Below are 72,089 nucleotides of genomic sequence, written 5' to 3'. Positions count from 1 at the left end.
AATATTGCATTTGATATTTTCTTTACATGCAGAGTATTTGTCTTGGAAATATTATAACTATATGAAAAATAACAGCCAGTGGAAAGCCATTTCATTTTATTTCTCAGGTAACAGTTAGACATCTAAGCAGGTTGATGCCCTCCACGGAAGCTGCTGGGCCTGCTGAGCTTTTCCAACACTCATGTTGAGGTGGGGTTGGAATGTGTCAAGAGGCATTCATATGGCAGGCACTGAATTTCATGCTGCTGTTCTAACAAGGCAGCTGCCAACGTGTAGAACACAAAATGCTGGAGTAACTTTGGGTGGCATGGCGGCGCAACATTATAGTTGTTGCCTCACAGCGCCAGAGATCTGATCTATACGGTGTTTGTATGTTCTCCCCGTGACCTGCGTGGGTTTTCTCCAAGATCTTCCGTTTCCTCCCACACTCAAAAGACTTACAGGTTTGTAGGTTTATTGGCTTGGTATAAGTGTAAGATTGTTCCTAGTGTGTGTAGGATAGTGTTGATGTCCGGAGATCGCTGGTCGGTGTGGACTTAATGGGCCAAAGGGCCTGTTTCCGCGCTGTATCTCTAAACTAAACTTAACTAAACTCACCAGATCAGGCATCATTTCTGGAGAACATGGATAGGGGACATTTTGAGTCGGGACAAAACTGGCAGTTCAATGGCCACTGTACCATTACTTGGAAGTGCGGGAGAAAGGATAACCTGTGGAGTGCAGTGCAAGCAGGCAGCTCCGTACGTCAGTGCAAGTGAAATGATCAGGTTGGAGGCAGCAATTACCAGCATTGTTGCCGATGAAAATTGTGGGCTTTCAATCTAACAGGGAATGCATGGTTTGAGTTGTAAAGAGAGCCAAGCTGTTAAACATGGGAGGTTCCAGCGAGGAGAGAAGACTACATTTTGACAAAAGCTTGCAGATGTTACAGATGTAAAAATATTAAGAAAGGTCATGGCTTAGATTCAAGGCATATGGCGAGCCTTCTGGGAAGGGATCTCCACAAAGGAGCTTAGAATAATTGCAGGAAATATTATTGGGATATAACCTCAGAGGCACAGAGAATACTTCAGGGCAATATAACATAGAACATAGTAAGGTACAGCACAGGAACAGGCTCTTTGGCCCATAATGTCTCTGCCAAACATGATATATTAATCTCTTCTGCCTGCGCATTATCCATATTGCTCCATTCCCTGCATTCCAAGTGCCTGTTTAAAAGCCGCTTAAACGCCACTGTCACATCTGCATCTGCCACCAACACAACCAACACAACCAGCAAGTTACAGGCACCCGGTAGAAAAAACCTACCTCGCACATACCCTTTAAACTTTGTCCCCCACACATTAAAGCAAGTCCCTCCAATCTTGGGCATTTCCAGCCTGGGACCAAGGTTCTGGCTGTCTATCCAACCGATACCTCCCATCATTTGATCTACTTCTATCAGGTCTCCCCCTCACCCTCTGGCTTTCCAGAGAAAACTTTGTTTGAAAGTCACAGTGATTCATAAGGATGGTTGTCTGGACAGCAGACAGTAAAGAGCATGACTAGTTCATCACCAGCCAAGAGGTGAAGCAAGAACAGCATCACGAAGGCAGTGAAATACTAGGACAGAATGACCATAGAAGCTCTTTCAAAGGTATCCGTGAGGTTAAAAATAGGCCCATAAACCAATGTGACAAGTTTGCCAGAAAATCAGACCAGCGTGACGTGTCGCAGAGGGAAAGACATTGTGACTCCAAGACGTGAAAGACAATCTAATATGATTTCCCCAAGTTAAACACACCATTTCAACAGTAAAATGATACAATTCCCAAGGCTTGGTAACATGCAGTTCATAGGAAGAGTTTGTAATCTATTCAAACAGCAGGACAAAGCTAGTTCACTAAGGTATGTTACTATGAGCGTTCACAAAAATGTGAGAAGCAAAAGGCTCAAGATGAGGAATCGCAGTGAAGTGCAATTATTTTGTTCTCGGAAAGATGTTACATTCAGAAGGTAAGACTACATCAGTTATGAGCCTGTCCCACTTATGCAACTTTTTCGGCGACTGCTGGCACCTGTTATAGGTTGTTGCAGGTCGCCGAACATTTTCAACGTTGAAAATCCAGCGGCGGCCAGAACAAGGTATGACTCTTTGGGCGACTACTCACGATCATACAGGTTTCACCCCGCGACATGTCACTGGGGTATCGCCTTCATGGTTGTGAGTCGTCTCCTCAGTTGCCCAAAGAGTCATAGCGTCTTTCTGGTCGTCGCTGGATTTTCAAGATGTTGAAAATTTTCGGCGAACAGCAACGACCTATGATGGGTGCCGAGAGTCGCTGAAAAAGTCGTGTAAGTGGGACAGACCCACTAGGTTCATTGAAAGATACAGCATGGAATGAGCACTTTGGCCACTGAGTCTACTAATTGATCACCCGTTCATGCCAGTTCTGTTATCCCACTTTCTCATCCACTCCCTACACACTAGGGGGAATTTACAGAGGCCAATTAACCTAAAAACCCACAAGCCTTTGTGATGTGCGAGGAAACCGAAGCACCCGGAGGAAACCCACGCAGTTACAGGGAGAATGTTTAAATTCCACACAGGCAGCTCCTGAGGTCAGGATTGAACCCGGGACTCTGACGCTGTGAGGCAGCAGCTCTACCAGCTGCATCACAGTGCAGGCCAGTTCTAGGATTAGTTTAGTATCTTTAAAAAAGCTTGCTGTTCTTTACAGAATTGTACAAAATACCTGAAGCATAGCTTGATTTGGATGTTTTAAGGGAGAACTGCCTGGTAATGTGGAGGCAATTCCAAAGCTCTGAAGATCCTACCAGGTGAGCATAGACCGACTGGTGTTAGACTGCTGCAGCTTAGCCAGAGAGGAACTCCAGACAGAAAACAACTACCGGAGATGTGAATATTGACAATGATCCTAAAATGGAGAGTTAGAGGAGGCAACTTTGTGATGTCAAAAGTAGCAGCAGGAAAATGGGAAGGTTGATTATGTATAATGTATCAAAGGGTGTGTCAGAATGTGAAAAGCAGAACAATGAAGAAAATTCAAGAAACCAAAGCAGATTTTTGCGACTAAATGCATGGAATGCACGGACACAGGCCCTTCAGTGCACTGAATAGAATATTTAATTTGTATACTTCTTTTCAGATTCAGATTCAATTTTAATTGTCATTGTCAGTGTACAGTACAGAGACAACGAAATGCATTTAGCATCTCCCTTGAAGAGCGACATAGCAAACGATTTGAATAAAAATAATAATAAGTGTCCGGGGGTGGATGGTGATTGGCAGTCACCGAGGTACGTTGTTGAGTAGAGTGACAGAAAGAAGCTGTTCCTCGACCTGTTCCTCGACCTGCTGGTTCGGCAACGGAGAGACCTGTAGCGCCTCCCGGATGGTAGGAGGGTAAACAGTCCATGGTTGGGGTGAGAGCAGTCCTTGGCGATGCTGAGCGCCCTCCGCAGACAGCGCTTGCTTTGGACAGACTCAATGGAGGGGAGCGTGGAACCGGTGATGCGTTGGGCAATTTTCACCACCCTCTGCAATGCCTTCCGGTCGGAGACAGAGCAGTTGCCATACCATACTGTGATGCAGTTGGTAAGGATGCTCTCGATGGTGCAGTGGTAGAAGTTCACCAGGATCTGAGGAGACAGATGGACCTTCTTCAGTCTCCTCAGGAAGAAGAGACGCTGATGAGCCTTCTTGATCAGAGTAGAGGTATTGTGGGTCCAAGAGAGGTCATCGGAGATGTTGACTCCCAGGAGCCTGAAGCTAGAAACACGTTCCACCTCCGTCCCGTTAATGTGGATGGGGGTGTGCATGCCGCCTCTGGACTTCCTGAAGTCTACAATGAGCTCCTTGGTCTTCTTGAAGTTAAGGGCCAGGTTGTTGTCAGGGCACCATGCTGCTAAGTGCTGGACCTCCTCCCTGTAGGCCAGCTCATCGTTGTTGCTGATGAGGCCAATCACCGTTGTATCATCTGCATACTTGATGATGGTGTTAGTACCATGTACAGGTGTGCAGTCATAGGTGAAGAGGGAGTAGAGGAGGGGGCTCAGCACACAGCCCTGAGGAACGCCGGTGTTCAGGGTGAGGGTTGAAGAGGTGTGCTTGTCTAACCTCACAGACTGTGGTCTGTTGGTTAGAAAGTCCAGTATCCAGTTGCAGAGGGAGGGGTCGATGCCCAGGTTACCGAGTTTGGTGACCGAGTTTTTGGTTTTATAACCAATGAGAGTTATTCCTCTCTGACTGGTATTTTATCTGAACTGTTTAGTGCATGCTGATAATACCAACACAATAGAACTCCAGAATATGTAAATCATAGTATAGAAAGTTAGGTTGAAGTGACAATTGGAAAACAGATTGTATGACCAGACATTTATGCCTATCTGGAGAAGGGATCCTGTGGAATTATCAGAGCTTGGAAGGTGAAGTTCGAACATGCATCTTCCAGTGAAGCCGTCTGTGATCGAAAATGATGAAACTAAATCAATTTAGTGTATATAGTTGCAAATAATCAACAGTGAATAATTTTGTGTATGACAAATAATTGATAGTTTATGTAGTCCACTTTTATATTTGAAGGGAAAATTATGTAGTCCGTATAAGTGTGTAACCTTTTAAAAGCTGAATGGTCTTGAACATTGTTGTACCAGACACTGCAGTTTGGTTGAGTTACTGCCTTAGAGTGAAACGTATTCTTTTTTGTTTATTCGGTAATTCAAGCAGCAAAGCTAATGAGCTAACAGCTACCAGAGATGACAGATTTCCTTCCCTGCGGAACATCAGTGGACCTTTACAACTATGTGGTAGCTCATGCTTCCTGTGAGTGGCGGCATGGTGCATTTATTTACAGGACATATTGTTTGTGTGTCTACATGTTTTGATCCTGTTGGATAGGAGAGTAATGTGGTGCGCTTTCTTTGCAACATTATAATAATGACAGACAAGAACAGTGTGTAGAAAGAGTTGAAGACTCAAGTGCATGGAAGTTCACAAACTTTGGCCCGCCAAGTCCTTGCTGACCTTTTTGCCCATATACAGCAATGCCATTTGTCACAATAGGTCCATATCCATCTATGCCTTGTCTACGTGTGTATCTGAATGTTTCTTAAATGTAGTGATTGTATTTGAATCAACCACCTCCACTGGCAATGAATCCAGATATCGTCCTCTTTGAGCATGTGTGTGTAAAATAATTCCCTCACACACCCTTTATAATGCCTTCCTCCCAATGTAAACTCTAATCTCTTGTTTTTGATACCCTTAAGACAGGAACAAACATTCTGACTATCTACCCTATCTATGCCTATAATTTTATGAACCTTGATCAGACACACTGCAGCCTCCATTGCTCCAGAGAAAAAATCCCAGCCAATCCAATCTCTGGTCAAGTCCCCCAGTCCAAGCAACATCTTAATGAATCTCCCCAGTAAAAAAAACCAGCACATTGATTGTTTAAAAGGTAGAGCATGGAAACAGGCCCTATGGTCCTACGCCAATCTCTGATCGCCCATTCACACACATTCATTGTTATCCCACTTTCCCATCCACTCCCTACAATCCAGGGGGAATTATACAGTGGCCAATTAACCAACAAACCCACATATCTTTGGGATGTGGGAGGAAATCGGAGAACCCGAAGGAAACCCACTCAGTCACAGGGAGAATACAATACCCACGGTTAGGATCAAACTCGGGTCTTTGGCGCTGTGGTTTTCCATCTGTAAGTGTGCACCTTGCAAATAATGATCTTAACACCGAGTCTGACATTAGGTTTAGGCAGAACCACATACAGACTGTGTATTCTAAGTGTTAGAAAATTTAAGTGGTTCAGTCAAATAATTATATTCAAAAGAGTTACATGGAGAGATAATAAAACTAAAGACAAAAGCTACAGAAATACCAGGACAAAAAATTATAATCTTCTGTACTGGAAGATATATAGGCAACACAAAGAGATAAAATGGAAATATTAAGAGCTACACAAAATAATTTATAACAAACATACAAGTAATATGAGAATTGCAAACAAAAGTTTTTTCTAAATATACTGTAAGTCAGGTAAAGATCCATTAAAGGCAGATACACATGACAATGGAATAGAAAGCAGGAAAACAGTGGATTTATTCAATTATTTTTAAAATAGGAACTTTAAATACTAACAATAAATGGTGAACTAAAATGTATCAGGGGAAAGAACATTGAATTTTGTTGTAAGTAACTACTTAGTAATAGAGAAAATAATGGAATAATGAATAAATAATGAATAAATCTCCAGGATCTGATGTTTCCTACTCCAAGGTATTAAAAAGGAACAAATGTCATAATTAGTCATAATGTTTCAAAGTGCCTTTGATTGGGGAATTGTGCTGTGAGTTGGGAAATTTATGTGCATACTAGACTAGACTCACATGGGAGGGCTGGTCCTCCAATGCAATACTCCACATCTCCACCAATTCCAATATTTCTGGCCAGTGTGGGGGGGGGGGGTGGGGGGGGGGGGGGGGTGTGGGGGGGGGGGGGGGGGGGGGGGGGGGGGGGGGGGGGGGGGGGGGGGGGGGGGGGGGGTGCTTCTGGAACACCAGTATAGGTGTTTAGGGTTGAAGGGGCTGGTTACCAGAGGGCTAGTATGGACATTGTGGGCCGAATTGCAGGCACCCAGCACTCACTGTGTAAAAATAAATGGTCCCATACATCTCCTTTAAACTTTGCCCCTCTCACCTTAAAGCTATGCCCTCTAACCTTTGACATTTCTATCCTGGGATAAAGGTGCTGTTTACCTTATTTATGCCTCTCATAATTTTATATACTTCTATCCAATTTCCCCTCAACCTCTGGCGTGCCAGAGAAAACAATCAAAAAGTGTTCTACCTCTCCTTATAGCTAAAACCATCTAGTCCAGGTAACATCCTGGTAAACCATCCAGAGGGAATCAGACATTGCTTGCAGCAATGCATTTTGTTCATTATATGCATCTCAGAAATGGTAATGAAAGACTTGATGCTTCTTATAATGTTGAGGTTGATATTTTCTCTATGTTTGCTGGAGCAGTGAGATTTATCATTTAGTGTGAGTCAGATATCATTTCTCACCAAACTCGATATTCTCTCATATTTGTTGCGTTGCCAAGTCTTGAGCATTATATCTTTGATAGTTTTTCTGACAAAATGTAGAGGGAACAAAATAACAATAAATAATAAATCTGTCAATCAGTGCTGCACAGTCTAATTAGAGGAATATTTAGTCCAGTATATCCTAATGGAGCATGCTGTTAGAGGCACGACTCTATTCTGTCTCGCTCCGAATCCTCAACATCAAATGACTTTGCTCAGCAACCATGAACTTCAGCCTGGCAGCATGAAGAGGGATGTGTGATTGAATGGAAGCTCTCTACCAGAGCTCCCTCCTTGCATCATTGCCATTTTATCTCTCAGATCTTACATCCCTAATGGCTCTCGCTTCTTGAAATTATATAATTTTATGAATAAAAGACTGATGAGTGGCAGTGATCCAATATATAAGAAATGTATATTAACAAAAATACATTTTCTGTTGCTTTAATGGAGATTGTCCAAGGCATATTGTATATTACCCTTGCCTTGAATGGGGAGCATATTAGGCACGATCTGTCGATTTGTATAAGTAGGTGATCAATGACATTTTACCATTCTCAGCCCTTGCAAATTCGACTTGCTTCATCAAGTAAAGCATGGCAAAGCAATTTCTCAGTACACACATGAATTGGTTTTTCTTGTACTTTTTGTTTCAACTTATTTTTCTTTCTATAGCTGTCAATTTTTTAAATAATTGTTGTTTTGAAAAGGTTTGTCGGTATATTCAAGAATCAAGAAACAGTCAAGGGTGTTGAATTATAATATGTACTGGGAATGGAACATGAAAATTCTCACTTGCTGCAGGTTTACAGGCACATTAATGTAACTCAACACGTAAACTTACAATAATCAATAATATAATACTGTAAATTAAACTAGATAACCGGGCACAATAGTGCAAACCTAAATATGTAGTACAACCTAAACAAAGTCTAGAGTAGATCGTTGCTGAGGTAGATTGTGGTTAGGGTTGTGCAGTGTCGTTCTAGAACTTGATAATGGGAAGAAACTGTTCTTGAACCTGGAGATAATGGTTCTCAGGCTCCTTTGCCTTCATTCCCGTTGCAGTGAGATCAGAGGGTGGCCAGGGTGGTGTGGGTCTTTGATGATATTAGCTACCTTTTTGAGGCAGCGCTTCCTGAAGATCCCTTCAATGCTAGATAGGCCAATACCTGTCAATGTCCACCATTTTCTGTAGCCTCCTTCAGTTTTACGTGTTCAAGTTGCTGAACCAGGCCAAACTCGTCAATATTTTCTCTAATGTACATCAGTAGAAATTGAATAGCGTTTTTGGTGACATGCTATATCTCCTTGGTTTTCTGAGGAAGTAGAAGCATTGATGAGATTTATTTGTGATTGCATCAATGTGTCTTCAGAGATATGCAAGCCCAGAACTTGAAGAAGTTGACTCTCTCCACTGAAGCTCTGTAGATGAAGACAGATTCATGGATCCTCAGCTATCCCCTGCTGAAGTCAACAATCATATCCTTGGTCTTGCACAAATTGAAAGCAAGATTATTGTGCTGGCACCATTCAGTCACATTATCAATCCTGTAATCATTGCCTGTTATTTGTTTAATAATAGTGGTGCCGTCAGCAAAGCTAAAGATGAAGGTACACAAAAAAGCTGGAGAAACTCAGCGGTTTCCGCAGCATCTATGGAGCGAAGGAAAAAAGCAACTTTTCGGGCCAAAACCCTTCTTCAGACTGATCGGGGGGGGGGGGGGGCGGGGAGAAGAAAGGAAAAAGGAAGAGCCCGAAGGCTGGGGGATGGGAGGAGACAGCAGGAGGGCTGAGGAGCTCGAAGGGCCGAATGGCATACTCCTGCACCTAATTTCTATGTTTCTAGGAGGGCTGAGGAAGGGGAGGAGACAGCAAGGGCTAACAAAATTGGGAGAATTCAATGTTCATGCCCCCAGGATGCAGACTCCCCAAGCGGAATATGAGGTGCTGTTCCTCCAATTTCCGGTGTTGCTCGCTCTGGCCATGGAGGAGACCCAGGACAGAGAGGTCGGATTCGGAGTGGGAGGGGGAGTTGAAGTGCTGAGCCACCGGGAGGTTAGGTAGGTTCTTGCGGACCGAGCGGAGGTGTTCGGCGAAACGATCCCCCAACCTCCGCTTGGTCTCACCGATATAGATCTGCTGACATCTAGAGCAGCGGATGCAATAGATGAGGTTGGAGGAGATGCAGGTAAACCTCTGTCGCACCTGGAACGACTGCTTGGGTCCTTGAATGGAGTTGAGGGGGGAGGTAAAGGGACAAGTGCTGCATTTCTTGCGGTTGCACGGGAAAGTGCCCGGGGAGGGGGTGGTACGGGTAGGAAAGGAAGAATTGACAAGGGAGTTATGGAGGGAGCGGTCTTTGCGGAAGGCAGATATGGGGGGGGGGGAGATGGGAAGATGTGGCGAGTGGTGGGGTCACGTTGGAGGTGGCGAAACTGACGGAGGATTACTTGTTGTATGTGACGGCTGGTGGGGTGAAACGTGAGGACTAGGGGGACTCGGCCCTTGTTGCAAGTGGGGGGATGGGGAGAGAGAACAGTGTTGCGGGGTATGGAAGAGACCCTGGTGCGAGCCTCATTTATGGTGGAGGAGGGGAACCCTCATTCCCTGAAGAATGAGGACATTTCAGATGCCGTGGTGGGGGACGCCTCATCCGTGGAGCAGATGCGGCGTAGACGGAGGAATTGGGAGCTGTGGATGGAGTCCTTACAGGAAGCAGGGTGGGAAGAAGTGTAGTCCAGATAGCCATGTGAGTCAGTTGGTTTGTAGTGTATGTCAGTCAGAAGTCTATCACCTGCAATGGAGATAGTGAGGTCAAGGAATAGTAGGGAAGTGTCGGAAATGGTCCAGGTGTATTTGAGTGCCGGATGGAAGTTAGTGGTGAAGTGGATGAAGTCAGTCAGTTGTGTGTGGGTGCAGGAGGTGGCACCAAAGCAGTCGTCGATGTAGCGGAGGTAGAGGTCTGGGATGGGGCCCTGGTACGTATTGAACAAGGATTGTTCAACGTACCCGACAAAGAGGCAGGCGTAGTTGGGGCCCATGCATGTGCCCATAGCCACGCCTTGTATTTGGAGGAAATGGGAGGAGTCAAACGTGAAGTTATTGAGGGTAAGGACCAGCTCCGCTAGGCGGAGGAGAGTGTCAGTGGCCGGGTATAGGTTGCTTCTCTGGTCAAGGAAGAACCGGAGGGCTTTGAGACCATCCTGGTGGGGGATGGAGGTGTAGAGTGACTGGACGTCCATGGTGAAGATGAGGGGGTGAGGGCCTAGAGAATGGAATGCGCGGAGACGACGGAGAGTGTCTGAGGTGTCTAAAGCTAAGATGATGTTGGAATTGAGTTCAGCTGCACAGACATGGGTATACAGTGGGTACGGCAGAAGACTGAGTACACAGCCTTGAAGTGCACCTGTGGTGGTTGGTATCAAGGAGGATGTTGCTAATTCATACTGATTTAGGTCGACCGATGAGCAAGTTGAGGATCCAACTTCACAGGGATGACCAGATACCCAATTCCCTAAGTTTAGAGGGGAGGGTGGTGTCGAACACCAAGCTGTAATGTAGAGAGCCAGCGAGATCATGTCCGCTGTGGTGGCGATAAGCAAATAAGTTCCTTACTAAAGCAGGAGTTGATAGGACGAATAACCAATCTCTCAAAGCACTTCATCACATCAGATGTGAGTGCCTTTGGTTAGTAATCATTGAGGCATGTCACCTTACCCAATCTGTGTACAGGTGGTTCTTCAATGTGGCTTTTAAAGAAGGCATTCTCTATTGAAAATTATTGTCTCACACATTCTCTGGTTGCATCGCTCCTCTCCCTTTCTGCATCTGGCAGGTGCTCGCTGGGCTTCCCAAATTTTCTCGTGATTCTGTATATTTATGTTTAATAAATCTTTAGGGTGGCACGGTGGCTCAGCGGTGGAGTTGCTACTTTACAGCATCGCCAGAGACCCGGGTTCAATCCCGACTATCGGTGCTGTCTGTATGGAGTTTGTTCCTTCTCCCCGTGGCCGCGTGGGTTTTCTCTGAGATTTTCAGTTTCCTCCCACACTCCAAAGACATACAGGTTTGTATGTTAATTGGCTTGGTACAAGTGTAAATTTCCCCTAATGTATGTAGGATAGATAGTGTTAATGTGCGGGGATTGCTGGTTGGTGCGGACAGTGGGCCGAAGGGCCTGTTTCCATGCTGTATCTAAACTAAACTAAATCTCCCCACCCATGTTTATGTGTATCGTTAACGGAAATTCCACATGACCTCAATGACACTTACTAATTTCTACAGATGCACCAAAGAAAACAACCTATCCAGATGCATCACAGCTTGCACAGGATGTCAAATGCTCTACCCTAGATCATAAGAAGCTGCAGGGTGTCATGAACACAACCTGGCCCATCACCCAAGCCAGCATGCCCCCCTCCCCCCATCAACTTCATCTGCCCTTCAGATAGACACAAAATGCTGGAGTAACTCAATGGGTCAGGCAGCATCTCTGGAGAAAAGGAATAGGTGACATTTCGGGTCGAAACCCTTCTTCAGAATGTCTAAAGAAGGGTCTCGACCTGATACGTCACATATTCAGAGATGCTGCCTGACCCGCTGATTTACTCCAACATTTTGTGTCTATCATCGGTGTAAACCAGCATCTGCATTTCCTTCCTACACAGCTTATCTGCATTTCATGCTGCCAACATAATCAAAGACCACTCACACCATCTTTTCCCCCTCTATCTTTTCACCCTCTCCTGCTGGTCAGAAAATTGAAAACAGATACCACTGGATTCACGAACCGTCTCGACCCTGCTGTAATCGGACTCTTGAATGGACCTCTGAAATGCCAAGTATTTGTTCCCAATTTTCCATCTACTTCATTGTGGTCCTTGCAATTGTTTTTATCTGAACTTTCTCAGTGGCCATAACAATATATTCTGCACTCTGTTTAATTTTCTTTTTTCACTTCCTGTTCTCATGTATGGTATGATCTGCCTCTATAATATGCAAAACCAAGTGTTTCACTGTATCACGCTACACCTGGCAATAAGAAAACCAATGCCATGAGTACTATGCAGTACAACAAATAGGTAAACAAACAATACATTTCTCGTCTATGCTTGAACTTCTCCAACGATATGCGGTTTGAAAACCTACCCAAATTGAATTTATTAAATTTATTGTGTATTGTATGGCAATGCAACACTGCTGGAGTCTTCTCTACTGGGTGCATTTGAATCATCCTACAATATAATTTTCTGTAAACCTCTCTGATGGCTGCAAAAGAGGGCCGAGGAATATTAGTGTGCATATATTGGTGAAATGTGCTGGTTTAAAAGAAAACATAATCATAGTTTTATATATATATTCTACTAGACCAAGTTGGACATGTTGGGTCCAATCCCCTCAACGCGCGGGGGGGGGGGGGGGGGGGGGGGGGGCGGCTTGCGGCGTCACACACACACTAACCCCCCCCTCGATATTATATTAATATTATTAATTTGCTCCTTTTCCCCCATTCCCCGCCCTTTTGCCCCACTCACGCATAACCCCCAACTGTGCAGGCGTGGCTAAAGAGGGAGAGGGTGGGCGATAGAGATTGAGGGGTGGGGTGAGGGGCGCACAGCATCACAGGGGAGCGCTGGTCCCTGAACACAATACTCCACCACTCACCCATAGGTCCCAATACTCACCTCTCCCTAGAGAGGGAGGAGAGAAAGAGAGGGAGTGGCGGTAGAGAGGGAGAGGGCAGAGAGGGAGGGGAGCAGAGAGGGAGGGTGGCAGAGAGGGGGAGGGGAGGGGGTAGAGAGGGAGGGGAGAGGGGGGATGGGGTAGAAGGGGAGGGGAGGAGAGGGGTGTGGAGAGGGTAGGAGAGGGGTAGAGAGGGAGGGGAGGGGGTAGAGAGGGAGGGGGTAGAGAGGGAGGGGAGGGGGTAGAGAGGGCGGAGGAGGGGGGTAGAGAGGGAGTGAGGTAGAAATTGAGGGGTTAAAATGCAACGGGAAGATTTACCCGGTCGGCGAATTTGAGTAGCATGTGTGAAAATGGGAAGGCTGTGGCCTAGCGTTTGGAAGAAGATACAAATTAAGGAGATTAAAAGAAAGCCAACACAACCCTGCAAACACAGACATTTAGAATGTTAAGAACAAAGGGAAGAGTTTTAGTATAATATTAGTATCCATAAGAATATAATACATTTAGAACATAATAGAATATAGAACATAGAAAAGTACAGCACACTAACAGTTCCTTTGGCCCACAATGTCTGTGTCAAACATGATGCTAAGAGTAACTCATACCTGCCTGAATCTTATCCACATCCCTCCATTCCATGCATATCCACGTGCCTATCCAAAATTATCAATATCACTATTGTAAGTGCCTCCACTATCACCCCCTGCAGCGTATTCCAGTGCTCACCACTCTCTCCGTGATAGATTTAGAATTTGGTATGGAATTTAGAATATAGAATGCAAAACTATTCTGCAGATGGGATTAATTTAACTTGGCATCATGCTTGGCACAGACGTTGTGGGCTGAAGGGCCGGTTCTCATGCTGTACTCTTAGATGGAAAAAATAAAACAAAGTATAGAATAGCCTCATTTGGATATTCTGTGCACTATCCAAATCTTTGATGTAGGCAAACTGAACACAAATGACCAGGAATGCCCCTATTTTTAAATGATCAAGTTAATAAAAAACACAATCTAAGCAAAGTAACGGGCGCCTATCATTGTTAAAAATACAATTCTCTGCAAACAATTTTTATTTGAGGAGACATCAGCCAAAGAAATTTTTATTTGAGGAGACATCAGCTAAAGAAGATGCATAATAATAATAATAATAATAATAATAATAATATTTTAACACCTCCTGAGTGCATTGCATGGACTTGGAATGCTCGCTTGATGTTAAATACAAGAACAATTGTGATCTGGACTCCTTTGACACAGTTTTAGCTCCGGCTATTTAGCTATACCTGGGCAGAGGGCCAGTCAAAATTAAGAGGAGGCAGAATTTTTATGTCCTTGATGGAGAAAATAATGGATGATTATTTAAACAACAACTTTCCTTGTGAAATATGACCACATTAAAACTCAGTTGCAGCCTATGGATGATCTCAGTATATTCAGCTCTAATACATTTGAAGAAACCGTTAGTCTCTTCCTCGTTCGGGGACCCGACTTTTTCCATGTTGGGTCTCGGGTGTCGTTGGGCCTAACATCGTGGAGCTGGCAGTGGCCTCCGGCTGGGACCAACTTGAGGGCTCCAGTCGCGGAGCCTGCGGACCTGCCATTGCGGAGCTGGCCGTCTTCGGAGCTGGAAGAGCTGTGCTGGCGCGCAACTTTGACCCGACTCCGGAGCTTCGGAGGCTCCGGCCGCAGGCCTGGTGGACAGGAACATCGGGAGCTCACAGGTCCCTGATAGGAGACTGCTTCTCGGAGCTCCCGCAAAAGCAACTTCTCCCGTTGGAATCGCGGATGGTGAAAGGACACGGAGCCGGGCGTAACATCGCCCGGCGTGGCTTAAATGGCCACAGGACCTACCATCGTTTGCCGGGGGCTTTAACATCGGGAGCCCCAGTTCGCCTCGACACTGCAGTTGGACTGCTGGACCGCGGGAGAAGAACAAAGGGAAGAGATAAGACTTTGCCTTCTGTCACAGTGAGGAGGTGTTGGAGATCCACTGTGATGGATGTTCATGTAAACTGTGTTAAGTGTGGGTCTTAGGTTTTTTTGTAATGTAAGACTGTAGAAAATGCAATTTTGTTCAAACCAAGCTGTTTGAATGACAATAAAACATATTCTATTCTATTCTATTCCTGACCTTTGCAATAAGTCCATCTATATTGGCTTTACTATATAGTCATAGTTTTACAGCCCAACTCGTTCATGCTGACCAAGATGCTGCATCAAAAGCTACTCGCATCTGCCTGCATTTGGCTCATATCCTTCTCAATCATTCATAGCCATTTAGCTGTACAAATATCTTTTAAATGTTGGTAAACCTTCTGTGTGATAAAGTTACCCTGAAGGATTGTATTAAATCTTTCTCCACTTACCTTAAATCCTCTAGTTCTTGATTCCTCTACTGCGGGCACAAGACTTTGGGAATTCACTCTATCTATTCCCCTCATGGTTTTGTACACCTTTATAAGACTGCCCCTCAGCCTCCTGCACTCGAAGGAGTAGAATCCAAGCCTGCCCTACCTCCCCCTATAGATCAGACCCTCGAGTCCTGGTCACATCCTCTAAAATCTTCTCTGCACTCTTTCCAGCTTAATGGCACCTTTTCTATAGCTATATAACTGAAACTGAACACAATACTCAAAGTGCATCATACAAATATTTGTTATTTCTTCAAAGAATCCGATAAAGTTAATTTAATATGCTTCCTTTAGAAATCTATATTGACATACTTAATTATGTATTCCGTTTCTGGTTAGTTTATTAAATATGCATCCCAGGTTGGTAGCATTAAAGATGTTATATGGTATAGCGTATGGGTTCTATTTGGCTTCTGAATTCTGCTTGGCTGATGTTAATGATGTCAAATTACAGAATTGAAGTCCATTTGTTTTGTCCTTTGGCAAGGCTTGTATGTATGTATTGCTCCTTTCTAATTACCCTGGTTGCAACCCCAGTCAAAGTACATCCACAATGCTGTTGATTAAAGAGTTTGAGGATTTAGATCCAGAAACATTCTCCTCATGACCGCGAGGGTTTTCTCCGGATGCTCCAGTTTCCTCCCACACTCCAAAGACATAGAGGTTTGTAGATTAATTGGCTTTGGTAAAAAATGTAAATTGTCCCTGGTGTGTAGGATAGTGCTAGCGTACTGAATGATTGCTGGGTGGCATGGACTCGGTCGCCTATGGGGCCTGCTTCCATGCCGTATCACTAAACAAAAATAAACTAAACTGATGATGAAGGAAGAAAGAAGAGAATGCAACTGTCATATAAATTACCTGGATGTAAATGTACATGGGTTGGTGAGTAACTTTGCTGATGACATCAAAATTGGAGTTATAGACAATGAAGAAAGTTAGGAAGATGCAGCAGGAAAAAAGTAGCTACAGTAATGGGCGGAGAAATAGCAGATGGGGTTTAACCTGAACAAGTTTGAGGTTGAATGTAAGGGGAAAGTATGCAGTTAATGGCAAGACCATTAACAGTAATGAGGTGCAGAGGATCTTGGAATCTAAGTTCATTTGCAAAACATAGAACAGTACAGCACGGTACAGCACAGGAACAGGCCCTTTGGCCCTCAATGTCTGCATTGAACATGAAGCCAAGTTGAGCTAATTTCCTCTGCCTGCAGGTGATTCATATCACTTTCATTGCCTAAATATTCATGTGCTTATCCAAAAGCTCCATAAATTGCACTATTGTACCTATCTCCACCACCACAGCTGGTGGTATGTCCCAGGCATCCACCACTCTCTGTGTAAAAAAATCCCTCCACAGAGATTGCATGGCCTGCTGAGTTCTCTGTTGTATCATGCTTTCAGGATGACTCATTCTTCTGTGTTAATTTATTCCTACTCGAGTTGGGAAAATCCTTACTTGCATAAATAAAAGATGAAAATGAGGTGCTTTTCCTCACTAATGCCTTTTCATTTTTGAAAAAAAAATTACTGCATCATCTCTTTTACTTATCGTTGGTGACCCCATGATATAGGTAATCAGAATTGGATGAATAGCTATTTTAATATTTCAAATATTTGATATGATATGATTCAAATAATGGAACAGTCATTATTCACCAAGCTTTCTGATGTATATAATCTTACATAATCTAATAAAATAGTAAATGTGATTGTTGAAATAAATGATGTTTTCTTACACCACAATTAGAAAATATATGGCTTATTATTTATTCAAAACGGCTGCAGCTGTAAACTGTATAGTGACTATAGTGATCAATTTACAACCATTGTGTTATGGTCCATTAATAAGAATGTGATGAACATTAACAATAATGAAAACTATTGGAAAAAATATGGAATCTAGTGCATAGAAAATGAAATAATACAAGTGAGAAATGATATAAAAATGACAATACATCCATTAGGTCTGCATTTCATTATAACCGCAGAATGAAGCAATTACAAATGTCACGGTAGGTGAGTATACTTAGGTGGACGCCTGCTGAAGTTGAGGGCTGTTTGAGTGCAGTGTGCTGTCAATTCTATCAACTTGTTGATTGTGAGGTTTAGGTTTATTATTGTCACATGTACGGAGGCACCAAGCTTTGCTTTGCATGATATCCAGACAGGTCAGATAATACTACACTTAAACCTATCAATTAATTTAAAAAAGGGAGAGAGAAAATGCGGAAATATAGATCACTTCGCTTGCCATCAGCAATAGGAAAACGAGAGTGTGCATTGTTAAAGAAGTGGTAACAGGGCAGTTAAAAAACATAAAATTGGAATTAGTTTCTTATTGTCATGTGCACAGAGATACAGTGAAACACTGTGTTTGAGCAGCATCAATGTCAGTTTACTAAAGGGAAATTGTGACTGATTAAAGATTTTGGCAGTTAAACCAGCAGAACTAACATGTGGCACATTTGGATGTGCGAGTTAGGACATCCTTAACCTTAGAGCATTTGGGAGTAATGTACATGTGTGGATTGGTAATTTATCAACAAGTAGAAACTTCAGATGGAACATATGGGTTATTTTCTCACGGGGAAAGAGTCAAGACTATAGTGACAACTTGTGAAATTTTGCGCACACATCTTCCAGGCTGACAGCACGTGGCTAATTGAACATTTTAATCCCCTTCTTCAAGTGCAGTTTACATTTATGTCAAACACAAATGGCTGGAGGAACACAACAGTTCAGGCAGCACCTGTGGCAGGAATGCACTGACTATGTTCGGATTGGGGCAGGACCAGAGTGGGGGATGTGTGTTCAAGGGTACATGAGGGGGGAGTAATTAGTGTTTGTGGTGGGACAACATGGGGTTTGGCAGTGACTACACAGACACTCGCAGTACGTTTTTAGCCAAGCCAACCTCAATTTTTAATGAATAAGTTGACCAATAATCTACTTTTTACTAATCTATTTCAGTAACATTAAACATATTGTAGTTAAAAAGAACACACCAAGTTATTCATAACTATGATTGATTACAGTGCAAATCCAGGTTACACAGGGATTCTGGATAATTAGATGGATATGAAAATGAAAGATGCTGACTCAGGAAAAATTTAATCAACTGTGAATCTCAACACCTGACTCATTCTGGTCACCCCCTGTAGAATTAAAAATAGTCAGGAAAGACGTCTTCACTGCTTGTCAGTGCAAAGTTGTCCCTTTTAGGTTTTAGTCAGTCCCTTTGAAAACCAGAGAATGTATATAATTCCATAGACCAAGTCCTAGCCCTGTTAAGAAATATATTTAACTACAAATAGAGATGATTGAGCAGACTCTCCCGTTTCTCGTGCAAGCCAATAACCTATGCCACACATTTGCCACTATTTACAACAAATTGATTATTAAACCCCTGAGTTAATTAATGAACCTGAAAACTTATATGACTATGAGCATCTTACAGGTTTGCTGTAAGATAGAAACATAAATTAACTCTTCTTAAACTCAAGATCAAACATTAAAGGATGGAGGTAGGTTAAATAAGTTGGTTCATAAATGAATGCATTACCCAGGAGCTAACGGGAAGGAATGCAATGTTTGACGAATAATTATTTTATGCATGTTTAATTGAAACCTTGAAGCAAATTATAAAACAATAATAAAGCAAAATAAAACACATAAGCAAATGAGCATGATGTGTAGCTAAATATTTACAACAATCAGTCTGAAGAAGGGTCTCGACCCGAAATGTCACCCATTCCTTCTCTCCAGAGATGCTGCCTGACCTGTTGAGTTACTCGAGCTTTTTGTGTCTATCTTCAGTTTAAACCAGCATCTGCAGTTCCTTCCTATATATATATATATATACAATAATTTTATGTCTTGAAACAAAGTACAAAGGAGATCAAAATGTCACAAGTGATAGGAGCAGAATTAGGCCATTCAGCCCATCAAATCAACTCTGCCATTCAACCTCTCCCTCCTAACCCCCTTCTCCTACCTTCTCCCCATAGCCCCTGACACCCGTACCAATCAAGAAAGGAATTGTAAGGAATATATGACTGTCACCTCTTTATTATACCTCCCTGCCATTTATTTGTAGTGACAGTGATGAAGTATTTATTATCGTAACAGCTACATGTTGAATTATATGGTTGGCTACATGATTGAAATTATTTGAAGTAAAATTCTTCCAAGGCACAAACTTACTGGTCCAATTTTTATGAAATCATAATAAAAGTTTGTGTATTCATTTCAAGCAATCTAATCTGGTTTACATAGTTGTTAATTAATGTGAGAAAAAGCACGGTATTAAAATCTTATCTGTATAATTGTCAAATGCTTTTCCAATTCCCAATCTGATTTAAATATTAATCTTCATATAGCCAACAACTGCAGGGAATTCTGTTCAACGTCAGCACAAAAATTTGATCAGTTTACCCCTAGATTGGAGTTCACTATACCACTGGGGGCACTGCATTGATGGCAGCCTTTGCCTACAGTCTGTCTGCTTTTCTATCTTTTTTGATTTTTAGTCTGTTTTAAAAGTATGTTTTGGGAGTTTTTTTTAGTTTTTCTATGTGGGGGAGGGGGGTAGGGTAAGGGGAAAACCGTTTCCCAGTCACTTCCTGGCGAGGATGCGACTATTCTCCGAGTCGCGTCCTCGCCCCCCTCCTCGCGGCCTACCAACTGGATTGGCGGGGCCTTTCCTGCCGGGGACCGGACCAAAGCTTCAGAAGCGGTGCAGCATTGGATTCACCACGGAGCGGGCGATGCCTTACTTGGGATCGCCGTTTGAAGCACCGGAGTGTTGGGCCTGCTGCTTCAACATCGTGGAGCTGTGGTACGTAGACCTTCCAGCGCGGGCGGCACTGACTTCAACATCGCGGTCCCGGGACCTTTAGCCAAGAGCCACCAGCGTGAAATCTCCGCCCAGCGCGGCCTGTGGAATTCGAGAGCCGCGGACTCCGGTAGGAAGTGGCCGATTCAGATGTCCAAGCCGCTGAGGTTGCTCTCCCGTTCCGACGTCGGAGTTCCATCATCCCGGTGAGAGGGCTGAACATCGGGCCGCCCGTAGCGGCGACAGCGAGGGGTTCGGGCCCCCCCTGACCACGGGTGAACAACAGAGGACAACACAGGAGGATGACTGAACTTTGGAGCCTTCCCTCACAGTGGGAAACTTTGATTCCCCTGTGTGAGGAAGTCTATGTTAAAGTCTATCGTGTTCTGTGCTCTTTTTTATTCGTATGGCTGTATGGTGACCACATTTCATTGTACCAATTGGTACATGTGACAAATAAATAAATGTATCTTGAGTTCAGACATCAAATGATATAATTCCTGAGGTTGTAGGATGTTTTCATAGTGATGCCCATTTTAAAGTTTAGAAAATCCAAAAGTAAAATTTTATTTTAAAAATCGATGCCTTCTCCACATTTAACTCTTTTTATTCCATTATGCATTTCTTCCTTTCTTGTATTCTTTATTTTTATGCCTAATTATTGAGCTCTATTGTCAATAATTTCCAGAGATCTTCACAGAATTGCTGTGCTCAGATACAACCTATCACGTGGCCAGGGCCAGCCTTAGGAGGTGCGGGGCCCAATTGGGAAAAATTTTGGTGAGCCCCAGGTTCCCAGCCAAGGTCTGTAGAATCATAAAAATATAAGTAAAGTCTATTATAGACTTTATATCTCTATGGTAGAATGGAAAGTAATCAAAAGGTATGCTTAAAAAGTGCATGTGAGTTAATGGACCAAACATCTCTAAGGACCATATATCTATCTATCTATTAATAATAAAACTCAAATCCATCCGTCCGCCTGCAGTACGGATCCCTTCCTGCCTTTTGATTCGTTGACGGCTGCTCCTTCCTATCAGCTTCCAACACACTTCGAAACAAAGTTGCAAGACAGGAACACTGAACTTTTCACTGCTGCAGCAGGCAGGGGAGGTGCAATTGAGGGAGGCAGGGGAGTGCTGGAAACTTACATTTGGCAACGGCTTCAGTTCCATTGGAGGAGACGGGTGCATGGGGGAATATTGGGTTGGGGGAATCACACCATTGGGGGAGCAACACTTGGTCTAGTATATATATAAAACAAAGAAGTCTGTCTGTTTGTCTGTGTGTCCACACGAGAATCTCGGAAACTACTATATTGATCTGAATAAAAATTGGCATGGATAGCAAGTGTCATGTGGGATCTCAAAAAACCTCCAACCAACCTGATCTGATACACTCAACCGACCCGACACGCGTGAGAGAAATAGACAGAGGCTGAAGGTCAGTCCCGACGCACACTCGTAGAAAAGTCGTATTCCCTCCTGTGATTTACAGCTATTTTGATCCTAAGAAACATAGAAAATAGGTGCAAGAGGTGGCCATTCGGCCCTTCGAGCCAGCACCGCCATTCATTGTGATCATGGCTGATCGTCCCCAATCAATAACCCATGCCTGCCTTCTCTCCATATCCCTTGATTCCACTAGCTCTATCTAACTCTCTCTTAAATCCATCCAGTGATTTGGCCTTGACTGCCCTCTCTGGCAGGGAATTCCACAAATTCACAACTCTCTGGGTGAATACGTTTTTTCTCACCTCAGTCTTAAATGGCTTCCCCTTTACTCTAAGACTGTGGCCCCTAGTTCTGGACTTGCTCAACATTGGGAACATTTTTCCTGCATCTAGCTTGTCCAGTCCTTTTATAATTTTATGTGTTGCTATAGGAACCCCCTCATCCTTCTAAACTCCAGTGAATACAAGCCTAGTCTTTTCAATCTTTCCTCATATGACAGTCCCACCATCCCAGGGATCAATCTCGTGAACCTACGCTGCACTGCCTCAATCACAAGGATGTCCTTCCTCAAATTAGACCAAAACTGTACACAATACTCCAGATGTGGTCTTACCAGAGCTTTATACAACTGCAGAAGAACCTCTTTACTCCTATACTGAAATCCTCGTGTTATGAAAGCCAACAGTCCATTAGCTTTCTTCACTGCCTGCTGTACCTGGACGCCAACTTTCAGTGACTGGTGTACAAGGACACCCAGATCTTGCTGTACCTCCCCCTTACCTAACCTAACCCCATAATAATCTGCCCCTTTATTTTTGCCGCCAAAGTGGGTAACCTCACATGTATCTATATTATACTGCATCTGCCCACTCACTCAACCTGTCCAGGTCACCCTGCAACCTCCTAACATCCTCTTCACAGCTCACACTGCCACCCAGCTTTGTGTCATCTGTAAACCTGCTAGGGTTGCTCCTAATTCCCTCTTCCAAATCATTAATATATATGGTAAATAGTTGCGGCCCCAACACTGGGCCTTGCGGCACTCCGCTCGCCACTGCCTGCCATTCTGAAAAGGACCTGTTCACTCCTACTCTTTGCTTCCTGTCTGCCAACCAATTTTCTATCCACGTTAACACCACGTTAGGTTCTCTCTCATTACAGCTTACTTTTCTTTGATCTCTAACTTTTCTATGCTGTCCAAGGTAGGTAGGTAGGTAGTCCATTCTAAGGAAGTATGCCAAACATACAATATTTCACAGCACTAAAATCAATGTCGTTATGTACTGCTCTTTACAGTAATCTTCTGATATATTTCAGATATATGGTTTATACCTTGGTCACTAAAACTTACCTCATTTATGGGTCTGTGACACAAAATTAATCAGCTAGTAGTAAGATCCAGTCAGCTGTGTTTACACTCGACGGAAGGGAAACTCACACCATGAGATGGAAACAAACGTAAATCTGATGACCTCTAGAAACTTTGGTCAGTCACCATACCAAAGAAAACATTTTTTAACAATGCGGAGTAAACTCGAGGAAACATGTCGCATGTATTACCAAACTATATAGGTTTACCCCATTTGGGATAATTTACCACTATCCCACGACTCCTTTTGTAAAAATTAAGTACTTGAGTCTGAATATAGGCCGACTATATATTTTGCAACAGAGATGTGCATGTGCTTAAAGATGTAATATAGTAATTTAATAACATGATACTGTTAAAAGAAAATACTATAGGTTTATACATATTTAAAAGCTGTTACATGTTTATTTACATACTTGTCTTTTTATTTTTATTCAGAGAAATGATTTTTAATGCTGTTCTGTAATTAACATATTATTTAATTCAGGTACAGTAAAAGAAAAATCAAAACATAAACTGTATAAATAAACACTACCGACTTTGTAAAAATTCATAAAATTATAATTGCTGTTCTCTGCAGAACCTGCAATGTGTCGTGTGTACTTGACGAGCCGAGAGTAGATTACTCTAGTGCAGGACCCCTCGGCGCGGGGTCAATTGGGAGCAATTGGTCCAATTGGCTTAAGGCCGGCCCTGCACGTGGTCGTTGTACTAAAGGGTTGCACACCAAAACATGGCTGCCACTGAGCATGTACTGGGGTGGAAGATTGCAACCTTCTCGTGCTCTGCCCTGTTTCGACGAATGCAATCAACCCGGCAATCGAATAAGATCAAATAGAACAAGTTGTCCTACAACTTTAGGCTGTGCACGCCATACGCAAGAGGAAGAAGAAGCATGTACTTACTTGTTGTTGGAGCTAGCAAGTTTTTCTTTATTTCCTTTGTGCTTACTATGAATAAGAAAGATTAGAGGGATATGGGACAAATGCTGACAAATAGGATGAGGATAGCTGGGCATCTTAGTCAGCAGAGACAGATTGGGCATAAGGGCCTGTTTCCCAATCGTGTGATTCCATGACTCTACTCCCATAACTGTGATAACTATGTGGGGCAACATAGTGGTGCAGCTGGTGGAAGTGAGGCCTCACAGCACCAGAGATATGGTTTCATTCCTGACTTTGGGGGGCTGTTTGTGCGGAGGTTTCATGTTCTCCCTGTGACCGCATGGGTTTCCTCTGCGTGCTCCGGTTTCCTCCAACATCCCTAGGATGTGCGGGTTTGTAGCTTTAATCAGCCTCTGCAAATTGCCTCTAATGTACAGGGAGTGGATAAGAATGTGGGAAAAGATAGACCTAGAGGTTAATGATCAGCATGGACTTGATAGGCCAAGTGCCTGTTTCCATGCTGTATCTTTCAATTTAATTCAAAATAAATAGCTTCTGCATTAAGAGCAATAAGGGACTTCCTCAAAATGTATACAAAACGCACTCAATGAAAGCAGCAACACTGTGCACCGACAGTGATACTTTAGAATACACCCCTTAAATTAGTAATAAAATCAATGCAAAGAAGAGTCGAAGCGAGATTTTTTAAATGTATCGTTGACAAGCCTTTTTAAATGTGTAATTTCCTCTACCAAAATCCAGCAACTTCAGAATGAGCTGAAGTTCTACACTGCCAAAAATATGCAATATTTCTTTAAAATTAGAACAACCATTTTAAACCTGTCGATGCTGAGAGGGTGTCATCATGTTGCTAAGCAACAAAACATTTGACCATGTGCTGGCTGCACAATCTCGCTGATTACTGAGTGGATCTTGATGCAGGCCAGAGATTTGCAGCCTTGCTTTGCACATAAGTGAATAACAGTGCATTATGATGCCTCAGTAGTTTAAAGTCTGAGTAATAGCTAAATAGAGTGGCCGTTTCCATATAATTAAGAAATGGACAACATTTTATCATCGACTGAAGCAATGACCAATTAACATTTGCATTTATGAGATCAAAGGGGCGAATTTACACATTTGGCCCGCTTGACCCAGTGGTGTCATTATCATCTCTACGTCAGGTGGAAGTAGATGGCTGTAGATCTGGTACAATATCAAAGTGGACTTTATAGCACAGAGGAAGAGCAGTACTGTCGAGGTTGTGGATGAAATGATAACCAGGGACTTGGTCAATTAGTTGTTAAAGATCTCTACACATTTGTTCAAAGCTGAAGAGATTTTCTCTTAGTTTGCTGGGCAGCATTTGTCTTGCATTCATAAGGTGTAGGAGGAGGCTATTCAGCCCGTCGAGTTTGTTCTACCGTTCAGTAAGATCACGGTTGAATCAAACCTTGCCTTGGCATCACTTTCCTGCTCTCTGCTGCCTGACCCCCTTGCTATTTAAACATCAGCCAATCTCCATCTTGAATATATTCAAAGACTCCATCTGCACAGTTCTGGGCTAGAGAATTATTCTGAGGCTTTGTCCCCTGGTTTGAAATATCCCCAACTGAGGGAACTAACTTCTCAGTGTCCATCTGATTTATCCCCCTCAGATTCTGATATCTCACAGTAAGATCATCTCTCATTCTTCTGTGCTGAAAAGTGCTTCCCCATTCCACATGCCTTCCTTCACTCCAGGAATTAATTGAGAGATACTTCTCTGCTAAACACATTCTTCTTTTAGAAACCAAGTCTGTAAAACAATAGTCAAGGTGTGAATCATCGAGTCATTGAGCTATCAAATATGGAAACGGGCCTTACGGCCCACCTTGCAGATTGCCTGTTCCCCATAACTGCCATCGAAGAAGGTATCAGCAGCGATTGTTCAGATCACATTTACCTGGAATTTCTGGAATAACTATCATGCATTGTGTTAGAAATAGAAATGGAGATATACAGTGAAACAGGTACTTGGTCATAAGTGATAGGAGTGGAATTAGGCCATTCGGCCCATCAAGTCTACTCCACCAATCAATCATGGCTGATCTATCTCTCCTTCCTAACCCCATTCTCCTGCCTTCTCCACATAACCTCTGACACCTGCACTAATTAAAAATCTATCTATGCCTTAAAAATATCCACTGACTTGGCCTCTACAGCCTTCTGTGGCAAAGAATTCCACGGATTCACCACTCTCAGACTAAAGAGTGACTAAAGGGGTGCCGTCCTGTGTGGTATGGCTGCCCAGCCTGCAGCTGTCCATTTTTTCACCTCTTTTTTTATTTTTAGTGAGTTTTAGTGTTTTGTTTTTGGAATTCTAATCTTTTTTATGTGGAAGGTGGGGGAAGGGGGAAACTACTTTTCAGGGTCCCTACCTGGTCGGAGAGGCGGCTTTTCTCCGAGCAGCGTCTTCGACCTGTCCTCGCGACCTACCAGCGGGCCTGGAGTGGCCTTTCCTGTCGGGACTGCCCGGAACCTCAGCTTCAGCGGCGGCACAGCACTGGAGCACTATCGTGGAGCGGAGCGGGCGATGCCTTGCCCGAGTCGCCGCGCTGGAACTCTGGTGAGCTGAGACTAGCGAGAAAAACATCGTGAAGCTGCGGGTCTGTGGAGTGGCCAGCTGCAGGCGGTGGCGCTGAACTTTAACATCGGGAGCCTGGGATCTCTCGCCGAGATCGCCAGTGGTGGAGCTCCATCCAGCGCGGCCTACCGGCTTCGGAAGCCGCGGTCAGGCCCAGTGCCGACAAACACTGGTTAACCTACTCATTCATGGGATAATTGTTGTACACCTCCTCTGGGCTGTCTCCAGAGCCAGCCTTCCTCAGATATGTTGCCCAAAATTGCTCACAATATTCCAAATTTGGCCTTACCAGTAGGTATGTTACAAAACCTACCTGAATCGTGGCTGAGCATCTGCCCCACCCCTTGTGTGTGATTTTGGTGCTGTTTGGAGGGGGCGGGTTTAAAACGCGATTTTTACTAGGCTGTTCCAATCGCAGATGTTCAGCCTAGTAAATCATTAACGGAGAATCGCTGCAAGACCCGGTCGCAAAAGCTATTATTAGTTTTATAGGCCTCGAATAATAGATATAATAGTTTTAAAAGCTAACGTTCACTCCGCAACCTCTCGCAGCCCCAGGGTTTTATAAAGCAAACAATTAAAGGTATGTACCTTATTTTTACATTAAATGGGGCATATCATTAAATGGGGCATATATAACCCTATATATCAAGTTATCTATAGCGAGTAGTTCATTTTGGGCTTTTTATATCCCGCAGTATTTTTCTCGGCATTTGAGGGCACTAATCCAGCGCGATGTCAACGTTCTAAACCAGCGCGTTCCACATGAACCCACTAGAAAGCCGATTTAAATGGGCATTTATTTACAGCAATTGAACACTAAATTCCTTCCATTTGGCCTATAAATTAATGTAAATTAGATATAAGAATCATGTTAGCCGGGAATTATTTGTGAATAATCTTTGGACACTTAGGCTATTTAAAAATGTTAATCTTTCCTTAAGAAATGGGCTTTTGACTATCAAAGATCACAGCTTTTTTGTAATGTCCATTGAAAATCAATAGGGAACAAGATGCTAATTTCCGAGTATGAAAATGGCCATAACTTTTTTAATACTTGAGATATGAAAGTGAATTTGGTGTCAAATTAAACTTATTGTTATGCTTTATCTGATGGGATAAATTCCAGACTTGATTTTTAAAATCTCAAAATTTTGTAACATTGCTATTACCAGCGCCTTATAGAACCTGAGCTGAGTTGTGCTTGGCCCAACATGTTGACCCACAACCACCCATTTTACACTAAACCTACACTAATCTAATCCAACTTTATTCTCTTCTTTTTCATCAATTCTCGCTGGATTCTACCATTCACCTACACATGGGGCAATTTACAGTGGCCAATTAACCTACCAGCCCTCAAGTGTTTGGGATGTGGAAGAAAACTAGAGCACCTGGAGTAAATCCACCCGATCACAGGGAGAACGTGCAAGTTGCACACAGACTGCACCTGATGTCAGAATTGAACCTGAGTCTTTGGCGTTGTGAGGAAGCAGCTCTACCAGCTGCAATACTGTGCCACCTCTGTATTGTTAGCTGACTCTTAATCAGTGACCTGCAATACCCTATCTGCCATACCCTATCATGCGCTCCCGTGAGGGGCTGAGAGACGCTCCCTCGAGGGCGGGGCTCCCGTGAGGGCGGCCTGGCTCGAGGGTAACGGGGCTCCCGTGAGGGCGGCCCAGCTCGAGGGTAACGGCGCTCCCGTGAGGGCGGCCTGGCGCGGGGCTGAGACTCTCCCGTGAGGGCGGCCTGGCTCGAGGGTGGAACGGCGCTCACGTGAGGGCGACCCGGCTCGGGGCTGGAACGGTGCTTCGGTGGCTGAGACGGCGTTCTGGCGGCGGCGGCCTGAGTCCGGGGTTCGGCCGCGGGCCAGTGGACGACATCTTCAACAGCTGCGTCCGCTGGACTGTAGGGCGGCAGCTTCGACCACCCCCGGGCCGCGGAGTTTGAACCGGCCCGTTCGCGGAGCTCGGTGAGCCGCGGGACTGACTTACCATCGCCCGGTGGGGTATCGCCTCAGCGCAGAGGGAGAAGAGGAGGGAAGAGACAGCAGCCCTAAGATTTTTGCCTCCATCACAGTGAGGAGGTGCTTGGTGGACTCATTGTGGTGGATGTTAATTTGTGTTTACTGTCTGTTCTGTTGTTTATTATTGTATGTATGGCTGCAGGTAACAGCATTTCGTTCAGACTGTAAGGTCTGAATGACAAATAAAGGATCTAATTCTAATTCTAATCTAATTCTAATTACAGATGGGTCTGCCCAGCACTGTGTATGTGCGTGCTGCCTGCAGCTTTCTCAATGGTGCCTACCTTCTGCCCTGGCTTGCCTGCATTTCTTGGTGGCAGTACTGAATCCAGTGCGGGAGCAGGCATTAGCCAATAGCAGTATCTTCTATTTTGTCACCTGCGCTGCTGACTGGCCCAGAAATACACGGAACAAGAGGAGTGGAAGATTGGACCGGCAAATTCATCCACAGAAGCTGCACCAGAAAATCATTGGAAACCACAACCAGAACTATTCCCAGTGTTCAGTTTAGTTTACTTTAGCGATATAGCGCAGTAAAAGGCCCTTCAAGGGCCCCCACTTGGGCGACCTAATCCGCGAGTTCTGGCGAGTTTACCCTCGACTCATACTCGCAGAGGTCGTAGGAGGTCTTCGTAACTCTCCTTCATGCTTGAGAGTGGTCTCAGCTAGGTTGTGGCATTGTACTTAATATGTTAAAAAATGTCCGCGAGTAAAAAAAGGTCGCCATGGAAAAAATCTATACTTTTTTTACTCGTAGGTTTAGACGTAATAGGTTGTAGTAGGTCGGCATGTTAGTCATAGGTAATCGAGGGTAGTCTAAGGTAGTCGTAGATAGTTTTCATCATAGTCGAAGGGAGGTCGAAGGGAGGTTGAAGGAGATCGAAGGAGGTCGTCTTCACTCTCCACTATTCGGAGTCCAATTTTCCTGAAGCTAGTCGTAGCTAGTCGAATCTGGTCTTCAACATAGTCGAAGGAGGTCGAAGGAGGTCTCTTCTACATAGTCGAAGGAGGTCTTCAACATGTCATTTTTTCAGACTCTTCTAAACTCACCAATTAGGTCGCCCGTGAGACAGCCCCTTCAGCCCATCAAGTCCACATTGACCAGCGATCCCCATATACTAGCATGGTCCTACACACAAGGGCCAATTTACAATCTTTCCCAAAGCCAATTAACCTACAAACCAATACGTCTCAGGTAGAAAGTGCAAACTCCGTAGTAACAGCACCCCAAGTCGGGATTGAGCCCGGGCTTCTGGCACAGTAAGGCAGCAATTTTACTTCGGAGTCACGTGAGTGACTTCGTGAAGAACCCCGCTACGGTGCATGCGTGTCATATCGCATACATGCATTGAACGTGTTGCACCTGGGGAGGACGTCCCCTTGAACGGGAGAATTGAAAAGCCGACGGACGGCAGGTAAGTGACTCTGCATTTTCACCCTGTATAGGAAATGGACAGAGCAACACGCAGAAAGGCTGTGAAGAAGCTGCAGGACGTCAGCGGCGAAGGTGCCGGGGACCCGCAGCAGCAGCCGCCGGCACAGGCAGCTTGTACTGAGACAGCTGTGCCAGATTTAAACCCCGCGCCGGGAAAAACAACTTCTAGACCGGGCGGGAAGGCAAAACGGAAAACCTATCACTGCGAAAGTGAGCTGGAAAAGTCGCCGGATAATACTTATCTGTACCGCAATAACGATGACCAGCTGCAGGGCATAGAGCAGCCAGCAGCGACCACATCTGCAGAGCTCGGAAACCAGTACGAGTGGCTGCAGCATGTGGGGCCGTCATCAACATGTTCCGATGAGTACCGGGACGGCGAACAACGGCACTTGCAGCGGCCGGGAGCAACCAGAGCCGGTAGGCATGGGGACCGGTTGCGACAAAAACCGCGTGCGACTAGTGCCCGAGGGCACGAAAGTCGGCAGGAGCGGTGGGATAAAAATAAACACCCGCGATCGACCAGTGCGGGAGAGCACGAAAGTCGGCTGGAGCGGTTGTGGGAGGAATTTCTCCACAGTGCCAGGCTCCAGAATATGGATAAAAGCCACACAGGCAAAGGTGTAAGTCCCTCAGCACATTGCCAGAAAAGGCTGCTGGACATTTCATCCTCCTCTGAAGAGGGTGTTCAAGGGCTGCCTGAGTCAGACTCTGAACAAGAGTCAGAGCCACGTTCCCATGTGGAGGATGAGGGAACACAGTTGCTGGACATGGTGGGCAAATATTTCCCGCAAGAACAGGCTGGCAAAGACCTAGAGGCCAGGATGGCTGCCAGCATTGATTACATGACGACCCATCACCTGCAAACCAATACCTTAGCTGAGGTATTGGCAAGACATTTACCTCCGGGAAATTGTGCGGCTCTGAATGTGGCCAGTGTGAACCGAAGTATTTGGAGACATGTTGGTCAGGCTATCCGGAGTCAAGATATCAAAATACAAAACGCTCTTAAAGGTCTCTCGGCGGGTATAACAGCTTTGGCCCGTACGCTAGAGAACGTTGACATGTCAAATGACATTAAAGACGCTTTAGCACTTTTTTGCAACGTTCAATTTGAACTTAACAACATCAGGAAAGGGGCTATTCAGCCAGCTCTGGATCCAAAATTTGCAATCCTGTGCAAGCAGAAAGCCATAAAACCCCAAACCTTGTTGTTTGGGGGTGACCTATCAAAACAGGTCAAAGATTTGGAAGAGGAGGCCAAAACTTTGGGCCTAATTAAAGCGACCAAAGGATATCTCGGAAAACGGTATCATCCTTATGGGACTCCTAAAAAAGGAAGTACTAATATTTATAGTACGAAAAATTGGAGAGAGGCCAGAGGTAACCAGCAACAGCGTCCTTTTTTAGGGGTTGGCCCGGGACGCCCACAATGGAAAATGCGCAAGCCTCCACTTCAACATTTACCCCACCCTCAACCTCAAGGCCCTCCGCAACCTCGGTTGAAACCGAGAAAGTAACAAAATTTCCACCGATAACCATGGAGGTAGGTGGGTCTGTGCCTCAAAAATTAATAAGGAGCACGGAACTTGGAGGGAGGTTGCAATTTCATTTGGAAGCATGGTGTAATTTAACTATGGATAGGTATATCCTTAGCAGTATTAAGGGATATCTGATAGAGTTTATACACATACAAAACCCTCCAGTACAACATACACCGGACAGAACTTATATGCTTACCAAATTAGACAAAGCTAAAGCTCATATTGAACTACAAAGGTTGTTCACTAAAGGAGTAATTGAAAAAACCAAACATGAACAACAGGAATTTGTCTCAAATATATTTATTAGACATAAGAAAGATGGGGGTTGCCGGATTATTATTGATTTATCAACGCTTAATAATTTTGTACAATATGTTCATTTTAAAATGGATACTTTTAGTACTGCTACAGAGTTAGTGTCGGCAGGCTACTTTATGGCAAGTATTGATCTTCAAGATGCTTACTATACGGTACCCATCAGAGGCGAACACAGACGGTTTTTGGAATTTAATTGGATGGGTCAGCTTTGGCAATACAAGGCGCTACCAAACGGGCTAACGTCAGCCCCTAGATTATTCACAAAAATTCTTAAACCAGCCTTGGCATTCCTTAGACAACAAAACTATAGAGTTATGGCATATTTGGATGATATCTTGATTGTGGGGAAAACTTATGAATTGGCTAGTAAAGCAGTGGTTGCCACAACACAATTGATGGAACAGCTGGGATTCATTATCCATCCAATTAAGTCAAGATTAACACCAGCTACTAATATTGATTACTTAGGGTTCACCATTAACACACTTGATATGTTAGTAACTTTACCTATAGGGAAAGCTACGGAGTTACAAAAGGATTGCACAGAGCTTATTAATACCTTTAAACCATCCATTAGACGGGTAGCCAGGATTATTGGGAAAATTATAGCCACGTTTCCTGCCATTCAATTTGGACGATTACATTACCAAAATTTACAGAGAGAAAAAATTAGAGCACTCAAAATTAATAGAGGCCATTTTGATAGGCCAATGGAGCTAACAATAAGAGCCATAAAAGAACTACAATGGTGGGAACAAAATGTTAAATATAGCTCCAACCCAATAGTTATTCCAAACCCATCTGTGGTATTACAAACAGATGCCAGTGCAATTGGTTGGGGAGCAACGGATACCATCTCGAGCTGTGGAGGGAGATGGAATATACAGGAAACTAACCTACTTACCACTAAGGGTATAAATTACTTAGAAATGTTGAGTGCCTTTTATGGTCTAAAATCTTACTGCTCGGGAATGATTCACCAGCATGTTAGATTGCAGATAGATAATACCACGGTGGTGGCATATATAAATCATATGGGTGGAAATATATCAACATCCTGTGATGAATTGGCGAACTCTATTTGGCAATGGTGTATCCAAAGGAATATTTGGTTATCGGCTACGTATCTACCAGGGATACTTAATTCAGTGGCAGACGCCAGGTCACGAAAATTTAATGAAAATACGGAATGGATGTTAGACAGAACGATATTTGCTGAAATCACAGCAAAGTACGGAAGGCCGGATATTGATCTTTTTGCATCCAGGTTAAATCATCAGTTACCAAGGTATATATCATGGGAACCAGATCCTGGGGCAGAAGCTACAGATGCATTCTCATTGCACTGGGGGAAATGGTTCATTTATGCATTTCCTCCTTTCTGCCTCATCAATCGGGTACTACGGAAAATTCAACTAGACTCGGCATCTGGGATTCTCATAGTACCTGATTGGCCTACCCAACCATGGTTCTCGGTGCTGCAGGATTTGGTGCTAACACCATATATTACTTTAAGACATAGTCCTCAGTTGCTGGTGCATCCGGTGACTGGGGACAGCCATCCTTGCCATAATTATCTGAATTTATTGGTTTGTAGACTCTGAAAGAACCACTTCGGCATATGGGTCTATCTGATAGAACTGTGGACATGATCACAGCAGCACAGAGAATTTCGACTCAAAAACAATATTTATGTCATATTAAGAAATGGACTAAATACTGCCTGGATAACAATCTAGACCACAGAAAGATGGATGTTCCAGCTGTGCTAGAATTTCTCACAAGCCTGCACTATGAAGGACTCAGTTACAGCACGGTCAATAGTGCTAGGAGTGCCTTGTCGAGTTATTTATGGGAAGGCACAGAAAGACAGGGTGTGGGCTCACATCCTCTAGTAGTAAAACTGTTACGAGGCATCTTTAACACAAACCCACCAAGGGCTAGATATAGCCAAATCTGGGATGTGAGTGTAGTCCTAACCATGTTACGGAATTGGTCACCGGCTACAGCATTAACGCTGAACAAACTCACAATGAAAATGGTAATGCTTATGGCGCTGGTCACAGCGCAAAGGGTCCAGTCATTGCAGAAATTAAGATTGGATAACTTCACTGAGGCCACAGGAAGTTTGATTTTCGTGATCCAGGGCCTTATTAAGCAAAATAGACCAGGATCAGCGGGTCAGGTCATAGAGTTCATAGCCTATCCGCAGGACGAACGCCTCTGTGTAGTGAAACACATTGTGTTATATATTGACAGAACAAGGGCTATCAGAGGCAATGAAAAGGCTCTTTTGATTAGCCATAAGAAGCCGTACCATAAAGTCTCGACTCAGACCATTTCACGGTGGCTGAGATATTGCTTAATTCAGGCAGGAGTGGACACTAATGTATTCAAATCTCACTCCACCAGGGCTGCAGCTACATCAGCAGCTAATCGCCTTGAGGTACCGATGGACAAAATCCTCAGAACTGCAGGATGGTCATCAGAGAAAACGTTTCACAGATTTTACAACAAACCAGTTAGAAAAGAAGAAACGTTTTCGGGGAAAATTTTAAGTTCTATATAATTTATACCTGAAGCTTACAAGGTTTATGAATTGATTTAATAAATATTATTTACCATTTTTGTTTAAAATGTTGGTATGAATGTATTTCTTGAATACCAGTAACAATTTCTCCCAAACTACCAAGGCAGTTGTGAAGCTTGGACTCGTTCCACGGCATGAGGTCACAGAGCTTTGAAATCTTCACGAAGTCACTCACGTGACTCCGAAGTAAAATAGTAAGATTAAACGAGAACTTACCAGTTTGAAGTTTGATCTTTATTTTATGAGGAGGAACGTTGAGGGAATACGTGCCCTCCGCTCCCACCCTCATATGGTCATATCTTAAACTGGTATCTCTTTAATAATCTTACTATCTTAGGTCATTATAGTGTATCTGTGACCTCACACCGCTGCTTTGAAGGATGATACGCATGCGCCGTAGCGGGGTTCTTCACGTATTCCCTCAACGTTCCTCCTCATAAAATAAAGATCAAACTTCAAACTGGTAAGTTCTCGTTTAATCTTACTATTCTACTGCTCTGCTAACATGCCACCTCAGTGGAGAATACAACCAGAAGCATTGTGATCCAATGTGAGGCAGCTATCGTTCAGAGGGGAGTGGCAGGTCAGAGTGGCCTATTCAAAGTTATAGGAGTAATTCATGGATTTGTAGCTGGAACTTGGCAGAGTTAAGAACAATGGGAATTGCCTGATGAACCTGTCCCAGTTTCCAACCTGCCACCTTTATTTACTTGTGTAAGAGGAACTGCAGATGCTGGTTTAAACCAAATATGGACACAAAAACTGGGGTATCTCAGCAGGACAGGCAGCATCTCTGGAGAGAAGGAATGGGTGATGTTTCGGGTTGGGTCTGGACGTTTCAGGTCTGAAGAAGGGTCACCCATTCCTTCTCTCTAGAGATGCTGCCTGTCCCGCTGAGTGACTCCAGCTTTTTGTGTCTACATACCTTTATTTACTTGCTTTGGTAAACGTGTTGCTATGGTCAGATTAATGACAGGAAGATGGTCAATGATCTGTAATACTTAAAAAAAATATTATCCGGCCAAGGCAATGAACTGAAGAAATCTATTGAAGAACTGTTTTATTTCTTAAACCAAATGTGAATTAGTTAAATAATGTTCAGTTTTCCATCTTAGTGAACAGTTCATGCAGATGACATAAAATAATAGCCGTTTGTAACCACAATTTTTTTTTTAGCAATGCTGATAAATTGTTTTCACTTGTCATGTAAGTGTTGAAAGGGATTCTGCTGTACATGGAGCACATCTGCTCCTTGGAGATGAAACAACCAGGTCAGCGTATGTGATCTGCATAAAATGGTGAATTGGTAAACACAATGAATAATTCAAAGTCAAAATCAGAAGCATGATTACGGCAATTTTGCAAAAAAGAGTATTGTTGCTTTGCTAACATTTAGTGTTGCACAGTGCTGTAGTTGGTAGAGCTGCTACCTCACAGCGCCACTGACCCAGGTTCGATCCTGACCTTAGGTGCTGTCTGAACCTGGAATTTGCACGTTCTCCCAGACCGCATGTGTTTCCTCCGGGTGCTTCGGTTTCCTCTGTAAATTTCCCCTAGTGTGTAGGGAGTGGATGAGAAAGTGGGATCATGTAGAACTAGTGTGAATGGGTGATCAATGGTCAATGTTGTTTTCGGTGGGCCAAAGAGCCTATTTCCATATTGTATCTATCAATCAATCAACTGAGATGTATTTTGTAATTGGCTCACACTACAACCAGAGTGCAACAGTGGTAATGGGATTGAATATTTAGGGTGATGGATGAGGTGCCAAACAAGTAGCATTCTCTGTCCTGAGAGATGTGAGCTTCTTGAGTGATAATGGAGTTCACAGGTTCAACAGACATTGCAGCAGAAGTAGGCCAATCAGCCCATCGAGTCTACTCCACCACTACGGGGGGTTCCCCTCTTCCATTATAAATGAGGCTCTCACTAGGGTCTCCTCAACATCCCACAGCTCTGCTCTTGCTCACCCTCTCCCCATTCATAACAAGGACAGAGTCCCCCCCTTGTCACCTTCCAACCCATCAGCCGTCGCAAGCAGCATATAATCCTCTGACATTTTCGCTACCTCCAAAGGAATCCCATTACTGGACACATCTTCCCATCTCCACCCCTTTCTGCTTTCGGCAGAGACCGTTCCCTCCACAACTTCCTGGTCAACTTGTCCCTTCCCACCCAAACCACCCCCTCCTCAGGTACTTTCCCCTGCAACCGCATGAGATGCAACACCTGTCCCTTTACCTCCCCCCTCGACTCCATCCTAGGACCCTGACAATCTCTTCAGGTGAGGCAGAGGTTCACTTGCACCTCTGCCAACCTCATCTACTGCATCCACTGTTCCAGGTTTCAACTCTTGTATGTCGGTGAGACCAAGCGCAGGCTCGGCGATTGTTTCGCTGAACACCTCCACTCAGTCCACCTTAACCTACCTGATCTCCCGATTGCTCAGCACTTTAACTCCCCCTCCCATTCACAATCTGACCTTTCTGTCCTGGACCTCTTCCATTGTCAGAGTGAGGCCCAGCGCAAATTGGAGGAACTGCACCTCATATTTTGCTTGGGTAGCTTACACACCAGCATCTTCACTTGCTGAACTTGTACTTTTTTTATACCAGAAAGTATAAAACACAAGAATGTCAATCGCCTAGTTTCCAATGTGAAGAAAATCTTCCTCAAAGTACCGTCACGTGTGCAGTTGTTCAAGGAAATGGCACCTGCGATTCCAATACCTCCTCAGCCCGTTTTGACTAGGTGGCTCTTTGAAACGATAAAATAAATCGTCAACTGGTTTGAAGAAGAAGAATTTGCTGCAGTCAGGATCGTCAGTGAAATCATGCAGAAAAAGTCCCTCCACACCGATCTTGTGTTTCTTGCTTCCAGTTTTGCAAACATCCCACAAGGTACCATTTCCCTTGCGAAACGCGGCGAAACATTTGTGAATAACTTGCAGGTTTTCAACAAAGTACTGACGATATTCGTAAAGTTCTTGGCGATGCAGGTACAGACATACAAGGAAAATGTGAGAGTGATTTTAGCTAACAAAGATATTGAAGTAATACAAAACGTAGCTAAGGTTCTCAAAGGGAGTTTTAATGAACAAGATATTGACATGAATATAGAGTCTGTAGCTTGTTTCGGGTCTGCACCAGTGACCTCAGCTGGGGTGAAATAAGTTTTTCACAACTGAAGCATATTCTGTCTGACAGATGGCATAGTTTCCCACCAGATAATTTGAAAACAATGCTAGTAATTATGTGCAATTTATTATTATTATTATTATTATTATTATTATTATTATTATTAACCATATTTTGGTGGTGGAAATAAATGCCTTTTGATGCTTTTTTTGACAATAAATGCCTTTTTGAGCCTTTTATTTTGCCTTTTTGCCTATTTCAGAGTTTTTTAGTGCCTAAACATCCTGGCTCTATTGATGAGGCTCAGGTATTTTGGACTGAATCAAGGTCTAGCATGAAAGGATCCAGGCAGAGGTTCGCGGCAGAGGTTTGGCACAGAGGATCCGTATCACAGTGGGATCCATCACAGGAGAGCTGCACACCCCTCATAAATTGTGCTCTCTTTCCTCTTTCATGGACACGAGATGCATACATGTTCATGATGCACATCATTTGGATTGTATTATCTATATTACTAAAACTCTGTTCTTGACCGGTTTTGGCGATCTGTGCTGCGATTTCCGAGAGAACGCCGCCACCTACGGCCGTCATTTTTGGCCACCTCGCTCAGAGCCCCCCTCCGCCGTATGTGTGCTGCGGATTTTTCCCGTCGATGAAATATGACAGAGATATTAATGATTTTTCAAAATTCCCCATTCTCTCTGCTGCCCCTGCTGGCGGCAGGGGAGAGGGACTATAAAACCAGGAAGTGGTGTGCCTCAATTAGTCTCTTCAAGATGGAGGAAGGCAGAGGGTCATGTTTCTCTCAGCTGTGAATAAAACTGAACAAATGTCCACGCAACTATGAGTAACTACCCTTAATGTGGTTTGAAAATGAAAATATGGTTAAAGTAAAAAAGCACTGCCTGCAAATGGTTGTTTGGGTTGAAATAAAAAGGCACTCTCTCTCTCCCCTCCTCCCCTCTCCCCCCCTCTTCCCCCTCTCTCCCCCTCTCCCCCTCCCCCTCTCTCTCTCTCTCTCCCCCTCCCCCCCCCCCTCCTCTCCCCCTCCTCCTATCCCCCCCCCACCACCTACCCCCCTAAACCCCCCCTCCCCTCCCCTCCACACACCCCATCCCCCCCCCCCTCTCCCCCCACCCTCCCTGCTCCCCACCTCCTCCCCTCTCCCCTCACTCTCACCCCCCTCTCAGCACAACCCTCTCTCTCCCCCCCTCTCTACACTCCCCCTCCCCCCCTTTCTCTCCGCCTCCCCCCTCTCTCTCCCCTCCCCCCCCCCCATCCCCCCCCCCCCCCCTCCCCCTCTCCCCTCCCTCTCCCCTCCCCCCTCTCCCCCTCCCTCCCCTCTCTCTCTCCACTCTCTCCCTCTTTCTCTCTCTCTCCCCCTCCCTCTCTTGTCCCCCCTTCCCTCTCTCCTCCCTCTCCCCCTCTCTCTCTCCCTCTCTCTCCCCCTCTCTCTCCCCTCCCCCTCTCTCCTTCTCTCTCTCCATGTCCCTCTCCCCCCCTCTCTCTCTCTCTCTGCATATTTCTAAATCCTCTCTTCATTCCTCCCTCTCTCTCTCTCCCTCTCCCTCTCCCCTCCTTCTCTCTCTCCCTCTCCCCCTCCTCCTCCTCCCCTCTCCTCATCCTCTCCCTCCTCTCTCCCCCCCTCTCTCTCTCTGCTACTCCCCCTCTGCTCTCCCCCCCTCTCCCCTCCTCCCCCCCTCTCCCCTCTCCCCCCCCTCCTCCTCTCCCCCTCTCCTCTCTCCTCCTCTCTCCCCCTCTTCCTCCCCCTCTCCCCTCTCCCCTCCCCCTCCTCCCTCCTCTCCCTCTCCTCTCTCCCCTCTTTTTCTCCCCCCTCCTCCACTCCATCCCCCCCTCCTCCACCATCCCTCTCCCCTAAACCCCCTCTCCCTCTCCACACACCTCTCTCCTCCCCCCCCTCCCTCTCCCCTCCACCTCTCCCCCCTCTCTCCCCGTCCCCTCACCTTACCCCCCCCCCTCAGCAAACCCCTCTCCCCCCAACAACCTACCCCCCTCCCTCCCCCCTCCTGCTCCCTCTCTCCCCGTCCCCTCACCTTACCCCCCCCCTCACCTCCCCTCTCCCCCCCTCCCTCCCCCCCCCCCCCTCCCTCCCCCCCTCCCCCCTCTCCCTCCCCCCATCCCCCCTCCCTCTCCCCCCTCCCCCCTCTCCCCTCCCCCCCTCTCCCCCTCCCCTCTCTCTCTCCCCATCCTCCCCTCCATCCCCTCCCCCACCCTCCCTCCCCTAAACCCCCTCCCTTCCACACCCCTACCCTCTTCCCCTCCACCCCCCCCCTCCCTCCCCCTCCCCGCTCCCCACCTCTCCCCTCTCAGCACCCCCTCTCTCTCCCCCTCACTCTCACCCCTCTCTTCCTCCCCCTCACTCTCACCCTCTCTTCCTCCCCCCCCTCACCCACCCACCCTTCCTCTTCTCCTCCTCCTCACCCTCCTCTCCCTCTTGCCCCTCTCTCTCTCTGTCTCTGCCCCTTCTCTCTCTGCCCTCACTCTCATCCTCCTCCCCGCCCCCCCCCCCCCCCCTCTAGATGTGACTGCAAGTTGGGGGCTATGCGTCAGTAGATACGGTGGTTATGGGGTAAAAGGAGCAAATTAATAATATTAATATTAAATCAAGGGGGGTAATTAGCGTGAGTGCGGGGGGGGGGAAGATATAGCTAGTGTGTGTGACGCTGCGTGCCGCCTCCCCCCCCCCACACAACCGCACGTTGGGGGAACAGACCCAATGGGTCTGCACTTGGTCTAGTTTTACATAAAAATGACATTAATGACACATTTTCACATGTGCTAATACACTGTTTCAAAGTAATTTAATGATATATTAGTACCGACAGGACTGTTATGTTATAAAATTTTAATACCCAATGTTAGCCAGTAATTACTTTTACTATATAAGTATTTGTAATAGAGAAATGTAAAGTCCAATATTTTACGCATGTAACATATTTTAGTTTATCTGCTTTGCCTCGCAGGCAACTGTGACTTTTAAATCTCTCCAGAGCAGAAGAAAATACAGCATGTTCTAGTATATTATAGATAAGTTAATCGGGTTTCTATCTTTAGCTTGAATCATCCCTTGGGCCCCATTTGCTGGCTAGATGGAAGGAGTTTGCAGCCTATTAGACAATAGACAATAAACAATAGGTGCAGGAGTAGGTCATTTGGCCCTTCAAGCCAGCACCGCCATTCAATGTGATCATTGCTGATCATCCATAATTAGTACCCCGTTCCTGCCTTCTCCCCGTATCCCCTGACTCCACTATCTTCAAGTGCCCTATCTAGCTCGAAAGTATCCAGAGAACCAGCCTCCACCGCCCTCTGAGGCAGAGAATTCCACATACTCACAACTCTCTGTGAAAAAGTGTTTCATCATCTCCATTCTAAATGGCTTCAGTGAAAGCTGCGCGATACGAGACAGTGAGGCCTTGCATCCTCGGCACTTCTGAGACGCCGGCTCTGTCGCGCTGGCTGTTCCCCCGCTGCTGGAAAAGCAGCGGTTGAAGATCCGATGTTTGGCTTGAGGCAGCGTGACAGAGCCGGGCCGGGCACCAGCGGTTGGGAAAAATGTCGGCGTTTTTGGAGCAGAGCCAGGCGTCAGTAGCCGTTATGGTCGCTGGCCAGCAGGAGGTGACAAAATGAGTGAGTGGGGGGGGGAGGATTTTATTAAAAAACGTGTTATCCCACTTTCTCATCCACTCTGTACACAGACGAGGGATAATTTACTCCTGGGTGCTAAACTTTATCAGAAAGCTATAACAACTTCAGTAGTATCCAATATCCCCCGCAAACCCCTGTCCCATGGTACGAGTTCATTCCAAGAGTTCTCCCGAGTTTGTCCTTATTCGAACTCGGAGATTTACGGTAATGGCCACTCGTCGGTACTCGGGGCTCTCGTGGACATTTTCCATCATGTTGAAAAATCTTCACGAATCTTCCCGTGCTTACCTGCCGTTAGCGAGTCTTCCCGAGTACCTGCTGTTAGGGCTAAGAGACGTCCCTGAGCTCCGACGTACCTGCTACGTTCAATCTCCGTGCTTACCAGAGTTTGATTTTTTTAAACTCGGGAGAGCTCTTGGAATGAACTCGCACCGTGGGACAGGGTTATTAGACTGCATTGCAAATGGCAATTAAAAAAAATCTGAAAAGCTAACAATAAAAGGGGAAACATTCAAAAATATATGTTTTTGTGGCTGCAAGGAAAAATGGATCGACAAGATTAGTAATCTCAACTATCTGCCCGGTAAATGCATTTAATCTAGTTTCTGTGGGTCAGATGCAGCTGAAGAGAGCTTCAGACTGCAGCATTTCTTCATATTGCATCTCCAATTCCTCCTTAAAGTAAAGTAATGACTGAAACAGAGAAAATTGGTCAAAGAAGAGTGGAACGTCAGAGGTTGAGGGGAGACTTGATAGATGTATATAAAATTATGAGAAGCATAGATATGTTGACAGTCACAACATTCTTTGAAGGGTGGAAATGTCAAACGAGAGGTCATAGCTTTAAGGTGAGAGGGACAAAGTTGAAAATAGATGTACAAGGAAATTTTTAATGTGCTGCTAAGGGTGGTGGGGGAGACAAATACAATAGTAGGATTTAAGAGGCTTTAAGATAGGCACATGGATATACAGGGAATGAAGGGAAATGGATTGTGTGCAGGCAAAGGAGATTACCTGGATTTCATTCAACTTTGGACATAACTTGAAATGTATTTAAATGACAATTGCTTTAAATGTGGATCCCAACAGATTTGGGAAATGTAGTAAACAATTAATTATATTTAATTACTTGCTTCGAGCTATGTTGACATATCAGCATACGTTACAAGAATATTCTGGAACAATTGTCAAATTTGTTCTGCTTACCTGGTTTGATTGTCTATATCTCATTCTAAGGTTGGAACTCATTCTGGAATGATATATCAATTGTATAAGTTTTGCGAGTAATAATTTAAAACTAGATTAAGGAGATTAGTTTAATGGTGCAAATTAAAATGAAGAGCTTGCTGCTCAAGTAATTCAAAATTTGATACAATCGAGCCACGTAATGAAACTAATGACAAGTACATGAGCAGAGAATAATATGTCTTAACCATATAACCATATAACAATTACAGCATGGAAACAGGCCAATTCGGCCCTAGTCCGCGCCGAACACTTACTCTCACCTAGTTTTATCTACCTGCACTCAGACCATAACCCTCCATTCCTTTCCCGTCCATATACCTATCCAATTTATTTTTAAATGATAAAATCGAACCTGCCTCCACCACTTCCACTGGAAGCTCATTTTACACAGCTTCCACTCTGAGTAAAGAAGTTCCCCCTCATGCTACCCCTAAACTTTTGTCCTTTAATTCTCAAATCATGTCCTCTTGTTTGAATCGTCCCTTGAATCTCTCAATGGAAAAAGCTTATCCGTCAACTCTGTCTATCCCTCTCATAATTTTAAAGACCTCTATCAAGTCCCCCCTTAACCTTCTGCGCTCCAAAGAATAATAATAATAATAATAATAATAATAATAATAATAATAATATTAAATACTTCATTGATCCCCACAGGGAAATTCAGATGATCCTCTCAGGGAAATTCAAAGACCCATCTTGTTCAACCTTTCTCTGTAACTTAGTTGCTGAAACCCAGGCAACATTTTAGTAAATCTCCTCTGTACTCTCTCTATTTTGTTATAATAATAATATAATAATACATTTTATTTTTGGGCGCCTTTCAGAAATCTCAAGGACACCTTACAGAGATTAACAGGAATAAAAAACATATAATCAGAATAAAATAAATAATAAAGACCACAGAAACACAAATTAAAAACAGAATTCAGTCCAAAAACAAAAAATCAAAAACACAATGTGAAAAAAGAGCAGCGGCAGCTAAAGCGCGCCAGCGTCCACTCTCCCTTCCGACAGCCATCTTGGACAAAGACTAACAGGATTACTTACAGACAAAAAAAAAAATCATGGGACAATTGTCCAGTCCCCAACCCCAAGTTCACCCAAAGAGGCCTATTGAGGCCACCGCAATTGCCTCTATGGAGGCCCAATGTTCCTGGCCGTTCTCACCGGGTGATCTTGCCCCGGCGTCGGGAGAGTCCTCTCAGCGGCTGGGCCACCTGGAATGGCTGCTTCCTAGCTGGAGACCGCGGCTTCCGAAGCTGACAATGCCGCGCCGGCCTGGTGCTCCCAGGCTCCCGATGTTGAAATCGGCGCCGCCCGCTCCGCTCCGCAGACCCGCAGCCCGGAGGTGTCAAACACGGCGGACACAGCTCACCGGAGCTCCAGCGCGTCGATCCAGCGCGGCGACCCAGGCAAGGCATCGCCCACTCCGCTCCGCGACAGCGCCCCAGCACTGCGCCACCACCGAGGCCGAGGTGCCGGGCGGTCCCCGCCAGGAAACGGCGCTCCAAGCCCGCTGGTAGGCCACGAGGATGGGTCGACGGGCAGCCCGGAGAAAAAAGCTGCCTCACCGACTAGGTAGGGACCTAGAAGTAAAATTGCCCCCTACCCCCCACATTAAAAAGTCAATTTCTCCAACGGACGAAACACAGGACTTACTAAAAACTTAAAAAAAAAGCGAAGTAAACGGACAGCTGCTGGTTAGCAGCCGCTCCCCAAGATGGCTCCTCCTCCTTGTTGACATCGTTCCTATAATTTGGCGACCAGAATTGTACACCATATTCCAGCATTGGCCTCACCAATGCCTTGTACAATTTTAACATTACATCCCAACTTCTATACTCAATGCTCTGATTTATAAAGGCCAGCACACCAAAAGCTTTCTTTACCACCCTATCTACATGAGATTCCACCTTCAGGGAACTATGCACAGATTCTTAGATCCCTCTGTTCTACTGCATTCCTCAATTCGCAACCATTTACCATGTACGTCCTGGTAAATGGTAGCAAATTGAGTTTGCATCTGTCATTTCTGTTTAAAGTATTCTGTTGCTGTATCTGAAGATGGCATAGGCCAATATTAAGAATTCTCTCTATTTATGTTTCCAAAAGCTCTGGCCGCAATGTCTAACAATGTCTTTGAAGTTTTTTAAAAACCAAAAGCTTAATTCACCATGATTCAAAAGATGGCACAAAGGCGCAGCTGGTAGAGCTGCTGCCTCACAGTGCCAGAATCCCGGGTTCAATTGTAACCTTGGGTACCATCTTTGTTGAGTTTGCAAGTTCTCCCTGTGACTGCGTGGGTTTCCTCCGGGTGTTGTGGTTTCCTCCGACATCTCTATGGAGGCCCGATGTTGCCGGTCGGTCGGTTAGTTGGCCTGCGAAAAATTACCCCTGGTGTGGTGTTAGTGGATGAGAAAGTATAGAACTAATTTGAACGAGTGATCAACAGTTGGCATGGACTCGGTGGGCCGAAGGGCCTGGTTCAATGCTGTGTCTTTAAACTAAACTAACAAGTATAAGATCAATGCAAATCATTTCCAGATGAAATGACTGAAGAAGGGTCCCGACCTGAATTGTTGCCTATCTGTGTCCTCCACAGATGCTGCCTGACCTGCTGAGTGTCTCCAGCACTTTCTATTTTTTTGCTCAAGACTTCTAGAACCTTCTGTTCCTCATGTCTACTGTTTTGGAGAAATGGAGTGGGTAAATTTTCACTTTGCTTTGCAGTCTGAAACATTTGTTTTTCTAATAATACCAGGTTAATGTAATGGTGCCTTCTTTCATGTGCGGACGTGGCGTCGAAGGACGAGAAGCCGAAGCAAAGAAGTGGAAGCCAAATAACCAAATGGAAACAAAGCCGAAACGGCAAATAACCGAAGGCGTACAAAGCCGAAATGCCAACTAACCGAAAGGGTGGGACGCTTAAATGCCAACTAACCGAAAGTGCAGGACGTCTAATAGCCAACTAACTGAAAGGCTGCGTCACCTAAATGCAAACTCACTGAATGTCCGCTCTGACAAAACGCCACCTAACCGATAGGCTGCGTGGGCTATAAGCCAACTAACCGAATGGCCGCTCAACTGAAAAGTCAAATAACGGACATGACATCGCAGGGGGGGGGCGGGACTTGTCAGCGATTGGTCCAGACCCCCGCGTCCATCACATCACTGGCCAGTGGACATGGGAGGGTGGGTTCATTTTCCCACACAAGTCATAGGAAACTGGGCATTCTGAACGCGAGCACCAAGTTGTAAGCGGCCGAAGGAGCGCATCCCTCGGGACAGCCCCCACTCTCTCAAGGTCATGGCCGCCCTCCGCCTTGTCTCCCCATGCGGCCACACTGTGATGGACTGTGGGTCGGGTGGAGCAGAGGTGTGGGACAGGTAGGTCCCTCCGCCCACCCAGAGTCACTCACTGACTGCACTGCCATCGAACCCAATCCCCACACCAGGGTGATTCCCTGATCCCCGGACCTTAACACCCACACCGGGTGATTCAATCCCCCCCCCCCGGCCACGGGGACAGACAACTTGGGGCATTGGCAGCCATAGTAAATCACTTTTAAAACATGGCGGGGGGGACACAAATTCCCCGACGGGCTGATGACAAGTGTGCATGACAACGAACAATTTGATCTCCTCCCATTCCCACCCCCCCTTTACAACAAGAAGCACGTTTCATTCATTACCATCTGGTTGCCTGCGTAATGCACACAAGCTCCCGCGCACAAAACACCAGATAATCTGTAAACTGTTTTGACCGAAGATGGACACAAAAAGCTGGAGAAACTCAGTGGACCAGGCAGCATCTCTGGAGAGAAGGAATGAGTGACGTTTCAGGTCGAGACCATTCTTCAGACCTGAAGACTGAGTCTGAAGGGTCTCGGCCTTTTGTGTCATTTTGTGACCCTTTTCTGACCCTTGTCAGCATTTTGTGTCTATCTTTGGTGTGACAGTTGTCTCATTTCATCGGCTTCATGTATTGCGCGCATAGAAGAAACTGGCATTGACAGCGGTCCATGTGAAAGGACAGCACCTACCATCAATGAAGGCACTTTGAAACCAGCTGCCGCAAGCCCTTCCCACAGGATGGGGTTTTAACTCGGCGTTAAACATCAAAAAAGAGTTACATTGATTTAAAAACAAAAATATTATATGTATAAATAGTTACATTCGGGAACCTGGTTAATTAAGTGGTGGGATTATTTCCCTGTCCTAACTGTGCCTTTGCTTTAGCCGCCGTTTACATCCATTCCATCCCTCCCTCGCAAAGATGTGAGATTTCATTAAGAGCACATTTGGATGAATAGATGCAAGCGGCATGTAAAGGGAGGAGAGGGAGGAGATAAAATTGTTCATTGCCATGCACACTTGTCATCCGCCTGCTAGGGAATTTGTATGCTCCCCATGATTTAAAAGCAATTTAATTTACTATGCCCTGAGCCGTCTGTCCCTGCGTCCGGGGTGGGGGTGAATCACCCAGTGTGGGTGTCAGGGTCAGGGGAATCACCCTGGTGTGGGGGTTGGGGTCCGATGGCGGTGCATCGTGGTCAGTGACTCTGGGTGGGCGGAGGGACCAGCCTGTCCCACACCTCTGCTCCACCCGCCCACAGCCCATCACAATGACCTCCACCCACCCTTGTCCACTGGCCAGTGATGTGATAGACGCGGGAGTCTGGACCAATCGCTGACAAGTTCCACCCCCCTGGCGACGTTATGTCCCTTATTTGACATTTCTGCTGAGCGGCCATTCGGTTAGTTGGCTTGTAGGCCACGCAGCCTTTTGGTTAGGTGGCGTTTCGGCAGAACGGCCATTCGGTGAGTTTGCGTTTAGGCGACGTAGCCTTTCAGTTAGTTGGCTTTTAGGCATCCTACCCTTTCGGTTAGTTGGCGTTTCAGCTTCGTACGCTTTCGGTTATTTGGCGTTTCGGCTTTGTTTCCATTCTGTTATATGGCTTGCACTTCTGTGCTTCGGCTTCTCGTCCTTCGACACCACGTCCGGGCACCGCCTTCTTTGTCCCTTCCAATGCAGATCATGTCTCTTCCAGGGAAAATTGCTCATTCAGCATATTATTACTTTTTGCAGTCGGTTTCATGCTGTCCCATCGTCTAAAAAGCTACTGTACTTAACTCAAATTTACTGTGAAATAATTTAAATTATTTAGATTTTCCATTTGATTTGTCAAGCTGTTTTCATGATGCTGCTCATGGCTCATTAGCCTCAAGGACACCAAGTCTAGGTGTCGAGACAGGTGGTGCTTGATAAAGATGCCAGCTTGAGGCAAGGCTGCGGTTCTCGTAGACTCTGTTTGACATCATTGCCACGGCAGCCCAAGTGTGAAGTGGACCATTGTAAGTAGATGGGGCATAGATCCATTTAATTCCCGCTGAAATAGCAAAACGGCAAAATAGCCAAAAAATAGGAAAATCTAGACCAAGTGCAGAACCGTTGGGTCTGTTCCCCCAACGTGCGGTTGGGGGGGGGGGGGGGGGGCGGCATGCAGCATCACACACACTAACTATCCCCTCCCCCCCCCCCCCCCCCCCCCCCGCACTCATGCTATTTACCCCCGCTTGATATAATATTAATATTATTAATTTGCTCCTTTTACCCCATAACCACCGTATCTACTGACGCATAGCCCCCAACTTGCAGTCACATCTAGAGGGAGGTGGGGGGGGGGGGGGGGGGTGAGAGTGAGGGCAGAGAGAGAAGGGGCAGAGACAGAGAGAGAGACAGAAATACAGAGAGAGGGGCAAGAGGGAGAGGAGGGTGGGGTGGAGGAGAAGAGGAAGGGTGGATGGGTGAGGAGGGGAGGAGGAGAGAGAGAGAGGTGAGAGTGAGGGGGAGAGAAAGGGGGTGCTGAGAGGGGGGGAGAGGTGGGGAGCAGGGAGGGGGAGGGAGGGGGAGGGGGGGGGGTGGAGGGAAGAGGGTAGGGGTGTGGAGGGGTGGGGGGGTTAGAGGAGGGTGGGGGAGGGGATGGAGGGGAGGAGAGGGGAGGAGAGGGAGGAGGGGAGAGAGGGGGAGGGTGAAAGGAGGGGGGGGGGGGAGAGAGGGGGAGAGGGGGTGTCCTGGGAGGGGGGTTGAGGTGAGGGGGACGGGGAGAGGTGGGGAGCAGGGAGGGGGAGGAAGGGTGGAGGGAAGGGGGTCAGGGGTGTGTGAAGGGGAAGGGGTTTAGGGGAGGGATGGTGGAGGAGGGGATGGAGTGGAGTAGGGGGGGAGAAAAAAAGGGGAGAGAGAGAGAGGGGGAGGGGGGGCGGGGAGGGGGGGAGTATAGAGAGGGAGGGGGGAGAGAGAGAGTGGTGGGGGCGTTGGAGCGAGAGAGAGAGAAAGGGGGAGAGAGGGAGGGGGAGAGAGAGAGAGGGGTGGAAGAGGGGGAGGAGAGGCGGGAGGAGAGAGGGGGAGGGGAGAGAGAGCGGGAGGAGAGATGGGGAGAGGAGTGTGGGGAGAGGAGGGAGGGGAGAGGGGGAGTAGAAAGGGGGGAGTGGGGGGAGAGAGGGGGGGAGGGGGGAGAGAGAGAGGAGGGAGGGGAGAGAGAGGGTGTGCTGAGAGGGAGGGTGAGGTGAGGGGAGGGGAGAGGTGGGGAGCACGGGAGGGTGGAGGGAAGGGGGTATGTGGTGTGTGGAAGGGAGGGGGGTTTAGGGGTGGGATGGTGGGGGAGGTGATAGAGGGGAGGAGGGGGGAGAAAAAGAGGGTAGAGAGAGAAAGAGGGGGTGGAGAGGGGAGAGGGGGGGAGAGGAGGGGGGAGAGAGGAGAGGGGGAAGTGAGGGGGTGTGCTGAGAGGGGGTGAGTGAGGGGGAGGGGCTGAGAGGGGGGGGGGGAGAGGGAGGGGGGGGGGGGGAGAGGAGAGGAGGGGAGAGAGAGTTCCTTTTTATTTCAACCCAAACAACCACTTGCAGGCAGTGCTTTTTTACTTTAACCATATTTTCACTTTCAAACCACATTAAGGGTACTTACTCATGGTTGTGTGGACATTTGTTCAGTTTTATTCACAGCTCAGAGAAACGTGACCCTCTGCCTTCCTCCAGTTTGCAGACACTGATTGAGGCACACCACTTCCTGGTTTTATAGTCCCTCCCCCATGCCGCCAGCAGGGGCAGCAGAGAGAATGGGGAATTTTGTTAAATCATTAATATCTCTGTCATATTTCATCGACGGGAAAAATCCTCAGCACACATACGGCGGAGGGGGGCTCTGAACGAGGTGGCCAAAAATGATGGCCGTAGGTGGCGGCAATCTCTCAGAAATCACAGCACAGATCGCCAAAACCGGTCAAGAACAGAGTTTTAGTAATATAAGATAGCAAAATAGCAAAACAAAACAGGACACCATGCTCAGAGGGTGATCAAAGTAGATTAGGGGAGACTTATATTGAACATAAATTAAAACTAATGCTGGCCAATAGACCTGAACAATGGTTAATGTCTATACATCACTAATGGCATGATGGAAGTAGAAAATGGTTAATTATAACAGTTGATTGAATGAGCAGCAAGGAACTGCAGATGCTGGTTTACGCCGAAGATGGACACAAAATGCTGGAGTAACTCTGTGGGACAGGCAGCATCATTGCATAGAAGGAATGGGTGATGTTTTGGGTCGAGTCCCTTCCTTAGACTGAGAGTCAGGGGAGGAAAATGAGAGATGGAAGGGTAAGGTGCGAAAACGAGACATCAAAGTGGACGGGTATGAAGGAAAATGTGGAATAGATCATTGTAAGCTAAGGGAAGGTGATAACGAGGCTTACAAAGAAAAATTTAATCAGAAGGACAAACAAACTAGTTCGAGAACTAGGATGATGGAAGGATGGAGAGAGTTGGAAAGTAAGGGTTACTTGAAGTTAGAGAAGTAAATATTCATACCGCTGGGTTGTAATTATATTGCTAGCCACCTGAGCTGCAGGATAATATTTGACGTGACATTTTCATGATAATTGGGAGATGCAATGATAGCTCCAATATATATTGCTTTAATCTTTAGTTTCTTTAGTGTTGTGTTCAGAGCAAACATAAGTGCGTGATTTTGCTTTTGTTGATTTAAAAAATTGTGTTTCCTTCACCTTCCAGTACTAATTGGAATAGGTGTGCTCGCACACCAGTTTCTAGCATTAGCCATGATTTTGTTTGACTGAATGCAGTCAGAGAGATCCATTTTTTATTTTGTGTTTATGAAGTAAAGAATGACAGTGCTGCAAAATGGAGCATTATTTCACCTTGCATGCAATGGAAGTTTTTCTTTCCATTATTTATTATGTAAAAGAATATGTGTGTTATGATTGTGTTTATAATTTGTTTGGTTGTTTTGTTGTTTGTCTTTTGCACAAAAGTCCACGAGCATTGCCACTTTCATTTCACTGCACATCTCGTATGTGTATGTGACAAATAAACTTGACTTGACTTGACATAGAACACAGAACAGTACAGCACGGGAACATGCCCTTTGGCCCATAATGTACATGCTGTACATGATGCTAGGTTAAATTAAACTCCTCTGCCTGCACTTGATCCATATCCTTCAATTCCCTGCATGTTCATGTGCCTATCCTGTTATCATATCTGCCTCCACCACTACCCGTAGCAGCATGTTTACACTCACTGCGTTAAAACTTGCCCTGCTCATCTCTATTAAACTATACCCTTCCCACCTTAAAGCTACGCCATCTAGTCTTTGACTTTTGCATCCTGAGGAAAAGGTTCCAACTGCCTACCCTATCTATGCCTGACATCATTTAATATATTTCTATCAGGTCTCCCCTCAGCATCTGGTACTATGGAGAAAACAATCCAAGTTTGTCCAACCTCTCCTTCTGGCTAATACCCTTTAATTCAGACAGCATTTTGATAAACCTCTCCTGCACTCTGTCGAAAGGTTCCACATCCTTCCTTAGATTCATATTGAATCACAAATGAACCACAGCATATTCAAGACCAGACATAAGGTCTAGGGGGTCAGATGATTACCATGTCATGGTGTAAAATGGTTGGTAACATGCCTTTAACATGTTTATTTCTCTTGTGGAAGTATTACTTGAATAGCTTCTATACCTGCAACCCATTATCTAGAAAGAATGTATTCACCTTCGCACTATCAACCACTTTAAATGCACACAGCATTTTTCCTAGTGTTGCCACTTACCTAATGGGGTTCACTCTTATTTTGTTCAAGACATTCAAGACCAGCATTGAAAAAAAAGGTTTATTCCACAAAATGACATGTGTTCGGTTTTTTAGAACATAGTTCTTATCAGAAAGACTAAAAGCTTTGGTGGTAACAGAGCTAGTTCATTATTTTGCTAAGATTATTAGTCCTATTTTTATTAGTCCCATTTTCACTAGATTTTCAAATTATTAATAGTCCTATTTACATTGTAATATAAATGTAATATTTTCTCTGGTCAATAAAGGAGAGTGAAGAAAAATATATGAAATGCATAAAAGTATGAATGGTATATCTATGATATATGGATTATTAATATATTCTTTGAAGCAGCTCGGGCTCTTGTTTGATTGATAGTAATTGTGCTGGACAAGCTTTGAGGCTGAACATTTCGACCATCTTCGCTTTATTGTTGCAGTGATTTGTGCTGCAGAGCTGATTGATGAGGTATTTCATAGGAAAAACATGTCTTGGTGTGTGTGTGTGGTTGAACTGTGCATCTCAAATTTTCAAAACAGAATTGATGATCAGTACTTGATAGTGGATGCATTATTAAGACAGACAGGTTCTTAATCGTTACTCTGAAATCAGCTACTGCCTTGTTCAAATGAGGCCAGAATTGCATTTTGGATCAGAAACTATATTATAATTTTGAAACAACTCCAATGTGGTGAAATCCCAACTTTTTTACTTGCCCTCACCTTTAAATGATTTACAGCATATGTGGAAAGACTTCTTCTTGCACTGCGGCTGTTCCACTATGGTATTCTACATCACAGGATCAGACTCCTCAGTCCTTGCTGAATATGATGTCGATAAATTAATCTTCTCTAACTTAACATGATCCATATCCCTCCATTCCCTGAATATCGATATACCTAGTTATAATCCTCTTAAATGCCACTATTGTATCTGCCTCCAACACCAACGCTGACAGCACATCCCAGGCACTCATCACACTGTGTCAAAATTTGCTCCACACATTTCCTTTAAACGTAGCCCCTCTCACCTTAGGCTAAGCCCTCTAGTCTTTGATATTTTCACCCTGTGTAAAAGCTTTTGACTGTGTACCCTATCAATGCCTCTCATCAATATTACTAAAACTCTTATTTTGTTTGTGTGTATGTACGTGTATGTGTGTGATCTGGACACATTCTGGTTAATTCTTATTTTCTTCCAAACGCTAGGCCACAGCCTTCACATTTTCTAACACTTTTTTCCCATTGGAGGCAATAAACATCTTCCTCTCGCATTTCCACCTATATTCCTGAAGTTATTGATCCTTGAAATTTTAAAAACAGCCCAAACTCACCGACTTTTGGTAAAAAAAAACCCGAATTATGTCACAATGCACTCACAAGGCAGGCTGGGACACTCCAGCTCTTTGCAGTGGGGTGGGGAATGTTCTGGAACCCCCCTCCCTTTGCCCTTACCAATAGCAGTCCTCGAATCCATGCCTGCGGTCTCGCTTGGGTTTGGGCCTAGGCTGGAGCCGAGCCTGGTGCTGGAGCTGGAGTGAGGGCTGAGCCTGGGGCTTGGGATGGGGCCATGAACGGAGCCGAGAAAGAAGCTGCCAGTGGAACCAACGACCAGCCTGGGTCCGGGGTCAGGGACAAGCCTGGAGATGAAGTCGGGGCCTAGACAGCAGCCCAAGCGGCAGCTGAGTTGGTGGCTGCAGTCTACAGCCAGGTCTCTACCCCCTCCTTCTCTGCCCTTCTCCCTCTCTACACCACTCCCCCTCCCTCTACCTTCCCTCTCTACTCCACTTTCTTCCCTCTACCTCTCTATTTTTATCCCCTCCCCCTCCCCCTTCCCCTCCCTCTATGCCTCCGCTCCCTCTCTACCCTCCCTCCCTCCCTCTCTCCACCCTCCCTCTCTGCCCCCTCCCTCACTACCCCCTTCCTCCCTCACCCCCTCCTTCTCCCCTCCCTATCCCCTCCCTCTCAACCACCCCTCCTTCTCTACCCCCCTCCCTCTCAAGGAAGTGGTGAATATTGGGGCCTATGGGTGAGTGGTGCAATATTGCGTTCAGTGACCAGCCCTCCCCTGTGATGTCGTCCGCCATTCCCCTCCCCCCCCTCGCCCCCCCCCCCCCCCCCCCCCCCCCCCCCCCCCCCCCCCCCCCCCCCGCATGGGGGTCAGGACCCAACAGGTCCCATTTGGTCCAGTAATTTTATTAAATTTTAGCAGGTCTTCCAAGTTCACATGTCCACGTTACAGGAGTAGAATTAGGCATTTGGCCCATCAAAACCACTCTGCCTTTCACTCATGGCTGATATCTGCCTCCTAATCTAATTTTCCTGCCATCTCCCCAAAACCCTTGGAACCCATTTTAAGCTATCTCTGCCTTAAAAATATCATCTGACTTGGCCTCCACAGTTCCACAGATTCCACTACCCTCTGACAAAATACGTTTCTCCTCACCTCCTTTCTAAAAGAGTGCCCTTTAATTCTGAAGTTATGACCTCTGTCCTAGACTCTCCCACCAGTGGAAACATCCTTTCCACATCCACTCTATCATGGCCTTTCATTATTCTGTAAGTAATAATGAAAGGCTCAGGCTCTGACAGTCCAGAGAAACAATAAAGGTTTGTGTAACCTGTCGCTAATTCAGGCAGCATCCGGGTAAATCCCTTTTGCCCCTTCCATAAAGACCAAATCCTCACTGTAATGGAACAACTAGAACTGTATAAAATACTACAAGTGCATCCTAAACATAGTCCTGTAAAGCTGCAACATGACTTCCTGACTCTTATACTTAATGCCCCGACCAATGAAGGCCCGGGCATTTTGGGCAGGTGGCTGATCAGTGATGAGGATGGTTGACTTGATTAAAAAAAACTGAAGAAGGGAAAACAAACTCAATCCTTGACACCAGGTAGAACAGGATTGAAACTAAATGGTACTCTTATGGGCTTGTCCCACTTCGGCGACTTTTTAGGCGACTGCAGGAGACTATGCAGTTGCCACATGTTCGCGGGTGATTGCCGGTAGTCTCCTTCATGGTCGTGAGGAGTTCCTGCATTCTGGGATCTAGTCACGGCCTCATTATGGTCGGCGTGAATATTTTAACATGTTGAAAAATTAGCGGCAACTAGAATGAAACCGCCATGGAGAGTAGCGAGAATTCTCGAGCCGTAGGTGGGTCGCCAGGAGGTCCTAGTGGGTTGCCAGGTGATCGAAGTTTCTCGAAGGTTCTCGTAGCTTGTAGCCGGTGCTGACCGGTGAATTTCATTGGCTCGTTGGGAAAAAAAAGTTATTTTAAAGGACTTAACGTACACTGTGCTTTAGCTGTCTTTTTACAGCGCCAACCTTCCTGTTCATCGTGGTGTGTGTCTGTCTCACCTTGGCTTTGCTCTGTATGAATATTTTAGACAGGGCAAGCGGGGGGGAGGTGAATTCACATGGGCTGGTGAAGGAAATTATGTGTTTGTGTGTGTGTGTGTGTGACTCTGACAGTCGTCGTTCCAGTTCCCGGTTTTTCAGGCCATGATGGTCGCCAGCAGTCCGCTGAAAAATCGCCGGTGGGACAGGCTCATTAATGCTTCTCTACTGCCCAAAATACATTTTAATAGATTAATTCAGCACAAAAGTAAGCACTTCCATCCATGCCAACAATCAAGTACCATTTACACTAATCTAATTTACCAGCTCATCATCTGTAACCTTCATGGTGATTCAAGTGCTTGATCCAGATTTGTTTTTTAACGTGGGACTCAGGTGGAGTGTCATGGCTACTTGTTATTGGGATAGGTTGGAAGTGGGGTCTCTTTTGATAATCCGAGCTATAAATAAGGCATTCATTTTTGGAGTTGCGGTTGATTAAACACCAGTGCTCTGTACAAGAATGAGTCAGTACACACCTTGGCATGTCCGTGTGAAAGAGGACCTTCCAGTAGGTCTTTTTCAGCATCTTCCTGCAATAGCTTTGTGGGATCATCGGGGTGTTAAATTTGTTGCAATTCACACCTAATTTCAGGGATTATTAATTACCTCGTTCCAGTGAAACTCACCAAATTAGATAATTAAAAAAAATACATGGTAGCTTCATCTCACAGTATGGTGGCTTTAATTTACAACTAATGCTCATTTTATTTTTTAATTGATCTACATCATCCAAAAAATGTGCATTCATTTAGCTTGATACAGCAGATTCATATTAGTTTATTTTCATCAGACCAATTAGAAGTGCTCCACATATTGCAATAATTAATTAAAAAAATAAAATAAGTAATAGTTGTAAATTAAAGCCACCATCCCGTGAGATTAGGCCCCTTTGAGCTGTAATGAATGATCAGACTCCTAGTACTAATGTGACTGATTCTCCATTCAGCTATGAAAGGTAAACTCCTGAAAAATCTGTTACTGCAGCTTATTCATGGGCTGATTTACAATTGTCATTCAACTCAAATTAAACCGTAATTAACTTTTGAGGAAGACCCTGTAAAGAATACTAACTGGTTTAATGCAGGTGGAGCATAAATTAAATAAACTACACTTCCCTGATGAGGAGATGCGATATGTTTTGAATCAGCAATCCCTATGTAGTTCATACTGTTGCAGTAGATTGCGGATTGGACCCGTGCCAATTGTAGACAGGAGCTCGATTATTTGGATCTTTTCATGAAAGCTGTATGTTTTGGTAGCAATTACAACATAGAAACATAGAAACATAGAAAATAGGTGCAGGAGAAGGCCATTCGGCCCTTCGAGCCAGCACCGCCATTCGTTGTGATCATGGCTGATCATCCCCTATCAATAACCCGTGCCTGCCTTCTCCCCATATCCTTTGACTACACTAGCCCCTAGAGCTCTATCTAACTCTCTCTTAAATCCATCCAGTGATTTGGCCTCCACTGCCCTCTGTGGCAGGGAATTCCACAAATTCACAACTTTTTTTCTCACCTCAGTCCAAAATGACCTCCCCTTTATTCTAAGACTGTGGCCCCTGGTTCTGAACTCGCCCAACATTGGGAACATTTTTCCTGCATCTAGCTTGTCCAGTCCTTTTATAATTTTATATGTTTCTATAAGTTTCCCCCCTCATCCTTCTAAACTCCAGTGAATAAAAGCCTAGTCTTCCAGTGAATACAAGCCTAGGCCTAATACAAGCCAACATCCAAGGGGTAACTAAATTTGCCCTTTTTTAAATGACACAATGGCAAGTTGGTATACCTTGGAAACACAAGAAACTACAGATGCTGGAATCTTGAATACAACACTAAGTGCTGGAGAAATGCAGCAGTGCAGGCATCGTTAGTGGAGGGAATGGACAAACGACGTTTCGGGTCGGGACCCTTCTTCAGACTTATCGGAGTAGGGTTCAGGGAGATCACTTGGATAGATAATAAGATGGACAAAATGGATTAGTACAGGGCACAATTGCAGCAAATCAATAATCATACTTATATTTGTATGTCTTTCCCAAAGGCTGAGGACTATTTGTGAGCGTTCTATTGTATCTTTACTCTCTACCAAAAACTGCATCACTGAAGAGATTATCACATGGAAGAATGCTCGTATCAAGGAAAGACCTTGGATGTGATTCAAGCAAATGTCAGATCTAAATCAGGAGAAATTTCAGCTATCAGAAAAATTCAAAAATGCATCTGTGCAAAAGGTGAACTTGAGCCTGTGTAATTACTGGAAATGAAACTGCACATGTTTGTGATAAATATAACACCCACCTTTCAGGAGTACACTTAACAGATTTCATCAACACTTTATGCATCCATTATAATTCCATATTTATCCCTTGTTGAATTATGACCCAATTTTAACCCGATCATGCATATCCTAAGCAATGATCTTTGAAAATACATTTATAGCAGCTGCAGAAAATGGTTGATTTCCAAATACACTTTAAGATTCAGAATTGACTTTTGTATAGATTAGGAATTGCCGAAACACAAGTATTTTAAAGAGAAATGTTATAATCATATTATAATATAATTCTAATTCATATTGTCATTAAACATTTGTTTGATTGGATTGTTATTGTGGATTTGTGAATACTGATGTTGGCTTTCAATAAATATTGTCAAATATATTATTCTTCGATCATTTAAAAAAAATGCTTTGCCTTTAACCAATTGTGTCTTTCACTTTAGTTGAAGGTTTGCCTTGGTTACATTTTACTTCTTCTGAAGGCCTGGATTGCTCCCCAAATAATGTTTGATCTTGTCATATAAGCTTGTGTGCAGGACATACACGTTTAATCACCTTCTCCATAAGCAGCTCCTATTATCTCCTTCTGGGCTTTAACGTGTCTTTGCCACTTTGCCAGTCACCGCTGCTTCTGTGATCTCCACAGAACAATTTTCCTGCCCTGTCCTTTCAATTAGCAGAGAATCCGGGAGCATCGACATAGAAAATTCTGGTCATTAACACCCCAGGAGCACTTTATGCTGAATGGGCCAATTTTTTTTTTATTTTTTATAAATTGCTCTGTAATTCTGGTCTGTAATTCTGTCATTTACTTTCATTTGCATTATTCAAGTGTTGGTTTACAAGTGTTTTCCAGATTGTAGATTGTGGCTGCCTGATGCTTTAACTTGATTGTGTCATGCTGAATCAATGATCTGGATTTGGTCCTGCTCTGATGGCTCAGGTGGAAAACATAGTGAGTCTCAGTGTAATGAAGGCAGAGGGTGGGGGTGAGGGAAATATTGAGGGGTGGGCGGAGAAATGCGCAGGAAAATAAACTGATCAAGATTTCTGCTTCTGAACTGAATCCAATAGAACATAGAACAGTAAAGCACAAGAACAGGCACTTTGGCCCACACTGTCCGTGTTGAATATTATACCAGGTTAGACTAATCTCATCTGCCTACACGATCCATTCCCTCCATATCCATTCTTCTTAAATATCTCTTTCGTATCTCCCTCCACCACCATCCATGGCAGCGTGTTCCAGGCACCCACTACCCTTTCTGTTAAAAAACCTACCTCGCATATCTCCTTCAAACTTTGCCCCTCTCACCCAAAGGCTATGCCCTCTAGTCTTTGATATTTAAACCCTGGGGAAATGTTCTGATTGTCTATCCTATCTATGCTGCCCTGATACTTTTATAAGGTTTCCCCTCAGCTTCAAACACTCCAGAGAAAATAATTAATGTTTGTCCAACCTGTCCTTAAAGCAAATACCTTTTAATCCAGGCAACATTGGTAAATTAGTCACAAGCAACTGCAGATGTTGGAATCTGGAGCAAAAAACACAAAATGCTGGAGTAACTCAGTGGGTTAGGTAGCACCTCTGAACATGGATAGATAGGTGACGTTTTGGATTGGAAGGTGTTTGAAGAAGAGTCCCAATCTGAAACATCACCTATCTATGTTGTCCAGAGATGTTGTATGACATGCTGAGTTACTCCAGGATTTAATGTTTTTGTTTTGCTCAACATTCTGGTAAAACTTATCTGCATCCTCTTCAAAGCCTTCACATCCATCCTGTAAACGGGTGTCCAGAACTGCACAAAATATTCCAAAGTCCTATAGAGCTGCATCATGATATGATAGATCAGCCATGCTTGAATGACAGAGTAGACTTGATAGCCTAATTCTGCTCCTAGAATTTATGAACTTCCTGAATCTTATACACAATGCCCCGATGGATAAAGGCAAGCAAATCAAATGCCTTCTTTACCACTCTCTCTACATACAGTATATTGCCCATTTTTGGGAGCCGTGGACTTGGACACCAAGATCCCTCTGCAAATTCTGTGATGACTGACTGTACCTGGGTTTGATGATGTCTGAAAGGAATGAAATCAAGCTCAGCTCAGATTAAAGCCAAATTTCTTACTAGCACTAATTTTTTTCTGGCATAGACACAATACACATGATCAGTTCTTGCCCTCTCCACGTCTTGGGCCCAGTGACAATTGAAGAGGAAGTATAAAGACATGTGAATGTGATGGACAAAGAACTGCATTGCTTTTTTTATTTCTCAATTTTTCTCAGCTTAATCGTTCTCTGACAGACATTTGTCCCTTTTCTTTACAGTCGGTTTTTAACAAGTGCTTTAGGAATTATGGCAACGTGGTTAGGATTCCTATGAAAAAACATGCAGGCATGAAAATTGAAATAAAATGAAGACTGTGAAGAGGCAACAAAAGTGCATTTTTGCTGGGGATTATTGTGGTTTCTAACAGTCTGTTATTGTTGTGATAATGGGACAGGAAACTGCTGATCTATTAATATGCTGTACATCTTCACTGATTCACAGTGCCACCTGCAGCTCATCTCTCTCACTATGATCATTATAAAACTGTTTAGAATGCATCAACATCATCAAAGAGGGTTTTTGTCACAAATAAAGATGAATTTCCAAATAAAAATGTCTTGAGTGTATGAAACCTTTGGAACTAAAGGTCATTTAGTTGCTTATTATTCATGACCTCGATTCAGGGACTCGTCTCAAAGGCCAAATAGAAGTGCTCTATGCTGGGACCATGAAACATTATGTTTGGACACTGTCACATAAAGCTTTGTCTGAAAAATATGCAAGATTATATTTACTAAATAATTCACCACATAAGGAATAAAGGCCAGGGTTACAATGTGGCTGTGACATTTAAACAGGATCAAACTTGTATACGGATAACAATTACTATGAGCGGCAAATTACGCTTGCAGCCAATGCTTGATCCTGGTTCAGTCTGGTGTAAGGGCCAACAGGGGCAGAACTATAGGACACAGTGGAGATGAGGGTGAGGGATCCATCTATGACAGCAGGGGGGGGGGGTAATCACATTTACTGAAGAAAGAGGACATCTTGGATGTCCTAGAATGGAAAGACTCATCTTGTGAGCAAATATGGTGGAGGCAGAGAAATTGAGAGCAGGGGATGGCATCTTTGCAAATCTTTCAATTTCCCTGGGTTTGGCCCATATTCCTCTAAACCTTTCCGATTCACTTACTTGACCCATGAATGTCTCCTCATGTGGGTATCTAGAATTGGGAGCTACTGTTTAAAAATAAGGAGTTGCCTATTTAACCCTCAGAGGGTTGTCAAAGTCTAATATTTTTAAGGCAGTGGGAGACAGATTCTGGATAAACAAACACATGACAGGTTACTGTGGGTGGGCGCGATTGAGGAGTTGAAGCTGCAGTCATAAGAATTATGATCTTATTTAATGGTAGAGCAGGCTTGAGTGATGAAATGTCTTACTCCTGCTCATAATTTGTATGTTTATACATAATTACACGTATGCAGAGGTAATATTTCAATTGTAGAATTTCCTTTAAAAAACATAACCAGGCCACAAACCTTCTCCAACTCTTTTAATAAAATATAGTTTAAGTAAGGATTTCACTGTTCTTTTTATTTATCATTTCATTACAATTGATATTGTGGAACCCTGCTCAGTCTACCAAGATCGGAAAGGGTGCGGGTGCTGACTCTATCCTGTGAGTCTGATCCATATCCCTCCATTCCCTGCATATCCATGTGCCTATCTTAAAGTCTATTAAATGCCACTATTGTATCTGCCTCCACCACTACCCTTGACCAGCACGCTCCAAGCACTCATCATCTTTTGTGTAAAAAAAAAACTTGCCCCGCACATCTATTTTTAGCTTTGCCCTCTCACCTTAAACTTATGCCATCAAGTCTTTGACATTTCCACCCTGGGAAAAGGTTCTGACTATCTGTGCCTGTCATAATTTACCATATTTCTATTGGGTCTTCCCTCAACCTCCAACGACCTAGAGAAATCAATCTGACCTAGTCCAACCCCTCCTAGCTAATATCCTCTAATCCAGGCAGCATTCAGAATTGTGAACCTAGTCTTTGCCTCTCTGTAATTCGGGAGTGAGCAGGTCAAATAGAAGTCAATCAAACACCAGATAATTCCTCACAGCCAGCAAGAAGTTTTTATTTTTTTAACTTAGTCACCGTCTGATGAAAAGCTGAAGTGGATCCTTAAATATACATTGCTTTTAGGCTGATAAAGATACAAATTCTTAAGATTCCCAAGCTGTTTGTGAAGAACTTTTTAATTAAAAAAATGAAATGGTATCACTGACTTTTTCTGTCACTACAATATTTATTTTTATCATTTCCACCACAAAAAATGCGCATTTTAGATATTTAGAACTGAGACATGAGCAACTGCAGATGTGGAATTTTGAGCACAACACAAAATGTTAGAGGAATTCAATGGGTCAGGCACCATTTAGGGAAGCATCTGTTTATTGTATTATATATATTTATTGTTACCCATAAACTGATGCCAATTTTTAATGCAATAACTTTCTGAAAGAAAACAAGCTAACAAGAGAGCCTAAACAATGATTGAATGCCAGAAGGAGGGTCCCAACCCAGAACGTCACCTGTCTCTTCCCTCAGCAGATGCTGTCTGAACCGCTGAGATCCTCCAGCACTTTGTGATTTTGCTCAAGATTCCAGCATCTGCTTGTGTCGAAACAATGTTATTGCTTCATGCTTTCTTTTATAATTCCACAAATATTATTATTATTATGGGGACAGTAATCAGTGCGATGAGTGTACGTTAGAAAAATATATATATCTTTAAATGTCTCACAACCACACTGAAAACAAATGAGTGTGACAAGTGCAGATATTTCACTGCCCTTTATGATTCTGTAGATGCAGCGTATGGGATCACCTGCTCCGTATAATGTATACAACCAACAACTTCAATGTGGAAAAGGCCACAAGCAGATTTCGGAGGCAATGCAATTTATAGATAAATAAATTCAGTCCTCAGTATACGATACGATAAAACTTTATTTGCGCCAGGAGGGAAATTGATCTGCCAACAGTCATAAAATACAAGATACATGAAATATACAATTAAAGTGTTGAGTGGAAAAGATTGGGGATGTGCAAAGATTGGGGAGGGGGGGGGGGAGGAGTCAGTCCACCCCATGACAGAGGGGGAGGATTTGTATGGTTTGATAGGACCAGGGAAGAAGGATCTCCAGTAGCGTCTGTACTGCATCTTGGTGGAACCAGTCTGTTGCTGAAGGTACTCCTCAGGTTGTGGCCTGGTCCACTTCCAAAGAAAAGTCTTTAAGATTACATCTCAGAAGATATATGGCCACGATGTTCTAAATATCTCTGGAGAACAAGGATAGGTTACGTTCCAGGTTGGGACCCTTCCTCGAGCTATCCATGTTCTCCAGAGATGCTGCCTGACCCGCTGATTTACTCCAGCATTTTGTATCTTTTTTTTACCAAAAATCAGACGGGCTTCAGAAATTTACTACTAATCCAATCCCAGCGCACCTATTTCTTTCTACAACATACAGCTTCCTCTATTTGTAGTGAGGGATTTGATGAACATTTCAATGACTTTCTGTTTTTACACAGCAATGGAATGTGTTCTAATGGTGCTTGGAGTTCACACAAATGTATTAGATTGGTAATTTTATATGTGAAAACAGAAAAGAAAGGGCAATGAATATGCATATCAGTTCTAAATATCAAAATGAAAATATCAAACATTAATGATTGACAAACATGAACCATTTGTCCAAAACACTGTGAACCTTCTTCATTTACAGTATACCCAATGTATTCCCTGATTTGCATTGCATTTCCTATGCAAATGGTGGATATTTAATTCCTGTAGTTTTCACTTTACTCTTTTAATTGTTCATGGTGTTTTCACAGATTGTACAATACAGATTAACACAGCATAGGGCCATGCCTTTCAGCTCACAGTATCTATGCCAAATATGATATGAAGTTAAACTGATTTCTTGCCTGCTCAGGATCCCCACCCCAGAATATCCATGTGCCTATCTAAAGCCTCTTGAAATGCCACTTAAATGTCATATTTGTTTTGATCACCACCCCTGGCAGTGCACCCAAGCACCCACCACCCTCTGTGCAAAAGCTTGCCCCGCACATCTCCGTTAAACTTTACCCCTCTTACCTTAAACTTTGCCCTCTAGCCTTTGACATTTCCACTCTGGGGAAAAGGTTTTGAGTGTCTACCCTATCTATGTCTCTCATAATTTTATAAAATGTTTTCAGGTTTCCGCTCAAGCTCTGACAGTCCAGAGAAACAATGCAAGTTTGTCCAACACCTCCTTTTAGATGATACTCTCCATTATAGGCAGCATCCTGGTAAGCCTCCTCTGCACGCTCTGCAAACCCTTGACAAATTTTCCTGTAATGGGGCGATCAGAACTGCACACTCTACTCCAAATCCGGCCTAACAAAAGTCTTATAATGCTTCAACATGACTTCCTGACTCTGAGTATTAAATACCACGACTAATGAAAGCAAGCCTACCGTATGCCTTTTTTTTTTAAAGCATTCCCCTTATGTTGCCACTGTCAGGGAGCTATGGACTTGGAAGAAGGGGAAACTTTAAAGGAGATGTATTTTTTTTATAGTAATGTGTGCCAGAAATCTGGCAGGGTGGTGGTGGAAACAGATTTGATAGTGGCATTAAAGAGGCCTTTAGATGGGGAAGTATGCAGGGAATTGATAGGTATGGATCACCTGCAGGCAGAAGGGATTGGTTTAATTTGGCATCATGTTCGGTACAGACATCATGAGTGGAAATGCCTTTCCCTGTGTTGTAGTGTTCTATAAAGCATCTTCTAGAAATTTTATGGCTTCCTGTAGGTTGTCCTGCCTCCATAAATCCAAGCACGGGCAGTTGGAGAGAAGTGGTTTGGTGTACCTCTGTATACCTCCATAATTGTGCAATATATCTAGGGATGTGACTGACTGTAATGGATGCAGTACATTCTAATGACAAATCATATGTAGTGTAAGAACACACCTACTACATGGAGCTCACATTCCTCAGCTAATGAATTCCATTTTGGATGTCGCAATTCGCTTGTGAATCAATTTAGTAATAAACTAGATCTATCTGTTTAAATAACTCATGGTGGCCGAAGTATATGATAGAATACTACAGGGTAGAGAAGCAAATAAAAGATTGTCAAGTACACCATATATCACAGTAGAATCAAAGAACTGCAGATGCTGGTTTACCAAATAAAAGACACAAAGTGCTGAAGTAATTCAGCAGGTCAGGCTGCATCTCTGGAGAACTAGGATAGGTTACGTTCCAGGTTAGGACCCATCCTCAAGCTATCCATGTTTTCCAGAGATGCTGCCTGACCCGCTGATTTACTCCAGCATTTTGTATCCTTTTTTTTACCATAAATCAGACGGGTTTCAGAAATTTACTACTAATCCAATCCCAGCACACCTATATCTTTCTACAACATACAGCTCCCTCTATTTGTAGTGGGGGATTTGATGAACATTTCAATGACTTTCTGTTTTTACACAGCAATGGAATGTATTCTAATGGTGCTTGGAGTTCACACAAATGTATTTAGATTGGTAACTTTAAATGAGAAAACAGGAAAGAAAGAGCAATGAATTTGGAATACATAGAAAAAAAAATGTTTAGTGTAGCGGCGCTTGCTGGCGTATGCAGAGATCGAAACCGGCGTTCAGAAGCCGCGGTCATGTGACTCGGGAGGGGCCGCTTATTTTGCACGGTTTTTGCTTGTGCGCGTTAGTTCAGCGCTGACCACCTTTGTGGGCAGACGTGTCTAAAGAACCTGTATACTGGAAATCAAACTTTTGAATAAAGATCTGTTGCAAAACACCAGTTGTCGTTCCTCAGACTGCCAAATTATCATAATAAAAATCTTCCTAATCAAACTGAGACCAAATTAAATATTTTTCCTTTTGAGCAGATTAAATGCGGATAGCTGAGAGGTTTACGTTCGGTAAACACATATGGATAATTGTTAAGTATAAAATTTGGATAACTTGTGTCAAAAGGCAAAAATGTAAATTTAAAATACTGCTCCCTTGATCAAAAAAAAAAAGATTAGCATCAAATTACTCACTAGCACGCTCCTCCAATAAACTAGTATCCTCTTAATACTAGGAAATGAAATGTGTAGTGAGTGAAAGCTTTGAAACTGACTCCATTGTCATCCTTATTAAAGACTAGCACCTCTTAATTTGCAGGGAAGTGCTTGGTCCATGTATTACCTTTTAGAAGGTTCTCATACAGTTGTAACTCTCTATTTACTGTAATTATATTAACTGGCATGTTAATAGATCCCTAAGCAACATCCTATTATATGCGGAGTCACTGTGCAGCTCTCAGCCTGATATATATATACTGGAAATTTATTCAGTTCTGTTATGGCCTTTCCTTGAAGAAGAACAGGATCAATTTTGACTGCTGAGACTATAATTCAGATAATGGCAATGGATGGAATGTTGCATCCTCCCCGATCCCCTTTCTCCCCCCCGCATACATGTAAATAATGTTCAATCATTCAAACAAGCTTGGGGAGCCGAGTGCAAGGATGCTGTTTTTGGGGAGATCAGAAGTTGCTGTGCTCTTTTTTTTTACTGTAGTATGGTTCACCTATGACACACATGATCCTGCTTTTTCTCCATTTATCGTATGGACGCACGGAATCATCAGGCAAGGGGAAAGGCAGTGGTATCTGCATTTTACTTAAAGCTTTGCAGTGCACTGATGTGATCTTTTTAGCTCAATTCTGTTCCTCTAATTGAGAGTACCTATATATAAAATGCTATTTTTTTTAATTTACCAAGATAATTTGCCTCTTCCATCTCTTAGGTGGTCTACATACCACCCCAAGCCTACACCAAAGTGGCACTGGACAAACTATACTTGTTGTCAACTCTCTGTCGAGAAAGCGGAACCTGATGCCTGGTTCATCATTGCTGATGAGCTTCAATCAAGCTAACTTCAGGAACGTTTTCTCCATATACGTCAGCATGTACCTTGCCTCAGCAGACCGTTAACCCTCTTGACCACTATTACACACCCATCAAATGCATCTATCGATCCATTCCTTCTTATTTTGGCCAGTCTGATCATCCTCCTGCCAGCTTACAGACGGAGACTGAAAAGCAATGCACCACAAAAAGAGTAACACAATAGTGTTCTGCGGTGGCTGAGTGTCTATGTCAAGACTGTCTGAGTCGGTGGACTGGAACGTTTGAAATTACCATCCAGCCTGAATGCGTGTACCGATTTCATCGATTTCATCAAGAAAAATGTCTGACAATGGCAATTACACTACACTAACAAAAAACCTTCGATGAAGATGGAAATCTCTGCTAAAGATAGACACAAAAAACTGGAGTAATTCAGCAGGACGGGCAGCATCCCTGGAGAAAAGGAATGGGTAATGTTTCGGGGCCCTTCTCCATTGCCTACTGTCTGCTAAAGTCTAGATCTACGACTTTCAAGAAGGATGACCCTACACTGCAGAAGAAGGCTATGACCTCTGCAAGACTTTCAGGAATGCCAAGGCAGAATTCCAAAACTAGCTTGATGTTCAGAGGAACTGCAGATGCTGGATTCCTGCATAGAATACAAAACTCAGTGGGTCAGGCAACATCTCTGGAGGACATGGATTGGGTCCCAACCCAAAACGTTGCTTCTCCATGTCTCCCAGCAATGCTGCCTGCCTCACTGAATTACTCTAAGCTGAGGCTCAATATAATCAAGTGAATGCCAGGTGATGGTGGCAGGGTCTAAATACCTTCAAAGGCGACATGCTGAAGTTGTGAACAATCTCTGGCAACGGCACATCTCTACCTGATGAGCTCAATGTCATTTACGCACATACAGGCAAACATATTTCCACATAGGTACATTCCCCCTATTCCCTGCTGATTCTATCCCATGAATCTACCATATATATAAGAGGTCAGACCTGCTTTCATGAGGGTAAACTGTGGGAATGCAACCAAACTCAGTTAGAGTCCTGGATGGGCTTTGGCCACAGTCTTCACCAACATCTTCAACCTCTCACTTCAACAGTTGACTTCTATCTGCTTCAATTAGATCTGCATCGTTCCAGTTCCCAAGAAAAATAAAGCATCCTGTATCAATGACTATGCCCAGCAGCTCCAACATTGACCATAATGAAGTGCTTTGAAAGACTGGTAAAGGCCCAGCTTTGCACCAGACTTCTGGATAACTGAGACCTCCTACAATGTGCATACAGAAAAAATAGGTTCTATGGATGACACCATCTCCCTTGCATTAAATTCAGTACTGGATCACCTTGACAATAAGAACTCCTAAGTCAGGATGTTATTCATTGACTACAGCTATGTCTTTAATGCCATCATTCTGTAAAAGCTCATCCTTAAACTTCTAAACTTAGGCCTATTCTGCAACTAGCTTGTGGACTTCCTGCCCAGCCGACCTCAATCAGTTACAATTGGTTATAGATAACATTTCCTTCACTAACCCCTAACACTGTTGCCCCTCAAGTTTGCATGTTTAGTCCCTAAGTTCCTCTGCTGTTTTGGCATTGACATTGCCTTTATTGATGTATTTATCTTTATGTATACTCTCTGAGATTCATGTGAACAAAGAATTTCATTGCACCCTGGTATAAATGACGATTTATTTATCTACAACCTGCAATCTATTTTAAACACTGCACTGACAGTGACATGTAGGTTGCAGCTTCAATCCATACACCCGTTTCTTCCAGCATATTACCAGGACATGCATGCAATGCATAGATATCTCAATCAGGCCATAGATGCCTTGTTCACCAAGGCAAGCATGGAACTTCCTCTGTCTCCTGAAGATGAAATACCAGCCAGGTGTAAGAACATTGTTATCTTTCATGTTGCAGTATTTTTTGGAACCCAGAAACTGCCGATGCCATCTATTTGGTTACCCAGGCTCAGTAAAACAAATTCCCTTGTGGTAAAAGCATTACAACCAGAAAACACAGAATGTAATTTATTCTGCATCTGGTTACCCTAAACTCTACTATAGTGAGCATTTCTGGGGACCATCATTTCAGATAAACGTATTGGTTTTGGATGGATCATGGTGTAGAATAGATTTAGTAACATCTACCTAGACCAAGCATTAAACCAGTGGGAGAGATTGCCCAAATTCTTGAACTATGTAGGTACAAACCTAAGGCCATTAATGACATTGATCGCCCATGTACGGGAAGGATGTCATGAAGTTAGAAAGGATGCTGAAGAGATTCACCAGGTGGGTTTACTAGCTTGCGTTTTAGTGGAGGCTAGATATGCTGGGACATTTTTCTTTGGACAAAAGGAGACTGAGGTGTGACCTTATTGAGCTGTACAAGAACACGAGGGGCATGGATAAAGTGAACTCTCACCAATTTTTTCGCCATGTAGAAGAAAATTCTAAAACTAGAGGGCATAAGCAAGGTGAAAGAGGAGATCTTAAAGATGAACCTCATGGGCAACATCTTCACTCAGAGGGTAGTATCTATCTGGAATGGCCTGCCAGAGAAAGCTAAGGGCGTTTACAATTATGACATTTGGATAGATATATTGATAGGAAGAGTTTAGTGGGTAATGTGCCCAATTCAAGCAAATGGGACTTGCCCAATATGCCAACTTGGTTGGTATGTAGTAGATGGGCCTAAGGACCTGTTTCTGTGCTGTATAGCTCTATGACTATGACTTTGTAATAGTGGTGAAAATCTACCCGTGCTTCTTTTCAACTGATTGCTCAGTCCAGTGAAACAAGTCAAATAGCCATTGTGAACACCAGAGATAAAATTCATCAGAACAGCAGGTGGAGCAATCTCTGTTCAGTCATGATAGTTGAATGGTAAACCTTGTTATTTGAGATGTGTGTGGCGTTGCTATATAATCTGTCCAGGACCATGATACTAAATCCCCATATCATGACTCAACAGAGATAGTTAGTACGCGCCTTCAGAATTAATGTCACAGCTAGCTAGTTTTTGGACAGCCTCAGATTTTGTTCAGATGTTGCCATTGTTTCTGAGGACAACTACTTCTGGCCATCCATGTTTACTGCTTTATCTGCTATGCTCTTTTCACATTCTCCATTTAAGTCCCCCAAAGAGGATGCACCTAGCAGATGCGATGGCCAGGTGGAATGAATGATGGAGGATTTTACTGAGCTATCAGTTATTGGCTGCCGCTGAAGCCCTGGGAATCGGACAGGTTTATAGGAACAGACAGCTGAATGGCTGACACTGCCTGATCTACATTGCACTTCAAAATGAAATTTGACCAATTGAGCTAACATTTGATGTACTTCAATTCTAGTCACAGAAAATGGAAGAATTCTAGTTCCAGACAGCTCAGCCCGCTGTAAATAATGAAACTCCAGGGAATCACAGAAACAGTAAACAGCACTTGGCAGAATCATTTAATTGGAACAAAATTCGTTTTCATATTGCAGTTTGCTGTCTTGAAGATTGCTTTATACTGCAGTGTGTAAGAGAGCTGCAGGAATCCTCCAGATAACAGAGCGATGCAGCTAGTAAAGCTGCTGTCACACAGCACCACAGACCCGGGTTTAATCTTTAACCTTAATCTGTGTGCAGTTTACGCCATCTCACTGTGTACATCATGTAGGTTTATTTTGGGTGCACACAAAATGCTGGAGTAACTCAGCGGGTGAAGCAACATCTCTGGAGGGACGGAATGGGCGATGTTTCGGGTCAAGACCCTTCTTTACTTTGGGTGCTCTGGATGCCTCACATTTCCCAAATATATGCAGGGTTGTGGATTCATCTCTAAAATGCCCCCATGGTGTAAGGAATGGATGAGAAAGTGGGATAACATAAACTAGTGTGAACAGGTTGGTCGGAATGGACTTGGTGGGCTGATGGGCTTGTTTCCATGCTGCATCTTTCATTGATTCAGTGATTCAACATAATTCTGGATTTGACAAGGGAATTGACAGGTAACATTTTTGATTGGACCTTATGAGAACCTGAAAAGCTCACAATTCCTTTCTTACCACAGATGCTACTCGCCTCCCTGAGTTCCTCCAGCAGTTTGACCTTTGGTCCATATTCCCGCATGTGCAGTTTTGTGGGCCTTTCTAAAGGTCGAAGGCTCACTTTAACCAGAGGCCATGCGCAATCATGGGTGAATGGGAAGCACTCATGATAATATGAGTATGATGCATGAGCCATGTCTCTGAACATACTTGAGCCACAACCTAGTGGGAATCATTAGATGATCAACAGGCAGGAATATATTTCAGTGAGAGCTCACCAATGGAGACCCTGGAGAATGGCTCCTGACATTACAGTAAGCACTGAACTTACTTGATGGTCAATGTAAGTCAATGCCCATTTGTCATTTCACTCCTCTCCTTATCTGGTACCATGTTGTCTCTTTTTACCCACTCACCTTTATCCACCTATCACTTGCATTCACCTATCACTTGCCAAACGTTTTCCCAACATCTTTTTTCCACTTCCTCCCTTTGCGAACTTCCCGCAGACTTTGCTCTAACTTCACGTCACTCACTCGACCTCCGCGCAGCCCACGCTTCCGGTTTGGTCGCGCTTGCCGCATGCAGGCGTTTGCTGGTGGGACCAGCCCTGTATGGGGATCACACGACCTCCGCGCGGCCCCCGCTTCCGGTGTGGTCACGCTTGCCGCATGCAGGTCGCATGCTCGTGGGACAGGCCTTTAACATGTGCAGCACGGTGGTGCAACGGCAGAGTTGCTGCCTTATAGCGCTTGCATCGCCGGAGACCCGGATTTGATCCAGACAATGGGTGCACTTTGTATAGAGTTTGTACGTTCTTCCCGTGACTGCGTGAGTTTTCTTCGGGATCTTCGGTTTCCTCCCACACTCCAAAGACGACCAGGTTTCAAGGTATTGGCTTAGTATAAGTGTAAATTGTCCCGAGTGGGTGTAGGATAGTGTTAATGTGTGGTCTCGTGCTGAAGGGCCTGTTTCTGTGCTGTATCTCTCAACTAAACTAAATCTCTTATTACAATCTGAATGTCAATCCGTGAGCCCAGTACTTAAATATGAATACATTTTCTGTTTCCCTGGGGTGGAAAACTCTTTACTATCAAAAGCAGCATTTACCATTGGATAGGAATGTCTCAAGGCACACTGATATTTTAACTGTCTTTCTGCTATATTTCTACTGGCTGGACAGAGCTAAAACTGACAGAGAAATAGTGAAATGCTTGCTCTGCATGCTGTCCACTCAAATCCTACCAGGTTTTCTATCACTTCCCAAAGATGTGCAGGTTTGTAGGTTAATTGGTCTCTGTAAATTGCCCCATGTGTGTAGGGAAGTGAAATAACATAGAACTGGTGTGAATGGATGATCGATAGTCACCGTGGACGCAGTGGGCCGAAGGGCCTGTATCCATCTTTCAATTAATTCAAACAATAAAATGTAGGTCTGCCTCAAATAGCTGAGCATTGCATCTTAACGATGCGCAAATGTTTCAGTGTCAGGAACTAACAAGGTGTGAATAGAAAAATTAAGCCAAAGTCAATCTTAAGCCAATTGATCACTTCTATTGACAGCTCCACAAGAAAACATCTGTCGAGCACTTTGTCAGGGCTGCTGCTTTCTGTGCAAAGTGACTCCCAACACTCTTCCAATTTACTGGGTATTTTATTCCCTTAATTTTCTATCTTCCTGTTGCAGCTGCATAAAACCTTGGTTGGATCACATTTGGATTTCTCAGTGCAGATTTGGCCAACACATTACAGGAAAGATGTGGAGGGTGTGGAGAGGGTGCAGAAGAGGGTCACC

This window comes from Leucoraja erinacea, chromosome 9, assembly GCF_028641065.1.
Source record: "Leucoraja erinacea ecotype New England chromosome 9, Leri_hhj_1, whole genome shotgun sequence".
Taxonomy (NCBI): domain Eukaryota; kingdom Metazoa; phylum Chordata; class Chondrichthyes; order Rajiformes; family Rajidae; genus Leucoraja; species Leucoraja erinaceus.
This window is presented reverse-complemented; position numbering follows the sequence as displayed.